Genomic DNA, 72,089 nt, shown 5'->3' with positions numbered 1-72,089 from the left:
TAATTGTAGAGACTCCCCAAAAAATTGAATTGTCATATTGAGTTTTTCATCACTGAAAACTCTCACGTGTATTTATGTTGCAGTCATGAGTAAACTATGTTTTCCCTTGCTAATGTGTCTTTTGTCATTTAATTTGCAGGTCCCAGGACACTGAACATGAGAGGATAGAGGAAAACTTTTTCCCTCCCCTACATATTTCATTTTGGAGTACACACAGGGACTTCTACTCAACATCACAAATATTTCCTGCTTGACCTGTCATCACAATCCTTTCCTGCTTGACTTGTGGTGGCACAGTGGACAGAGTCAACCTGGAATGCTGAGGTCACCAGTCTGAAGCCCAGGGCTTGCCCGGTCAAGGCACATACAGGAAGCAACTATGAGTTGATGCTTCCTGCTCCTTACACCCACCCTTCCTCTCTCTCTCTCTCTCTCTCTCTCTCACTCTCTCTCTCTCTCCTCTCTCTAAAAATTAATAAAATATTTTAAAAATAAATAAATCCCTTCCATGGGAACATCTTTAATCTTCTTGGATAGTAGAACTAAAGAAGTAGGCACCACATCCAAGCAGACATTCAACACTATTGTATCTCCCTTCTCTTTTCCTAAGAGCCCATTTCTCTTTCAAAAAAGTCACTTGTCTTCCATAAGTGTCCTTTTTCCTACCCACTTTAAGAAGTCATTTGTTTTCTAACTGCCTTTCTCCCTTTTCTCTTCACCTATTAAGAAGGTTCTTAAGCCCCAAATTCTAACCACTCTTTTGAGTTTTTCATCACTGAAAACTCCCACGTGTATTTATGTTGCAGTCATGAGTAAACTACATTTTCCCTTGCTAATGTGTCTTTTGTCATTTAATTTGCAGGCCCCAAGACACTGAACATGAGAGGGTAAAGGAAAACTTTTTCCCTCCCCTACATTTTTCATTTTGAAGTACACACAGGGACTTCTACTCAACATCACAAATATTTTCAGGTTTAAAAACTCATACCTCGGCTTAGAGAAAATGGCAATGGAGTAGGCAGACGTTACAACTCCCACCTCCCAGAACCAAAGTTGATTACAACTTAATTTAGGAGCAATCATCTTGAAAAACCAACTTTGGTCTAAACTAAGAGGAATCTATAACCAAACATCACTGAAGAAATCACACTGAAACTGGTAGGAAAGGCGGAGACACGGAAAGGGCTGCCCCACTCTCAGGAATGAGAGGCAGCCCGGAGGGTCTCTCATGGCAGAGTGGGTTGCCTGGAGAGTTGTGGGTTTTCATACCCAAGACAAGAACCCCAGCCTGGAGCCCCAGAGACTAGAGGAGGTGTACAGAAAGTATTTAGCTGAAAGAAGAGCCTGGTTACTGTTTGCAAGAGGGAGACAGAACTCTCAGACCCAGGCTAAATCTTAAAGGGACCATGCAGAAAACCTTGTTCACAGCCACTTACCCAGGGCTCCGGGAGTGGGGAGTGCAAGAGGACTAAAATAGCGAAAGGAAAGTGTAGTCTCAGGGGCACAGAGAGAGACTGTGGGGGATAGCCACCCTGACCCCTGTACTGGGTATATCCCCAAACCTAAAGTGGCTATTTTTCTTGCAAGAACCAATGCCAGCAAAGGGAAGCAATTAACCTGCCCATCAGAGGCTCTCCTGTTCCATTCAGTGCAAAGAGTCGCTTATTAGCAGGGGGTACATCAGGAACACAGGTTTTGAGTGCTGAGGTCTGGGTTATACCATCCTCCCAAACAGCTGAGTACCCTCTGAAGGGAGGGAGGGCCTGGCTGTGGTGGCAAGATGGCAGGGGGCAGAGCCCAATGAGGTATCCCTCGTACCTGTGGGGGGCAGGACCCAGGAGGGTGAGATGTCCCTCATGCCCACAGGGGCAGAGCCCAAAGAGGAGTCCCACATGCCCATAGGGGGCGGGGCCTGGCAGGGCAAGGCATCCCACGCACCTATGGGACAGCCAGAGCTGCAGCCTGTAAGCCTAGCAGTGCTGGTGCCCGAGTGCCTGAAGAGGCAGCGCCAGCAGCGGGCCAATGGAAAGACCACATCTTGGAAATAGAGAGGTCAAACACACTGGCCAACAGTAGATAAAAGCCAGCCTAGGAGTGCAGCTGATATTTACAATGACATCAGGGCCCAGCAGGGGAAGCCACAATTCTGGAACACCTATAGCTCCAAAAATGTTGCTAAGACCAGTCATAAGCAGTGACCCCCACTGGTATGTTCTAGGTTCCAGCCAGGGAGGTCCAGGGCTGGTACATCCAGCAGCCAGATATGAAGAACATCAGCTCAGGACCTAAGAACCTAGTTGGAATGGTATGTTAAGCAAGGGCTCCAAACTCCTTACCAGCTAAGGAATAGAAAACATTGACACAAATAGCAAAAACAGCAGTAACAGCAGAGAAGTAGCCCACAGCAGATTACAAACAAGAGCTGAGGCCAACCTAAGAAGATCTAGAAAAAACACAACTAAAAGCTGGAGGAAGACAACACCAACCCCATACTCAGCTAACTATAAAAACAGCACATCCAAAGGAGGAGTCTATACAGAGACAAAATGGGAAGACAAAGAAAAGCAATCCAAATAAATCAACAAGGGAAATCCTTAGAAAAAGAACTGAATGAGATGGAAATAAACAAGATACCGGATGCAGAGTATAGAATAATGATTGTTAGTATGCTCAAGGATTTTAGAGCAACAATAAATGGACATAATGAGCACCTAAACAAAGAGATAACATGCATCAAAAAAGACATTGAAATCATAAAAAAGAATCAGACAGAAATGACAAATATCAAAAATGAAGACTACACTAAAAGGAATTAAAAGCAGGCTGAATACATCTATGACAAACCCACAACCAACATTATACTCAATGGGCAAAAATTAAAAGCAATCCCCTTAAGATCAGGAACAAGGCAGGGGTGCCCCTTTCACCACTCTTATTCAACATAGTTCTGGAAGACCAAGCCACAGCAATCAGACAAGAAGAAGAAATAAAAGGCATTCAAGATGAAAAAGAAGAAGTAAAACTATCATTATTTGCAGATGATATGATATTATATATAGAAAACCCTAAAGTCTCAGTCAAAAAACTACTGGACCTGATAAACGAATTCAGCAAAGTGGCAGGATATAAAATTAATACTCAGAAATCAGAGGCATTTTTATACACCAGCAATGAACAGTCAGAAAGAAAAATTAAGGAAACAATCCCCTTCACTATTACAACCCAAAAAATAAAGTTCCTAGAGGTAAATTTAACCAAGGAGACTAAAGACTTGTACTTGAAAAATTATAAAACATTGATAAAAGAAATCAAGGAAGATACAAACAAGTGGAAGCATATGCTATGTTCATGGTTAGAAAGAATAAACATCATTAAAATGTCTATATTATCCAAAGCAATTTATAAATTCAATGCAATACCAATTAAATTACCAATGACATACTTTAAAGATAGAGATCACATATTCCAAAAATTTATATGAAACCAAAAAAGAACACAAATAGCCTCAGCAATCTTAAAAAAGAATAATAAAGTGGGAGGTATCACACTTCCTGATATCAAGTTATACTACAAGGCCATTGTACTCAAAAGAGCCTGGTACTGGTATAAGAACAGGCATATAGATCAGTAGAACAGAACAGAGAACCGAGAAATAAACCCACAGCTCTATGGACAACTGATATTTGACAAAGAAGGTAAGGGCATACAATGGAGTAAAGACAGTCTCTTTAACAGATGGTGTTGGGAAAATTGGACAGCTACATGGAAAAAAATGAAACCAGACCACCAACTTACACCATTCACAAAAATAAACTCAAAATGGATAAAAGACTTAAATGTAAGCCGTGAAACCATAAGCATCTTAGAAGAAAACATAGGCAGTAAGCTCTCCGACATCTCTCGCAGCAATATGTTTGCCAATATATCTCCACGGGCAAGTGAAATAAAAGACAGGATAAACAAATGGGACTATATCAAACTAAAAAACTTTTGCACAGCCAAAGACAATAAGAACAGAATAAAAAGACAAACTTACACAATGGGAGAACATAATTGACAATACTTCTGATAAGAGGTTAATGACCAAAATTTATAAAGCACTTGTAAATCTCAACACCAGGAAGACAAACAATCCAATTAAAAAATGGGCAAAAGAGGCCCTGGCTGGTTGGCTCAGCAGTAGAGCGTCAGCCAGGCATGCAGGGGACCCGGGTTCGATTCCCGACCAGGGCACATAGGAGAAGCGCCCATTTGCTTCTCCACGCCCCCTCCTTCCTCTCTGTCTCTCTCTTCCCCTCCCGTAGCCAAGGCTCCATTGGAGCAAAGATGGCCCGGGCGCTGGGGATGGCTCCTTGGCCTCTGCCCCAGGCGCTAGAGTGGCTCTGGTCGCGGCAGAGCGACACCCTGGAGGGGCAGAGCATCGCCCCCTGGTGGGCAGAGCAGCGCCCCTGGTGGGCGTGCTGGGTGGATCCCGGTCGGGCGCATGCAGGAGTCTGTCTGACTGTCTCTCCCCGTTTCCAGCTTCAGGAAAAAAAAAATACAAAAAAAAAATGGGCAAAAGAAATGAATAGACACTTCTCCAAAGAGGACATACAGATGGCCAACAGGCATATGAAAAAATGCTCAACATCACTAATCATTAAAGAAATGCAAATTAAACCACAATGAGATATCACCTCACACCAGTCAGAATGGTGCTCATCAACAAAACAACACACAGAATAAGTGCTGGCAAGGATGTGGAGAAAAGGGAACCCTCCTGCACTGCTGGTGGGAATGCAGACTAGTGCAGCCACTGTGGAAAACAGTATGGAGATTCCTCAAAAAATTAAAAATCAAAATGCCTTTTGACCCAGCTCTCCCACTTTTAGGAATATACCCTAAGAACACCATAGCACTGTCCCAAAAGGAGAAATGCACCCCCATGTTTATGGCAGCATTGTTCACAATAGCAAAGATCTGGAAACAGCCCAAGTGTCCGTCAGTGGACGAGTGGATTAAAAAGCTTTGGTACATATATACTATGGAATACTACTCTACCATAAGAAATGATGACATCGGATCATTTACAATAACATGGATAAACCTTGATAACATTATACAGAGTGAAATAAGTAAATCAGAAAAAACTAAGAACTATATGAATCCATACATAGATGGGACATAAAAATGAGACTCAGAGATATGGACAAGAATGTGATGGTAACGGGGGGTGGGGTAGGGTTTGGGGAGGGGGCAACAAAGGAGAGAATGGGGTTGGAAGAGGGGAAGGGCACAAAGAAAACCAGATAGAAGGTGACGGAAGACAATTTGACTTTGGGTGAGGGGTATGCAACACAATCAAATGTCAAAATAACCCGAAGATATTTTCTCGGAACATATGTACCCTGATTTAGCAATGTTGCTGCATTAAATTAATAAAAATAAGATTAAAAGCAGCCTGGATGAAGCAGAAGATGGAATCAGCAATTTAGAGGACAAGATAAATGAAAGCATGGAAGCAGAACAGCAAAAAAAAAAAGATCAAAAAGTCTGAGGAAACTCTAAAAGAGCTCTGTGACAACACGAAGAGATAAAACATCTGCATAACAGGGGTTCTTGAAGGAGAAGAGAAAGAACAAGGAATAGAGAACCTGATTGAAGAAATCATAGCTGAAAATGTCTCTAAATTGATGAAGGAAAAAGTCACACAAGTTCAAGAAGCATAGAGAATCCCATTAAAGAGGAACCCAGAGTCATACACCAAGGCACATCATAATTAAAATACCAAAGCTAAGAGATAAAGAAAGAATACTAAAAAGCTGCAAGAGAAAAGCAGTCATTCACCTACAAAGGAGCCCGCATAAGGATGACATCCGACTTTTCAACAGAAACACTTGAGGCCTGAAGGGAATGGCAAAAAATATTCAACTAATGCAAAACAAGAGCCTACAACCAAGATTTCGTTATCCAGCAAGGCTATCATTTACAATTGAGGGAGAAATAAAAAGCTTCACAGACAAAAAAAAACAAACAAACAAAAAAAAAACCCTCAAATTCTCAAAGGAATTCATTACAACCAAAACAATGCTGCAAGAAATGTTAAGGGTCCGGTTGTAAACATAACAAAAGAAAAAATATCTAGAAAAGAAGGAATGTAAATTTAAAGAATAAAATGGCAATCATGAACTATATATCAATAATAACCTTAAATGTAAATGGATTAAATACTCCAATCAATAGACATAGGGTAGCTGCATGGATAAGAAAACAAGACCCATACATATGCTGTCTATAAGAGACACACCTCAAAACAAAAGATACACAAGATTGAAAGCAAAGGGACAGATAAAATATTTCATGCAAATGGAAATAAAAAACAGCTGGGGTAGCAATACTTATATCTGACAAAACAGACTTTAAAACAAAGGCTAAAGATAAAGATAAGGATATCTTTATAAGGATAAAGAAGGTCACTACATAATGATAATGGGAGCAATCCAACACAAAGATATAACCATTATAAATATCTATGTGCCTAATATAGGAGCACCTTAATATATAAAGCAGATTTTGAACAACATAAAGGACGAGATTAACAGCAATACTATAATACTAGGGTATTTTAATACCCCACTAACATCAATTAATAGATCCTCAAGAAATAAAATTAACAAAGAAACAGCAACTTTAAAGGATACACTAGATCAACTGCATTTAATAGGTATCTTCAGAACCTTTCACCCTAAAGCAGCAGAATATATTATACATTCTTTTCAAGTGCTCATGGTACATTCTCTAGGATAGACCACATGTTAGGACACAAAATGAGTCTCAATAAATTTAAAAAGATTGAAACCATTATCAAGCATCCTCTCTGATCACAACGGCATGAAACTAGAAATCAACCACAATAGAAAAACTGAAAAACATTCAAACACTTAAAACTAAATAGCATGTTATTAAATAACAAATGTGTTAACAATGAGATCAAGGAAGAAATAAAAAATTTCCTTGAAACAAATGAAAATGAAAATACAACAACTCAAAATTTATGGGACACAGCAAAAGCAGTACTGAGAGGGAAGTTCATAACATTACAGGCAAACCTTAAGAAGCAAGAAAAAGCTCAAATAAACTACTTAACACTGCATCTAAAAGAACTAGAGAAAGAACAGCAAGTAAAGCCCAGAGGAAGTAGAAGGAAGTAAATAATAATTATCAGAGTGGAAATAAATGGCATAGAGACTAAAAAAAAAATACAAAATATCAATGAAAACAAGAGCTGGTTCTTTGAAAAGGTAAACAAGATTGATGAACTTTAACCAGACTCACCAAGAAAAAAAGAGAGAGGACTCAAATAAATAAAATTAGATATGAGAGTGGAGACGTAACAACGGACACAGCAGAAATACAAAGGATTGTAAGAAAATACTATGAAGAACTGTATGCCAAAAAATTAGACAACCTAGGTGAAATGGACAAATTCCTTGAAAGATATAATCTTTCAAAAATCAATCTGGAAGAATCAGAAAACCTAAACAGACCAATTACAACAAATGAGATTGAAACAGTTATCAAAAGCTCCCAACACACAAAAGCCCTACGCCAGATGGCTTCTCAGGCGAATTCTACCAAATATTCAAAGAGGAACAAACTCTTACCCTTCTCAAGCTATTTTTAAAAATTCAAGAGGAGGTAAGACTTCTAAGCTCCTTTTATGAGGCAAGCATAATCCTTACTCCAAAACCAGGCAAAAGCAATACAAAGAAAGAAAACTATAGGCCAATATCCCTGATGAATTTAGATGCAAAAATTCTCAACAAAATATTAGCAAACCAGATCCAGCAATACATAAAAAAAATCATACATCATGATCAAGTGGGATTTATTCTGGGGAGGCAAGGCTGGTACAATATTTGCAAAACAATCAATGTGATTCATCACATAAACAAAAGAAGGAGAAAAATCACATGATAATATCAATAGGTGCAGAAAAAGCATTTGATAAAATCCAGCACCCATTTATGATCAAAATTCTCAACAAAGTGGGAATACAGGAAACATACCTCAACATGATAAAGGCCATCTATGACAAACCCACAGCCAACATCATAATCAAAGGGCAAAAATTAAAAGCAATCCCCTTAAGATCATGAACAAGGCAGGGGTGCCTCCTTTCACCACTCTTATTCTGGAAGCCCTAGCCACAGCAATCAGACAGAAAGAAGAAATAAAAGGCATCCAAATTGGAAAAGAAGAAGTAAAACTGTTGTTATTTGCTGATGAAATGATACTGTACATAAAAAACCCTAAAGTCTCAGTCAAAAAACTACTGGACCTGATGAATGAATTCAGCAATGTGGCAAGATATAAAATTAATATTCAGAAATCAGAGGCATTTTTATACACCAACAATAAACTGTCTGAAAAAGAAATTAAGAAAACAATCCCCTTCACTATTGCAACAAATAAAAATAAAGGACCTAGGAGTAAATTTAACCAAGGAGGTTAAAGACTCGTACTCGGAAAATTATAGAACATTGATAAAAGAAATCAGGGAAGATACAAACAAGTGGAAGCATATACAGTGTTCATGGATAGGAAGAATAAACATCATTAAATTCTCTATATTATCTAAAGCAATTTATAAATTCAACGCAATTCCTATTAAAATACCAATGGTACACTTGAAAGATATAGAACAGATATTCCAAAAATTTATATGGAACCAAAAAAGAACACAAATAGCCTCAGCAATCTTGAAAAAGAAGAATAAAGTGGATGGTATCACACTTCCTGATATCAAGTTATACTGCAAGGCCATTGTGCTCAAAACAGCTTGGTACTGACATAAAAACAGACATATAGATAAATGGAACAGAACAGAGAACCCACAAATAAACCCACAGCTCTATGGGCAATTGATATTTGACAATGAGATAACAGCATATAACGAGTAAAGACCATCTCTTTAACAAATGGTGTTGGGAAAATTAGCTACCTGCAAAAAAATGAAACTAGACCACCAACTTACACCATTCACAAAAATAAACTCAAAATGGATAAAAGGCTTAAATGTAAGTCATGAAACCATAATCATCTTGGAAGAAAACATAGGCAGTAAGCTCTCTGACATCTCTCGCAGCAATATATTTGCTAATTTATCTCCACGGGCAAGTGAAATAAAGGACAGGATAAACAAATTGGACTATATCAAACTAAAAAGCTTTTGCAAAGCTGAAAATATGAACAAAATAAAAAGACAGACCACACAATGGGAGAACATACTCAACAATATGTCTGATAATGTGATAATAATCAAAATTTATAAGGAACTTGTAAAACTCAACAACAGGAAGACAAACAATCCAATCAAAAAAATGGGCAAAAGAAATGATTAGACACTTCTCCAAAGAGGACAATACAGATGGCCAATAGGCAGATGAAAAAATGTTCAACATCACTAATCATTAGAGAAATGCAAATTAAACAACAATGAGATATTACCTCACACCAGAATGGCGCTCATTAACAAAACAACACAGAGTAAGTACTGGCGAGGATGTGGAGAAAATGGAATCCTCCTGCACTGCTGATGGGAATGCAGACTGGTGCAGCCACTGTGGAAAACAGTATGGAGTTTCCTCAACAAATTAAAAATGGAACTGCCTTTTGACCCAGCCATCCCACTTTTAAGAATATACCCTAAGAATACCAAATCACTGATTCAAAAGAAGAAATGCACCCCCATGTTTATTGAAGCATTGTTTACAATAGCCAAGATCTAGAAACAGCCCAGTTGTCCATCAGTGGACAAGTGGATTAAAAAGCTGTAGTACATATACACATTGGAATACTACACAGCTGTGAAAAAGAAGGAAATCTTACCTTTTGTGACAACATGGATGGACCTGGAGACTATTATCATGTGACCTCACTCATTTGAGGAATCTAATGAACAATGTGAACTGAGGAGCAGAATAGAGGCAGAGGTGGGATCAAAGGGACCAGAAGGAAAGCGGTCAGAGGGAAAAGGGATGAGAGGATGGGATCAGAGAAGGGAAAGAGATTAGTGAAATTATATACACATAACACAGCGTTAAAGAGAACAGGAAAGCAAATTCTTGAGGGAAGGGAGGAAGGCGTTGGGGGAAGGGGCGTAAGGGGGATGTTGAGGGGAATATGCAGGTTGGGGGGGAGATATTTTCGATGAGACTCTTGAATCTATGTAAACACAATAAATTAAAATCAATAACAATAAAGAAAATAAAAACTCATACCTCCTCTTGCCTGCCCTCAAATCCTTTGTTGTCTTATTACTAGCAGCACATGGCCTTGAATAGGTGTTTGGAGTTTTACTTTATAGCAGCTGTTTGAGGCAGAACTTATCTAGGGGCAGGTTTTCTTGTTAAGTGAGCCATCACTTGAATGGTAGCTCTTTTAATGTTGCAAGTAAAAGTCAGGCATGCAGCCATGTCCTCGGGAAAATGTAATCAAATCCTGTGGGGCTTGATAAAGGCCCCCCACCAAAGACGCCTTTTTATGCAGTGCTCAGGAAGAGAGGTTTGGCACTTTGCTTAAGAAGCCCAAGACCACTGGGGAGGAAGACACTTGAAGCCCCATGTGACCTGAGTAAATCCAGGTGACTTAAACAAAAGTCCACTGGCAAGAAAAGATGTCAAGAGCCTTACCATGGAATCACTGTAGGGAACAGCGTGTCTGGACTGGTAGTCCAGGCTCAGCTAAGAGGCAAAGGGTGAAAAGTGACCCTGATACAGGGTAAGGGCTGAGTCTGAGTCTGGAGCCCCTCCGGATTCAATGAGGCACAGTGTAATGTTGTGGGGGAAATGGCCAAGCATGTCAGGTAAGCTTGGAGCCTAAGCCAGGACACCAACAGCAGCCTTTGCAGGGATCTGTGCCAGCAAGGGCATCAGTGAAGGCATGGCCAAGAGTCAATCAGGCTCTCCAACAGAGCCAAACTACATGTTTCTCTTTGAGGGTTAATTTCACAGGACATGGCACTGTTTTCTGAGTTCTTTGGAATCTTACAATTTCCCTTTGTTTCAATTTTGCTTCCAAGGGCAGATTTATATTAGCAGGAAACAACAAGTTAGTCACAATTATAGATATTCACAGAAGTCTCATTATTGCACAAAAAATCAAGATTGAGATTCTAATGAATATTTCCAATGCTTTATATCAAATTATATTATTTGATCACTTTGATGGCACAGAACATTCTCTCTTCCCCAGAAGCTCCAGGGCAGAGAGAACCTGTCTTTCTCTTCTTTTTGAGACTCTTGATTAAATAGGAGACCTGCCCTCATCAGAATAAAAAGCAAAATGCAGGCGATAGCTATCAATTTACTGGTAGAAATGGATAGAGTCATTAATATGAAATAAAAAGAAAACAGCATATTTTTACTAGGTTGGAAATTTTAAGATTACTTTGGATGCCATACAAATTAGAAACCCATAATACACGCACATCACCTCTTAGCATTTTAAGAGAAAAAGATCATAGGCAAAGTGAGATGGCTATCTCTCTTAGAATTTTGTTTCATTGACACTATCCAAGTTATATATATATATGAAGGAAGAGAGTATACAAAGAGCAAGTTGTGAACACAATTTACCTTTATTAGCTCTGCATGTTTCAATAACTCAAGATCTTTGAGCTGTTGCTTCATCCTTAAAGATAAGAAAATGCCTATACTCTTCAGGTTTTCTGAGTGGCTTCCTCACTTCTCTCTCAAGCTTGAGGCATCCTGGACACAGTACATCACAACTTCCCTCCACACATCCTTTTACCAGTCCCTATGGCCAACTGGCTCAGTCTTAATTCTCCAGTTTCCTAATTCCAAATTCACAAAGGAGGAAAATGATTGGTTCTGCTCATATCTTCCTGTAAGGCTTCAGATGGGGGGGCATTATTCGTAAGTCGTGTAGTCTCATCTCAAATAATCAACTACAACTGATGTGGGGGATACAAGGTCATTTTGTTGGTGGTGGTATAGCATCAGTATAGAAAATGTCAGGAGATGAGAAGATAGAGAAGGCAGGCAAGAGGGCTAATAATATATTCTTTTAAAACATCAATTAAAATGCTACCTGATGCCCTGGCCGGTTAGCTCAGCGGTAGAGCATCGGCCTAGCGTGCAGAGGACCTAGGTTTGATTCCCAGCCAGGGCACACAGGAGGAGCGCCCATTTGCTTCTCCACCCCTCCACTGCGCTTTCCTCTCTGTCTCTCTCTTCCCCTCCCGCAGCTAAGGCTCCATTGGAGCAAACATGGCCCAGGCGCTGGGGATGGCTCTGTGGTCTCTCCCCCAAGCGCTAGAGTGGCTCTGGTTGCAACATGGCGACGCCCAGGATGGGCAGAGCATCGCCCCCTGGTGGGCAGAGCGTCGCCCCATGGTGGGCGTGCCGGGTGGATCCCGGTCGGGCGCATGCGGGAGTCTGTCTGACTGTTTCTCCCTGTTTCCAGCTTCAGAAAAATGAAAAAAAAAATGCTACCTGACCTGTGGCGGCACAGTGGACAGAGTCAACCTGAAATGTTGAGGTCGCTGGTTTGAAGCCCTGGGTTTGCCCAGTCAAGGCACATACAAGAAGCAACTACTACAAGTTGATGCTTCTTGCCCCTCCCCCTTCTCTCTCTCTCTCTCTCCTCTCTCTAAAATCAATAAATAAAATCATTTAGGTAGTGACATTAAAGAAATGGCACCGTGAGGAGTGCTCCCGATACCTCTCCCTGAAACTTCAAGAAATTCAACAACTAGAGACAGAAAAGCAATCTCAGGAGCATCTGAAATACACATACATCAAACAAAGGTACAATTGGACAAAAAGGTGGCTGAATATATAATCCACTCAGAAGAAAATAAGATGGAGAACAGAGTATTCCGCTTTCCTCACTGACCTGAGCAAGGGCTGCTTTCACTTGGAACTGAGAGAAAACAAGGGCTGGGGGCACAGAAAAAGCTGGGCTAGGACAGAGATGTTCAAGCCGAGGAGAGAGTATACCTGCGGCTCAGCCCACATGGAGCAAACGCCAGTGGCAGACCCCAGCAGAGGTGGGCGAGCAGTTGCCTTGTTTACTCCCATTATCCAGGTTGGAAAGCATGGGCAGTGTGCGAGTGGATCCACCTGGCACTTCGGGCATGGGTACCCACGTTCCCAGACGGAGGAGGTGAGTCAAAGACTGTCAGTGGTGACCTCTGTGTGGGCTGTGACCAGAGTTTCTGAATAATCCCAGCTTCCCCAAAAACAGCACATGGGAAGTGCACGAAAGCCAGCTTCCCTACTCCCAGACCTGTCTGGGCACGGCACCTCTGCCAGCCATACAAGGTAACAAAGCACACTCCTGGGGAAGAGAACTGTGGAAGTGGTAGGGGAAGGGTGTGCAGGCAGCTTGCAGACAGCCCCAGGAGAGCAGACCTGCAGAGTGCTGAGGCATACTAGATATGCTCAGAGGCCCATAGAAAGACACCTGAAAGGCAATTGGCTCCCAGCCCTGCTTGATTATGCTAGCAGCTCTGGCTGGCAAAGCCTTACCCAGAACCTTGAGTTAAGTGGGGATAGAGGGGGGATTTGGCAGCTCTTAGAGCCTCTTGCACTCCAGGCAGTGGCTGGGGCAATTTCATAGCTGGGACCCCAAGCTGCTGGTTCAGGAAGGAGAGGCTCCAAGAAAACTGACTCTCCCATTGTTGGAACCTTCAAACGCTAACAAGCCCCGCCTACCAATGGAACTGAGGCCTAGTTTATGGCATCACCATAACAACACAACAGCAAATCTCTAATAGTGCCACAGGCGCAGAACCTGGGGTACAGCGCCACCAACCAAAAGAGAGAGAGGAAAGAAAAAGGAAGAAGATAACTTCTCAAAACCAGAAAAAATCCACAGTCTTTATAACTTTTTCCATTTTTTCTTGCATTTTTTTCCTTCCACTTTGGTCATTTTATCCTCTTTCCATTTTATTCTTTTCTTTTCATTTTGAACGTTATTACCCCTAGGTGTTACATTTTCTATTCTTTTTTTTTTCTATGACTGTTACATTCCAAAAAACTTAATTTTTTTTCTTTGTCTTTTTGTTTCCTCTTTTCTCTTTCACTTTTTCTCTCATTCAAATCTCACCCACAAACAAATTATTTATTCTGGATTCAAATTTTTTCTTTGGGGCATTTTGTGTGTTTTATACTTCAATTTTTATCTCTTTAGCATTTCCCCCAACTCCAGTTCTCCATTCTATAGTTGTTTTTTTGTTGTTGTTGTTTTGAGATAAAAATACTTTAAATTTCTAATACAAGATTTCGTGATCTGAACAGCAAAAGTATTATTTTCTTACTGAGAAACTGTCATAAATAGGTCTAAGGATATGTTGTTTTTAAAGATATAGCCTATTTCTTTGTTCATAAGGTATCAACATCAATAATGGCATACAGCCCTTACAATAAGGTGTATTAATAAATGCAGCTTTGCCTGACCAGGCAGTGGCACAGTGGATAGAGCATCAGACCAGGATGCCAAGGACCCAGGTTTGAGGTCGCCAGCTCGAGTGCAGGCTCATCTGGCTTGAGCAACGCTCACCAGCTTGGACCCAAGGTCACTGGCTCGAGCAAGGGGCCACTCGGTCTGCTGAAGGCCTATGGCCAAGGCACACAAGAGAAAGCAATCAATGAACCAAGGCGTCGCAACATGCAATGAAAAACTAATGATTGATGCTTCTCATCTCTCTCCGTTCCTGTCTGTCTGTCCCTCTCTCTGACTCTCACTCTTGTCTCTTTGAATCTTCATTGCTCACTCCTAGTTGTAACATGGCTTGAGGGGATTTGAGTTTTGCTTGGGCAGAGTGAGCCATCTGAAGATTAAGCTGCCATCCGACCGTCTCTAGCTTGTGGGGAGCAAGAATCCTCTGCCTGAATTTTTCAACTGTTTCTTGACCCATGGAAGACCAAGCATTGACAAATGCTTCTGCTTTGTCTTGTCTGAGGTGAATGTTCTCTAACTGCTGCTGCAAAGCTGCTGGCTTCACATTGTGATACACTGCCTGTTCTAAAATGAATGATATTGTTTCAAGAACTAGGTGAATTCAGATCTTGTTTCTCTAGAGAAAATGCAGCTTGAAGTTTTTCTTCCTCTTCTTCACTGAAACTGCTTTCAGCCTTCAGGTGAAGTTTTTGAAGAATTCGGGCGAGCAATTGTGGAAATCTTCCTATATCTATTTCATTTATCAGCGACACTGCTTTTTCATGCTGGGGCTTTCCCGCAGGATCAGTCTCCATTCTATAGTTTTTGTGCCACTTAATACAATACAGTTTTCATTATTCACTGTATTTTTTTTCTTTTTTCTCTTTTTCTTTTTTTTCTTTTCTCTTACACTATTTCTCTCATTTGACCATCATTTACAAATTATTTTATTCTTGATCCAAATTTTCTCCTTGTGGCATTTTGTGGGTTCTTGCCTTATTTTTCACCTCTTTGTCACTCTCCCCAACCCAGACCCTCCATTCTACATATTTTTGTTCCACTTAGCACAACAGAATTTTCAGTTTTTCATTATATTTTCTCAAAAAATATTTATCAGCTCTATTAGTGTTATTAACAATACCACTCTCAAATGCCATTGAAGAAAAAGAAATAGAATATCATGAATACAAAAGACAGTGATGTAGCTCAGATGAGGAAAAATCTATAGAAAAAAATTTCAATAACTTAGAAACCTTGGAGTTAAATGACAGAGAATTTAAAATTAATGTCCGAAAAAACAAGAAAGCAAGGAAAAGCAATTTAGGGAGCTCAAAAAACAATTCAATGAACAGAAAGAATACTTCTTGAAATTGAAACGATGAACTCAATTCATGAACTGAAAAACAAGGTAACAAGCTTAGCCAATAGAACAGGCCAAATAGAGGAGAGAATTAGTGACACAGAAGACAGGCAACTAGAGGTACTACAGAGAGAAGAGGAGAAAGACTCAAAAATTTAAAAAAATGAGATAGCCCTACAGGAATTGTCTGACTCCATCAGAAAGAGCAACAAAAGGATAATGGGTATATCAGAAGGAGAAGAGAGAGAAAATGGAATGGAGAACATATTCCAACAAATAATAGATGAAAACTTCCCAAGCCTATGGAAAGAACTAAAGCCTCGAATTCAAGAAGCAAACACAGCCTGACCAGGTGGTGGCGCAGTGGAAAGAGAGTCAGACTGGGATGCCGAGGATCCAGGTTCGAGACCCTGAGGTCAACAGCTTGAGCGCAAGCTCATCTGGTTTGAGCAAAAAAAATCTCACCAGCTTGGACCCAAGGTCACTGGCTCAAGCAAGGGGTTACTCAGTCTGCTGAAGGCCCACGGTTAAGGCACATATGAGAAAGCAATCAATGAACAATTAAGGTGTTGCAATGCGCAACGAAAAACTAATGATTGATGCTTCTCATCTCTCTGTTCCTGTCTGTCTGTCCCTGTTTATCCTTCTCTCTCTGACTCTCTCTGTCTCTAAAAAAAAAAAAAAGAAGCAAACAGAACACCGAATTATCTTAACCCTAACAAACCTACTCCAGGGCACATAATATATATAATTGGCACAAACCAATGACAAAGAAAAAATTCTTAAGGCAGACAGGGAAAAGAAGACTATAACATATGAAAGAAGGTCCATAAGATTATCAACAGATTTCTCAGCAGAAACTCTACAAGCTAGAAGAGAGTGGACCCTGATATTTAAAGTTCTGAAAGAGAGGAACTTCCAGCCAAGAATAGTATACCCATCAAAGCTATCCTTCAAATATGAAGGAGAAATAAAAACATTCACAGATACAGAAAAGATGAGGAAATTAATCACCAGAAAACCCCCACTTCAAGAAATACTAAAGGGGGTTTTCTGACCAGACACAAAAAAACAAACCAAACAAAACTACAAGTAAAAGTTCCATCAAGATTGCAATAAAAACAAGATTAATATGTGACAAAGAAACAAAAAAGGAGAGAGGACAAAGATTAACAGTAGCAAAGGAGAATGGAGTGCAGAAGCACTCATGACATAATGTATTACAATGAACATGATATGTATGCTTTCCATTACCTAATGGTAACCACCCCTGAAAAACCAACACAGAAGTACATGGGTTGGAAAAAGAAGTAACAGAGAAAAAAAGTATGGATTACAACCAAACAAAAACAAATGATAGAAAAATAGAAGAACCAAACAAGATACAAAACTATCAGAAAGCAATATATAAAATGGTAATAGGAAATCCTCAAATGTCAATAATTACACTAAACATAAATTGATTGAACTCACCAATAAAAAGACACAGAGTGCCCTGGCCGGTTGGCTCAGTGGTAGAGCATCGGCCTAGCGTGCGGAGGACCTGGGTTCGATTCCCGGCCAGGGCACACAGGAGAAGCGCCCATTTGCTTCTCCACCCCTCCGCCGTGCTTTCCTCTCTGTCTCTCTCTTCCCCTCCCGCAGCCGAGGCTCCATTGGAGCAAAGATGGCCCGGGCGCTGGGGATGGCTCTGTGGCCTCTGTCCCAGGTGCTAGAGTGGCTCTGGTCGCAACATGGCGACACCCAGGATGGGCAGAGCATCGCCCCCTGGTGGGCAGAGCGTCGCCCCTGGTGGGCGTGCCAGGTGGATCCCGGTCGGGCGCATGCGGGAGTCTGTCTGACTGTCTCTCCCTGTTTCCAGCTTCAGAAAAATGAAAAAAAAAAAAAAAAAGACACAGAGTAGCAGAATGGATTGAAAAAGAAAATCCAACTGTATGCAGCCAATAAGAAACACATCTAAGCTACAAGGATAAAAAAACAATTCAAAGTGAAAGGTTGGAAAACAATATTCCAAGCAAATAACATCCAAAAAAGACAGGTGTAGCAATACTCATATCTAACAATGCTGACTACAAGACAGCAAAGGTAATCAGAGACAAAGATGGTCATTTCATAATGATTAAGGGGACATTGAATCAAGAAGATATAACACTACTTAATATATATGCACCAAACCAAGGAGCACCAAAATATGTAAGACAGCTACTGACTGACCTAAAAACAAAAACCGACAAAAATACAATCATACTTAGAGACATCAATACAGCGCTGACGACTCTAGATCATTCATCCAAGCAGAAAATCAATAAAAATATATTAGCCTTAAATGAAAGACTACAACAATTAGATATGATACATATCTACAGGACATTTCATCCCAAAATGCCAGAGTATACATTTTTCTCTAGTGTACATGGAACATTCTCAAGAATTGACCATATATTGGGCCACAAAGACAATATCAGCAAATTTAGAAAAACTGAAATTGTACCAAGCATATTTTCTGATCATAAAGCCTTGAAATTTAAATTCAAATGCAAAAAAGAGATAAAAAAAACCCACAAAAATGTGGAAACTAAACAACATACTTTTAAAAAATGAGTGGGTCAAAGAAGAAATAAGCACAGAGATCAAAAGATATATACAGACAAATGAAAATGAAAATACGACATATCAGAATCTCTGGGATGCAGCAAAAGCAGTGATAAGAGGAAAGTTCATATCACTACAGACCTATATGAACAAACAAGAGAGAGCCCAAGTAAACCACTTAACTTCACATCTTAAGGAACTAGAAAAAGAAGAACAAAGACAACCCAAAACCAGCCGAAGAAAGGAGATAATAAAAATCAGAGCAGAAATAAATGAAATAGAGAACAGAAAAACTATAGAAAAAATTAATAAAACAAGGAGCTGGTTCTTTGAAAAGATCAACAAAATTGAAAAACGCTTGGCAAGACTCACCAAGGAAAAAAGAGAAAGGACTCATATAAACAAAATCCAAAATGAAAGAGGAGAAATCACCACAGATATCAAAGATATACAAAGAATTATTGTAGAACACTATGAAAAACTATATGTCACCAAATTCAACAATCTAGAAGAAATGGATAAATTCCTAGAACAATACAACCTTCCTAGACTGATTCATGAAGAAGCAGAAAGCCTAAACAGACCAATTAGCAGGGAAGAAATAGAAAAAACTATTAAAAACCTCCCCAAACGTAAAAGTACAGGCCCAGACGGTTATATTAGTGAATTCTATCAAACATTCAAAGAAGACTTAGTTCCTATTCTACTCAAAGTCTTCCAAAAAATTAAAGAACAAGTAATACTTCCAAACACATTTTATGAGGTCAACATAACCCTTATACCGAAACCTGGCAAGGACGGCACACACACACACACACACACACACACACACAAACTACAGACCAATATCTCTAATGACTACAGATGCTAAAATACTAAACAAAATACTGGCAAATCGAATACAACAACATATTAAAAAAATAATACATCATGATCAAGTGGGATTCATCCCAGAATCTCAAGGATGGTTCAACATACGTAAAACTGTCAACGTAATACACCATATCAACAAAACAAAGAACAAAAACCACATGATCTTATCAATAGATGCAGAAACGGCATTCGATAAAATACAACACAATTTTATGGTTAAGACACTCAACAAAATGGGTATAGAAGGAAAGTATCTCAACATGATAAAGGCCATATATGATAAACCATCAGCCAACATCATATTAAATGGCATAAAACTGAGGACTTTCTCCCTTAAATACGAAACAAGACAGGGTTGTCCACTCTCTCCACTCTTATTTAACGTGAGGCTAGAAGTTCTGGCCAGAGCAATCAGACAAGAGAAAGAAAAGGCATCCATATCGGAAAAGAAGAAGTAAAGGTATCACTTTATGCAGATGATTTGATCCTATACATCAAAAACCACAAGGACTCCACCAAAAGATTACCAGAAACAATAAACCAATACAGTAAGGTTGCAGGATACAAAATTAATAAACAAAAGTCCATAGCCTTTCTATATGCCAACAATGAAATATTAGGAAACGAACTCAAAAAAATAATACCCTTCACAATTGCAACAAAATAATAAAATACCTAGGAATAAACATAACAAAGAATGTAAAGGACCTATATAATGAAAACTACAAAGCATTGTTAAGAGAAATTGAAAAAGATACAATGAGATGGAAAAATATTCCTTGTTCTTGGATAGGAAAAATAAATATAATCAAAATGGTCATATTACCCAAAGCAATCTATAAATTTAATGAAATTCCCATCAAAATTCTGATGACATTTTTTAAAGAAATGGAACAAAAAATCATCAGATTTATATGGAACTATAAAAAACCCCAAATAGCCAAAGCAATCCTAAGGAAAAAGAATGAAGCTGGGGGCATTACAATACCTGACTTCAAACTATATTATAGGGCCACGTCAATCAAAGCAGCATGGTATTGGCAGAAAAATAGATTCTCAGACCAATGGAACAGAATAGAATATGGTCCAGAAATAAAACCACATATAGCATATATGGACAAATAATTTTCGATAAAGACACACAATGGAGAAAAGAAAGCCTCTTCAACAAATGGTGCTGGGAAAACTGGAAAGCCACATGCAAAGGAATGAAACTCGACTACAGTTTGTCCCCTTGCACTAAAATTAATTCAAAATGGATCAAAGACCTAAATATAAGACCTGAAACAATAAAGTACATAGAAGAAGACATAGGTGCTAAACTCATGGACCTGGGTTTTAAAGAGGATTTTATGAATTTGACTCCAAAGGCAAGAGAAGTGAAGGCAAAGATAAATGAATGGGACTACATCAGACTAAGAAGTTTTTGCTCAGCAAGAGAAACTGACAACAAAAAAACAGACAGCCAACTAAATGGGAAATGATATTTTCAAACAACAGCTCAGATAAGGGCTTAATATCCAAAATATATAAAGAACTCGAGAGTGACGTCACGGAAATGGCGCCGTGAGCAGCGCGTCCGACAGATCTCCCCTAAATCACAACAAATTTATCAACTAGAAACAGAAAAATTTATCCTCGGAGCATTCCGGAGTTCCACACAAACTGAAAGCGAAAGGACTGTTATCACTTGAATCTGAGAGACGAGGGTGTGGAGGAAGCTACCGCAGCGACGTTCATTCAAGCCGCCAGGGAGTGCGCCTGTGGTGAGTCAGCCCACACTCGGGAGCCGCGAGCAGCCACTGGCGTGCTCGGTCCAGTTGCAGAGCGAGCACCGCCCACACTCGGGAGCCGCGAGCAGCTGCGGGCGCGCGCCCGGTCCGATTGCAGAGCGAGCACCGCTAACGTTCCCAGCGGCCCGCACACTGCGAGTGAGAGTCTCCAGCCACCGGTGCCCGGAGCACCCCATTCGCGCGAGTGCCCTGGGCATTCCACATGCCCAGAGCGCCCTACTGGCCCACACACCCAGGGTGCCCCATTATCCTGTGCCTGGTGCGATCCAGCCGCCAGCGGCAGGGCGAGCGGGAGAGGCACCAGGGTGGTCTTCTACTTGGGAGATTCTCTCCGTGGGTGGGGCACCTCACCCAGCCATTCAAGCTAACAATCAAGCGTTGGGGGAGGGGCGCACGCAGGCAGCCTAAAATACCTTCAGGAGCACAGCTGCGACCCAATCACTGAAATTAGCTTAACCCATGAAATCTGCGCACCCTCGGTTCTAATTGATAATATCTCTCTCAATTCAGCGACCCAAGACAAGAGGCGTGATATTTTTTAGTGCCTCTCGCTAAAGGGGCGGGGGCAACTTCTGATTGATAGAGCCTCCATATTCAGGGATAAACGCTAACAAGAGGGACTTGGCAGATAATAAGATCTATACTACACTAGTCGCAAGTAGAGACTAGTGACTCTTCTTCCCAGCCAAAACAGGCTACAAAGTGTGGAAAGCCTGGGTTGAGAGGTCCAACTGAATGCTAGGCGCTGAACAGTCACCTTGACAACAATTGACTCCCACCCCCGCCTGATTACACTGGAGGCCCTGACTGCCAGAGCCTTTCCCAAAGCCTTGCACTGAGTGGGGATAGAGTGGGGATTTCCCAGCTCTTTGAGCCTCTTACTCCCCAGGCAGAAGCAGTTGCAGCCTTATAGCTGGATCACCAGGCTGCTAATTCAGGAAGGGGGGACTAGGAGAGAGAATCCAGGAAAGCAAACTCTCTCATCGTTGGACCCTGCAAACGCCAACAAGTCTTGACTACCAGCAAGACTAAAGCCAATTATATGACATTGCCATAGAATCCCATCAACTGCAAATCCCTACCTAAGTGTGACACAGGGGCAGAGCCTGGGGTCACCGACCCCAGGTGACCCCAGGAAGAGGGAGAGAAAAGAAAAAGGAAGAAGTTAACCTCTCAAAATCAAGAAAAACCCACAGACTTTACAACTTGTCCCACTAATTTTTTTGTTGTTGTTGTTGTTTGTTTCTTCTATCTTTTTGCCTTTATTTCCTCCACCTCGGACCTTCTATTCTCTGCCCATCTTATGCTTCCCTTTTCTTGAACTACACTACCCATAAGTGTTACATTTTATTTCTCTTCTTCATCCTCACCCTCCTTTAAGGTTATACTCCAAAACACTTAACTCTCACTCTCTCCTCTTTTTTTTTTTATTTGCTTTATTTTGTTTTTTTCTCTTCCTTTTTTATTTCTTCCTTCGTTTTTCTCTTTTTCTTATTTTTTCCTTTCTATTTGTTTTTTCTTTTCTCGTTTTACTTTCCTCCTATTTAATCCTAAATCACGAACAAATTAGTTAATTTGGGACTCAAGGCTTTTTTTTGGCTTTATTTTTCTTTTTTGCTTTTGTTTTTGTTTTTTTCTTGTTTGTTTATTTTTGTGGCATTTTGGGTCCTCCCAACCCAAGGTCTCCATTGTATTTAGTCTTCGCTCCACTTAATACAACAGATTTTTACTTATTATTTTTATTTTTTTCTTCTTTATTATTCTTTTTTTGGTCCTTTTTTCTGGTTCCCTCTTATCCCTCTCATTATATCTCTTAGTTGACCATCACATACAAGCAAATCATCTTATGCTTGTCTAAAATTTTCTTCCTTTTTTTTTTTTTTTTTGCATTTAGTAGGTCCCTACTCCCTTTTTTTGCCCCTTGAACTCTTCACCCCAAATCAGGCCCTCCATTATAGGCACGATATTTCCCTGAGGAGGGGAGAGGAGGGAAAGAGAAGAAAGAAAAAAAGGGGGAAATAATAAATTATTACTGGTTTGTGTTTTTTTTTTGGTGGGGTGTTTTACCCTTTTTTTTTTTTTTTTTTTTTACTTTTTACTCTTTATTCTTTCTAATTAGTGCTATCAACAAGACCACCCTCAGATGCCAATAAGAAAGAGGAAATCGAATATTATGGATACAAAAGAAAGAGAGGTAACACAAATAGATGTGGAAAAATCTATGGAGAAAAGACTTAACATATTGGAAGCCTTGGAGCTAAATGACAGAGAATTTAAAATAGAAATCTTAAAAATACTCAGAGATATACAAGAAAACACAGAAAGGCAATATAGGGAGATCAGAAAACAACTCAATGAACACAAAGAATATATTACCAAGGAAATTGAAACTATTAAAACAAATCAAACAGAAATGAAAAACTCAATTCACGAGCTGAAAAACGAGGTAACAAGCTTAGCTAACAGAACAACCCAGATTGAGGATAGGATTAGTGAAATAGAAGACAAACAACTTGAGGCACAACAGAGAGAAGAAGAAAGAGACTCAAAAATAATAAAAAACGAGAAAGCCCTACAGGAATTGTCTGACTCCATCAGAAAGAATAACATAAGAATAATAGGTATATCAGAGGGAGAAGAGAAAGAAAATGGAATGGAGAATATACTCAAGCAAATAATAGACGAGAACTTCCCAAGCCTGTGGAAAGAACTAAAGCCTCAAATTCAAGAAGCAAACAGAACACCGAGTTTTCTTTTTTTTTTTTTTTTTTTAAGAAATATTTTATTTATTGATTTTTTAGAGAGAGGAGTGAGAGAGAGAGACAGAGAGAGAGAGAAGGGGGAAGAGCAGGAAGCATCAACTCCCATATGTGCCTTGACCAGGCAAGCTTGAGGTTTCGAACCAGCGACCTCAGTGTTCCAGGTCGACGCTTTATCCACTGCGCCACCACAGGTCAGGCAACACCGAGTTTTCTTAACCCCAACAAACCCACTCCAAGGCACATCATAACAAAGATGACACAAACCAATGACAAAGAAAAAATTCTCAAGGCAGCCAGGGAAAAGAAGAGTACAACATATAAAGGAAGGCCTATTAGATTATCATCAGATTTCTCAGCAGAAACTCTACAAGCTAGAAGAGAGTGGACCCCAATATTTAAAGCCCTGAAAGAGAGGAACTTTCAGCCAAGAATACTATACCCATCAAAGCTATCCTTCAAGTATGAAGGAGATATAAAAACATTCACAAATACAGAAAAGATGAGGAAATTAATCACCAGAAAGCCCCCATTCCAGGAAATACTAAAGGGGGTTTTCCAACCAGATTCAAAGAACAAAAGAAAACAACACCACAAGTAACAGCTCCACCAAGAACACAATAAAACCAAACTTAAACTGTGACAACAAAGGAAAAAAAGGGGGGAGAGGATGGAGATTAACAGTAGCAAAGGATGATGAAGTGCAGAAATACTTATAAGATAGGGTACTACAATGAATATGGTAGGTACCCTTTTCATTACTTAATGGTAACCACCCTTGAAAAAACCACCACAAAAACACTTGACTTAAAAAAGGTAGCAACAGAGGAAAGAAGTATGGAACACAAACAAAAACAAATGATAGAAAAACAAAAGAGAAGAATCAAACTAGATACAAAACTAACAGAAAGCAATTTATAAAATGGCAGTAGGAAACCCACAAGTGTCAATAATTACACTAAATGTAAATGGATTAAACTTACCAATAAAAAGACACAGAGTAGCAGAATGGATTAAAAAAGAAAATCCAACTATATGCTGCCTACAAGAAACACATCTAAGCAACAAGGATAAAAACAAATTCAAAGTGAAAGGCTGGAAAACAATACTCCAAGCAAACAACACCCAAAAAAAAACAGGCGTAGCAATACTCATATCTAATAATGCTGACTATAAGACAGAAAAAGTACTCAGAGACAAAAATGGTCATTTCATAATGATTAAGGGGAAGTTGAATCAAGAAGACATAACAATCCTTAATATATATGCACCAAACCAAGGAGCACCAAAATATATAAGACAGCTACTTATTGACCTTAAAACAAAAACTAGCAAAAATACAATCATACTTGTAGACCTCAATACACCGCTGACGGCTCTAGATCGGTCATCCAAACAGAGAATCAATAAAGATATAGTGGCCTTAAATGAAATACTAGAACACCTGGATATGATAGACATCTACAGGACACTTCATCCCAAAGCGACAGAGTATACATTTTTCTCTAGTGTACATGGAACATTCTCAAGAATTGACCATATGTTGGGCCACAAAGACAATATCAGCAAATTTAGAAAAATTGAAATTGTACCAAGCATATTTTCTGATCATAAAGCCTTGAAACTAGAATTCAACTGCAAAAAAGAGGGGGAAAAACCCACAAAAATGTGGAAACTAAACAACATACTTCTAAAAAATGAATGGGTCAAAGAAGAAATAAGCGCATAGATCAAAAGATATATACAGACAAATGAAAATGAAAATACGACATATCAGAATCTCTGGGATGCAGCAAAAGCAGTAATAAGAGGAAAGTTCATATCACTTCAGGCATATATGAACAAACAAGAGAGAGCCGAAGTAAACCACTTAACTTCACACCTTAAGGAACTAGAAAAAGAAGAACAAAGACAACCCAAAACCAGCCGAAGAAAGGAGATAATAAAAATCAGAGCAGAAATAAATGAAAGAGAGAACAGAAAAACTATAGAAAAAATCAATAAAACAAGGAGCTGGTTCTTTGAAAAGATCAACAAAATTGACAAACCCTTGGCAAGACTCACCAAGGAAAAAAAGCACAGGACTCAAATAAATAAAATCCAAAATGAAAGAGGAGAGATCACCACAGACATCATAGATATACAAAGAATTATTGTAGAATACTATGAAAAATTATATGCCACCAAATTCAACAATCTAGAAGAAATGGATAAATTCCTAGAACAATACAACCTTCCTAGACTGAGTCATGAAGAAGCAGAAAGCCTAAACAGACCAATCAGCAGGGAGGAAATAGAAAAAACTATTAAAAACCTCCCCAAACGTAAAAGTACAGGCCCAGACGGTTATATTAGTGAATTCTATCAAACATTCAAAGAAGACTTGGTTCCTATTCTACTCAAAGTCTTCCAAAAAATTGAAGAAGAAGCAATACTTCCAAACACATTTTATGAGGCCAACATAACCCTCATACCAAAACCTGGCAAGGATGGCACAAAGAAAGAAAACTACAGACCAATATCTCTAATGAATACAGATGCTAAAATACTAAACAAAATACTGGCAAACCGAATACAACAACATATTAAAAAAATAATACATCATGATCAAGTGGGATTCATCCCAGAATCTCAAGGATGGTTCAACATACGCAAAACGGTTAACGTAATACACCATATCAACAAAACAAAGAACAAAAACCACATGATCTTATCAATAGATGCAGAAAAGGCTTTTGATAAAATACAACACAATTTTATGTTTAAGACTCTCAACAAAATGGGTATAGAAGGAAAATATCTCAACATGATAAAGGCCATATATGATAAACCATCAGCCAACATCCTATTAAACGGCATAAAACTGAGGACTTTCTACCTTAAATCAGGAACAAGACAGGGTTGTCCACTCTCTCCACTATTATTTAACGTGGTGCTAGAAGTTCTGGCCAGAGCAATCAGACAAGACAAAGAAATAAAAGGCATCCATATCGGAAAAGAAGAAGTAAAGGTATCACTTTTTGCTGATGATATGATCCTATACATCGAAAACCCGAAGGACTCCACAAAAAGATTATTAGAAACAATAAACCAATACAGTAAGGTCGCAGGATACAAAATTAACATACAAAAGTCCATAGCCTTTCTATATGCCAACAATGAAATATTAGAAAACGAACTCAAAAAAATAATCCCCTTCACGATTGCAACAAAAAAAATAAAATACCTAGGAATAAACATAACAAAGAATGTAAAGGACCTATATAATGAAAATTACAAAGCATTGTTAAGGGAAATCGAAAAAGATACAATGAGATGGAAAAATATTCCTTGTTCTTGGATAGGAAGAATAAATATAATCAAAATGGCCATATTACCCAAAGCAATCTATAAATTTAATGCAATTCCCATCAAAATCCCTATGAGATTTTTTAAAGAAATGGAACAAAAAATCATCAGATTTATATGGAACGATAAAAAACCCCAAATAGCCAAAACAATCCTAAGGAAAAAGAATGAAGCTGGGGGCATTACAATACCTGACTTTAAACTATATTATAGGGCCACGATAATCAAAACAGCATGGTATTGGCAGAAAAATAGACACTCAGACCAATGGAACAGAATAGAAAGCCCAGAAATAAAACCACATATATATGGTCAAATAATCTTTGATAAAGGGGCCAACAACATACAATGGAGAAAAGAAAGCCTCTTCAACAAATGGTGTTGGGAAAACTGGAAAGCCACATGCAAAAGAATGAAACTCGACTACATCCTGTCCCCGTGTACTAAAATTAATTCAAAATGGATCAAAGACCTAAATATATGACCTGAAACAATAAAGTACATAGAAGAAGACATAGGTACTAAAATCATGGACCTGGGTTTTAAAGAACATTTTATGAACTTGACTCCAATGGCAAGAGAAGTGAAGGCAAAGATAAATGAATGGGACTACATCAGAATAAAAAGTTTTTGCTCAGCAAGAGAAACTGATATAAAAATAAACAGACAGCCAACTAAATGGGAAATGATATTTACAAACAACAGCTCAGATAAGGGCCTAATATCCAAAATTTACAAAGAACTCATAAAACTCAACAACAAACAAGCAAACAATCCCATAAAAAAATGGGAAGAGGACATGAACAGACACTTCTCCCAGGAAGAGATACAAATGGCCAACAGATATATGAAAAGATGCTCAGCTTCATTAGTTATTAGAGAAATGCAAATCAAAACTACAATGAGATACCACCTCACCCCTGTTAGATTAGCTATTATCAACAAGACGGGTAATAGCAAATGTTGGAGAGGCTGTGGAGAAAAAGGAACCCTCATTCACTGTTGGTGGGACTGTAAAGTAGTACAACCATTATGGAGGAAAGTATGGTGGTTCCTCAAAAAACTGCAAATAGAACTACCTTTTGACCCAGCAATCCCTCTACTGGATATATACCCCAAAACCTCATAAACATTGATACGTGAAGACACATGTAGCCCCATGTTCATTGCAGCACTGTTCACAGTGGCCAAGACATGGAAACAACCAAAAAGCCCTTCAATAGAAGACTGGATAAAGAAGATGTGGCACATATACACTATGGAATACTACTCAGCCATAAGAAATGATGACATCAGATCATTTACAGCAAAATGGTGGGATCTTGATAACATTATAAGCAGTGAAATAAGTAAATCAGAAAAAAACAAGAACTACATGATTCCATACATTGGTGGAACATAAAAATGAGACTAAGAGACATGGACAAGAGTGTGGTGGTTACCAGGGGTGGGGGGAGGGAGGACATGGGAGGGAGGGAGGGAGAGAGTTAGGGGGAGGGGGAGGGGCACAGAGAACTAGATAGAGGGTGGCAAAGGACAATCTGACTTTGGGCGAGGGGTACGCAACATAATTTAATGACAAAATAACCTAGACATGTTTTCTTTGAATATATGTACCCTGATTTATTAATGTCATCCCATTACCATTAATAAAACTTTATTAAAAAAAAAAAGAATTCATAAAACTCAACAACAAAAAAACAAACTATCCAATAAAAAAATGGGGAAAGGACATGAACAGACACTTCTCCCAGGAGGAAATACAAATGGCCAACAGATAACATTCAAAGAAGACTTGGTTCCTATTCTACTCAAAGTCTTCAAAAAAATTGAAGAAGAAGCAATTCTGCCAAACACATTTTATGAAGCCAACATAACCCTCATACCAAAACCTGGCAAGGAGAATACAAAAAAAGAAAACTACAGACCAATATCTCTAATGAATACAGATGCTAAAATACTAAACAAAATACTAGCAAATCGAATACAACAACACATTAAAAAAATAATTCATCATGATCAAGTGGAATTCATCCCAGAATCACAAGGATGGTTCAACATATGTAAAACGGTTAGTGTAGTACACCATATCAACAAAACAAAGAACAAAAACCATATGATCTTATTAATAGATGCAGAAAAGGCATTCGATAAAATACAACATTTTATGTTTAAAACACTTAACAAAATAGATATAGAAGGAAAATATCTAAGCATAATAAAGGCCATCTATGATAAACCATCAGCTCACATTATATTAAATGCATAAAACTGAGGACTCTTCCCCTAAAATCAGAAACAAAACAAAGTTGTCCACTCTCTCCACTCTTATTCATTGTGGTGCTGGAAGTTCTAGCCAGAGCAATCAGACAAGAGAAAGAAATAAAAGCATTCATATTGGGAAAAAAGAAGTAAAGGTTTCACTTTTTTGCAGATGATATGATCCTATACATGAAAACCCCAAGACTCCACAAAAAGACTACTAGAAACAATAAACCAACACAGTAAGGTCACAGGATACAAAATTAATGTACAAAAGTCCATTGCCTTCCTATATGCCAACAATGAAACATCAGAAAACGAGCTCAAAAAAACAATCCCCTTCATGGTTGCAACAAAAACAATAGAATACCTAGGAATAAACATAACAAAGAATGTAGAGGACCTAGATAATGAAAACTACAAAGCATTGTTAAGGAAAATCAAAAAAGATATAATAAAATGGAAAAATATTCCTTGTTCTTAGATAGGAAAAATAAATATAGTCAAAAGGACTATATTACCCAAAGCAATATACAAATTTAATGCAATTCCCATCAAAATTCCAATGTCATTTTTTTAAAGAAATGAAACAAAAAATTATCAGGTTTATATGGAACTATAAAAAACCCCAAATAGCCAAAGCAATTCTAAGGAAAAAGAACAAAGCTGGGGGCATTACAATACCTGACTTCAAATTATATTATAGAGCCACGATAATCAAAACAGCATGGTATTGGCAGAAAAATAGATTCTCAGACCAATGGAACAGAATAGAAAGTCCAGAAATAAAACCACATATCAAATAATTTTTGATAAATGGGGTCAACAACACACAATGGAGAAAAGAAAGCCTCTTCAACACATGGTGCTGGGAAAACTGGAAAGCCACATGCAAAAGAATGAAACTCAACTACAGTTTGTCCCCTTGCACTAAAATTGATTCAAAATGGATCAAAGACCTAAATTATAAGACCTGAAACAATAAATTACATAAAAGAAAACATAGGTACTAAACTCATGGACCTTGGTTACAAAGAGCACTTTATGAATTTGACACCAAAGGCAAGGGAAATGAAGGCAAAGATAAATGAATGGGACTACATCAGAATAAAAAGTTTTTGCAGAGCAAAAGAAACTGACAACAAAACAAACATACAGCCAACTAAGTGGGAGATGATATTTTCAAACAACAGCTCAGATAAGGGCCTAATATCCAAAATATACAAAGAACTCATAAAACTCAACAACAAACAAGCAAACAATCTAATAAAAAAATGGGAAAAGGACATGAAGAGACACTTCTCCCAGGAAGAGATACAAATGGCCAACAGATATATGAAAAGATGCTCAGCTTCATTAGTTATTAGAGAAATGCAAATCAAAACTACAATGAGATACCACCTCACCCCTGTTAGATTAGCTATTATCAACAAGACGGGTAATAGCAAATGTTGGAGAGGCTGTGGAGAAAAAGGAACCCTCATTCACTGTTGGTGGGACTGTAAAGTAGTACAACCATTATGGAGGAAAGTATGGTGGTTCCTCAAAAAACTGCAAATAGAACTACCTTTTGACCCAGCAATCCCTCTACTGGGTATATACCCCAAAACCTCAGAAACATTGATTCGTGAAGACACATGTAGCCCCATGTTCATTGCAGCACTGTTCACAGTGGCCAAGACATGGAAACAACCAAAAAGCCCTTCAATAGAAGACTGGATAAAGAAGATGTGGCACATATACACTATGGAATACTACTCAGCCATAAGAAATGATGACATCAGATCATTTACAGCAAAATGGTGGGATCTTGATAACATTATAAGGAGTGAAATAAGTAAATCAGAAAAAAACAAGAACTACATGATTCCATACATTGGTGGAACATAAAAATGAGACTCAGGGACATGGACAAGAGTATGGCGGTTACTGGGAGTTGGGAGGGGCAGGGAGGTGTGGGGGGAGAGGAGGGGCACAAAAAAAACCAGACAGAAGGTGACATAAGACTATATGATTTTGGATGATGGGTATGCAACATAATCAAATGCCAAAATAACCTGGAGATGTTTTCTCTGAACCTATGTACCCTGATTGATTAATGTCACCCCATTAAAATTTAAAAAAAAAAACTTTTAAAATAAAATGTCTATTAGTGCTTCTGGCCAGTGGCTCAGTGAATACAGTGTTGGCCCAGCATATGGATATCCTGGTTTCGATTTCCAGTCAGGGCACACAAGAGAAGCCACCATCTACTTTTCACCACTCTCCCTTTTCCCCTTCTATCCCTCTTCCCCACCCGCAGCCTCAGTGGCTCAATTGATTCAAGTGTTGACAGGGCGCTGAGGATAGCCCCATTAGAGTGCATCAGCCTCAGGTGATAAAAAATATCTGGATCCTCCAGCATAGGCCCCAGATGGGGTTGCCAGGTGGATCCCTATCAGGCATACAGGAGTCTGCCTCACTTGCTCCCCTTTTCTTACCTAAAAAAAAAAAAAACAAACATATATATATATGGTGTGTGTGTGTGTGTGTATACACTTAAACATTTATGAAAAAATGTTTCTAAGGTTTCTTTACCATTTGCAATACTAAAACCCTTAAGTATCTTTTTTATAAGAGTGAAAGAAAAGAAATGAAGCTCCATAAAATCAAATGCAAAAGGAAAAGTCAAGGAAATTAAAACAAAACAAAATCTATTATTATATTGATAGAGTACAGTATATTAAAATAAATACTACACAAGGCAGTATTTTCACACATGGGAAATACTCAGGATTAAAAACAACACCGATTGCCAGACAGACCCTGAGTCCCTCCCATAAGAACAGCAGGGCCGCATGGGATCTGACGGTAACCATTATTCCAACCTCCTCATCCGGAGCACTGAAGGGATGGGCAGCCGCAAGAGGGCCGCTGGGGGGGGGGGGGGGGGGCCTGTCCAAGGACTTTGGGCCCAAGGGCAGGTGTGCAAGAGCGAATTGCACATTGCGGGCCACGTGACTCACCATCCAGACACCCTGGGATGTGTCCCAGCTCGCGACTTACAGAGACTGACATGGCCACCAGCTGGGATTTCTGGGGACCGCACCATTATGCCAAGGCCCACCCATTCCACAGCAGCTGTACCTGTTTTCCTGAAGCCAGGTCTCGCGGGAACTCCTCAACCTTGCCATCCTGGGCACCACCAGGACAGACACCCGCGAGACCAGACCCCCACAGCCGACGGAAGTCCCGTGTCTCTTGCTGGTACAGGGCCACACAGAATCTGACACCAGTAGACTTCCCGGAGTGCAAAGCAGGTTATATGCATAGCTAGGTCTACCTGCCCGGGCTTGCAGGTCCCGAGGCAAGTGCCTGCGAGGCAAACTGCACGTGCGCGTGTGTGCGGCCTCAGCACCCAGGCTCCGGAGATAAGTCCCTGGTTCAGGCTCAGAGCGGATGGTCATGGTCATAGGCAGGACTGCTAGGGGACACAGCTGGTTGCCAGAGTCCCTCCTGCTCACTCACCCAACCAATCAATTAGTCAATATCCACATGCCTTAAATTAAGAATCACAGGATATGGGTTCAGGTATTACATTACCAGTATTCATGGCCCCGGCAGAATGGTCCACACAAACTAGAAACTCTCTTTTCTAAGTAAAAATATACTGCCCAGGAAATATCAACCTGGTCTGGTGAACAATCGCAGATTGAGACTTGCCCTAAGATATTTTCAATCTTTAGACAATCCTCCTTAGGGAAATCCAGGCAGTAATCTGTTCTGTCTCAGCACAGCTTCTGAGATCCTGAGTGGTGACACTGTTCTCATGCTACTGACATTGTCACCGTAGTATTCCCATTTCCAAGGTCACAATTATAAAGTGGGCAAAAAAATAATAATAAGGAAAGACTTTCTTCTCCCCTACCCCCTTCTTCTCTGGAAGCTATTAAACAAAGCTTCTTGAGGTGTAAATGTCTGTCACACCCCTATAATGTTTTTTTAAAAATCCTTACAGTTCATATTATCTCTTTTTTTCCTTCTTTAGAAATTAGGCCCAGTGTTCCTTTGCGCCAAGTCAGAAGTCCAATTAAGTTCCATTGTCCTAGAAATTGCTCAGAACCATTCCTCCTGAACAAGCCTTAGTCAGTATCCCTGAAAGTCTGTACAAAGTCATGCTCTGTGCTTATGGTGAAGTCTTTATCCACTCTAGTTGAGGACCTGGAAGTTGGTTTTTCACTGCTAAAGGATGCTGAAGGCATCCTTCAGGTTATTTGCTCATTGGATCCCACATTGGGGATGCCAGCATGGAGTGCATGGGTGCAGGTCTGGGCCATGGCATGGATCATGTGGGCTCTGAGGCATGGGCCTAGTCGTGGACTGCATGGGCTCCAGCATTGAGCACATGGGCCAGAGCATGGAGCGCATTGGGTCTGGGACAGAGTACATGGTTGCCAGTGTGGGCTTTGTGACTCAAGCGCACGGCCACACCCATGACAGTATGAATCATACAATTAAGTGCTTGGGCTCTGGTGTGGAGTGTATGCACACTACCATTGAGTACATGGGCCTGAACATAGAGTCCATGGCCCCATGATGGATCTCATGGTCACCATCTTGGAGCACATAAACCCACCATGGGCACAACCCTGGCTACTGGCACTGAGCACAATGGCCTGGCCATGGGTGGCAGTGGTAGTGCCAGCTTTGGCTGACATCAGAATGGATTGTGGCAACTTTGGAAGAAGCTTTTCAGGTTCCTTTGGTGGAGCTGGAGGCCATGCTCCTGAGATGGTCAGGACGGCTTGCCAGATATTTGTGAGAAATCTCCCATTTGGTTTTTAATTCTACATGGAAGATGTTAAAGGACAAATTCAACAAATGTGGCCATGTGCTTTATGCTGACATCAAGATGGAGAATGGGAAGTCCAAGAGGTGTGGTTTGGTTAAGTTTGAGTCACCAGAGGTGGCTGAGAGCATGCCAGATGATGAATGGGATGAAGCTGAGTGGCCAGAGAGCGATGTTCGAATCGACAGAAATGCTTAAGCAGTTGCCTTTTTTCAACATGGATGCCAGACCTCTGAATTTATATTTTTTCTTGTTAACGATTTTAATTTGTTGGCTGGATGTATAAAACTGTTTTAAAAATTGTGTTGCTTTTTGGGGTAATTCAAATTACTTCTTCACTGGGGTTCCATTTGATTGTTTGCATTGAGACTGCAATGTATACATTTTTTTCTGTAGTTGTGTCATCTTGTTGACATCAAATATAACCTTGAAAATTAATACCAGTCCCTGAAAAATAAATAAATAAATAAATAAAAGCCTCCAGGTAATTCAGAAACACATAAAAGTTTGAAACACAATGGGATCTACTTAATTTAGCCTTTCTCAATCCCAGGAGAGATTTGAGCACTGAGAAAATTATTTCAGTAACTCTTTTCTCATTTCTCCTGAGTATGGTACATTGACAGTTAGCATTTTAGATGCACAGGAGAGAAGCCAACTATTACACACAATGGATGTCTGATGGCATCAGGTCTTAATTCTCTCTTGGAAGTGTTGAGAAGGGTTGGTCTATAACAATGTCCTAAGGTTCTCTTCAGAGTCAAATTTATGTGACTACCCAAGTTCTCCAAAAGAAAACAATCCAATACAAGGATTTGAATATAATTGTTTCTGTTTAAAAGATACTTTTGTCTCTCCATTGTGCTTGTAAACAATGATCCTATTGTGATAATAAAGAAATTAAGTATATAACTGTTACCAAGAAGTGGAAACTAAGATTTGCATAAGACATTCAAAATCAATCTAATCATAACGATCATATTGACAAGCTCTCTCTAGAAGAGGAATGTACAGCCTTTATTCTGCTCAAGCCCTGTTCTGTTCACACACACTCACAATCCGCAGAATCTCTCCTCACACAAAGCTGTGATTCTCATGGGGACCCTTGGTGGGTGGAGAGCTTGAAAAGTCTTCCTGAGGATTCTAACTCCCCACCATACAGGATCACTGCACTAGGATAAAAGACGAGGTTGAAAATAACAATCCAAGTCAGCAGAGAACATATCATCCTACCAAAATAGCCTAGTTTTAAATAGACATTGACTGAGTTCCAGGATGATCCAAGAGCTCAGAGCATAACTTCATTGTTGTATACTTATTCATTCCCTGCAAAGAATAACTTGATTCTTTCAGAAAAATACAAAGTATGGTCAAGGAGAAAGAGAAAATTTTCTTGTCAATCAACTAATCAACATTTTTATGCCTATTGTTTATCCATCAATGTACTAAGAAATATATAGAAAATGCATGGTTTTATAGAAAAGATCAGAATATATTAAATAAGCAACACAAAAATATAACATTAATAAATGTTAAATTATGAAGGACCAATCATAAAACCATCTTGGATGGTTTTAAGACAAACAGATTCCTAAACTGAAACCCAGGAAGGTTGACATAAGGTTCATCAGAGGCAAGGCCCAGGAACCTGAATTTAAGAAAATTAATTTTAACAGTTGAGTCAGGGAACACCTTCCTTGTGGAACAGTGAGGCTGAGCCAAGCCTTGAGGATGGGATAGACTATAAGCAAAGCAGCAGAGAGAGCAGAGGGTGTTTGGGAACTTGTGTGTGGCAGGAAAATTACCTGGGACAAGGTACTGAGGAAGTTTGGGGAGGTGAAGAATAAGTGCCCAGAGAAGGCTTTTCTCCCAACTGAGTCTTAATTATTAGGCAGGAGGAAACCTTCAGATGGAGAATGAGGGACAGTGAACTCCAGGCAGAAAAAACAACTTGTACAAGAGTATACAGGCATAAAAGGGCAAGGTGTGTGGAGTGAATACAAGTTCCATGTGACTAGTGAAAGGGATCAGAATATCCATCCCAAAATATACAACTTTGGCATATGAATTATTTTGAGCTAAAGGCAACTGACAATGAGCAGGTGCACAGTGAAGTCTTCTCAGAGCTTCCTATCTGATTAAAAGCAGAAACTTCTAGAAACAATGACTACCATAAAATCCTACTCTGGAAGAGACTGATGGCCATGAAGAAGAAAGACAGTCAGCTTCACGGTAAGTGTGAGCAAACCATACTAAAATGATCGTTATCTTCCATTATTTTCCTCATATCTTTATTTTCCCACAATTTACTATCCCTAGAAACTCAAACCCCCTTTATTTTGTTTTGTCATTGTTTGTTAAAATGGTTTATAAACTCTCAAGCCTAACTACCTCTTTGGGGTTTTCACATCTTTTCTATGAAGTACCACAAACATAAGAAAATCATAATAATTACATCAATAAAAATGTGTATGCCTCTTCTTCTGTTAATCTGTCTCAGTCAGTTAAATTTGCAGGCCCCATTCATAAACCTCAGAGTGTAGAGGAAAAATATTCTCTACACTTCCCCTATACTACAATATACTATACTAGTTCTTCCCCTATACTACAATAGATAGAGGAGAAAGGAAGAGAGGCCTTTGAGGGGTAAGATAGGAGAAATGATTAACACAATTAAGAAGTAAAAGAATAAGAATTGGAAATCTCAAACTCACAAAGGGTCAGGGAAATTGCTAGGTGTACATGCATAGGATGTATGGTGTGAGGGACAGCATTCTGACACCACAGAGCCTGGTAGATTCATGCCCACTCTAGAAGGGGCATGATAGACAATATGAGTTTGGTACTACCAAGTCACCTGATTTGTTTTTTCAAGAAAACCAATAATATCCCCAAACTTTAAAATGATGACTCAAAATTCTTCAAATTATAAGGCCAACTAAAACACAACTCTTCGCCTGATATGGGTGCTAGTTTATCACCTCTGCAATAGTCTAATAAGTTCTTACTACATCCAAATTAGACCAGTGTCTATCTGGTTCACTATGTGCCTGACTCAAAGGAAGGCTTCAGCTGTGCCTGGGAAAACAACAGAAATCAAATGTGGAGCTTTTATTCTGGAAAGACTAATTTATATCTATATCTATATCTGTTATTCATATACATATCTATACATTTTCTGCAATTTAAACATAAGCAAGATATTGTTCTTACACATTGTAACAGTCTCTGAAAATTGTCCCACTTCAGAAAATATACTAACATAGCCAGAGGTATCATTTCAAAAAGAGCATTATTAGTAATGTGAGTATTTTAAATCCTATGAGATTAATTTTATATAATGATCAGTATATTATTTAATTAATTATAATTAATATATATACATTAGCGAGCAAGAGAAAGAGGGAGGGTAGACAGGCACAGACAGACAGGAAGGGAGAGATGAGAAGCATCAACTCATTGTTGTGGTACTTGTTCATTTATTGCTTTCTCATACACACCTTGACCAGGGGGCTCCAGCTGAGTCAGTGATGCCTTGCTCAAGCCAGTGACCTTGAGTTCAAGCCACAAACCTTGGGCTTCAAGCCAGCCACCAGGGGTCATGTCTATGATTTCATGCTCAAGATGGTGAGCCCGCATTCAAGCCAGCAATCTCAGGGTTTCAAACCTGTGTCCTCGGTATCCCAAGCTGACACTCTATCCACTGCACCACTGCCTGGTCAGGTGAATGTTAATATTTAGAGGAGGAAATAAGTACTGTTTTCACTATGCAAGCTGAAAATAACTGTATTTAGTAGCATATGCAAACTAATATCATAAGCAACATGAGCAAATCTATGGTCTTTCTCATTTTCTTCTTGTGAGAGGGCCATTCTAAATGCAAATTCATTAAAACTGAAATGTGCTGCTATTTTTAAGACTTTTATTTGACGAAAAAATTATTTATTACAGGTGTGTGTTTAATCAAATCTTAGAAACCACTCTATGACAAATGACAAACCTTATGTTTATTTATACCTACTTCATTGCCATTATAAAAATTAATAGACGTTTCCCCAGACAGGACATACAGATGGCCAAGAGACATGAAAAGATGCTCAACATCACTAATCAGAGAAATACAAATTAAAACTATGATATCACCTCACACCTGTCAGAATGGCTATCATCAACAAATCAACAAACAAGTGTTGGCGAGGATGTAGAGAAAAGGGAACCCTTGTGCACTGTTGGTGGGAATGCAGATTGGTATAGCCACTGTGGAAAGTAGTGTGGAGTTACCTTAAAAACTTTAAAAAGAAACTGTGTTATGACACAGCAATTCCACTTCTGGGAATATATCAAAGAAACCTAACTCCAAAGAATACATGCACCCCTATGTTCATTGTAGCGTTAGTTACAATAGCAAAGATTTGGAAGCAGCCCAAGTGTCCATCAGTAGATGAGTGGATAAAAAAGGATGTGGTACAGTTACACAATGGAATACTACTCAGCCATAAAAAGAAGGAAATCTGAAAGGCAGCAAAATGGCAATGGAGTAGGCGGATGTACCAACTTCCACATCCCAGAACCAAAGTGGATTACAACTTAATTTTAAGAAACATCATCTGGAAAAACCAACTTTGGACTAAACTAAGAGGACGCTTTAACCAAGGAACACCAAAGAAGCCATATTGAGACTGGTAGGAAAAGCGGAAACATGGAGAGGGCTGCCCAGCTCCCGGGAGCAAACAGCAGCCTGGAGAGGTTCGCATGGCGGGAAGTGAGTTTAGCAGAGAGGGGAGGGTCCTGAGCCCCAGGAACAAAGCCCCAGCCTGCAGCCCCAGAGCCTAGAAGAGGCGTACGGACCATATGTAGCTGCAAAACAAGTTAGGATACTATTTGTAAGAAAGTGACAAATTTCTCAGACCCAGGATTCTTCTTAAAGAGGCCACGCAGAAAACCTCTCTCACAACCACCCACCCAGGGCTCTGGGGGACAGAAGAGAGGAGAGGACCGGAGCAGCAGAAAGAGAGTGTAATCTAGGAGGCACAGGGAGAAACACTTTGGGGGACAGCCTCCCTGACCCCTAGGCTGAGTCACTCCCCAAAACTGAAGTGAATATTTCCCCTGGAAAAAGCAAACCAGCAAAGGGAGGCAGGACACCAGCCAAACAAGTTCTCCCACGGCACTCAGAGCTGAGTCACTTAGAAGGAGGGAGCTTTCAGGACTACACTATGGAGTGTTAGGGTTTAAGCTACAGTGCCCCCACCCACACAGCTGAGGGCTTGCTGGAGGGTGGGTGGTAGCAGGATGCAGAAGTGCGTTTCCATCAGCAAGGACAGAAGCCAACCAGCCACGAATGAGGCCCAGGTGTGAGCTCAGTCTTGTCTGTGGGGACAGAAGGGACGCGCAAAAGTGGTCAGGCCTAGCTGAAGGGAAAGGGCAGGAGCCCTGGAAGGGGGTGGAGACCTGCTGCTGAGCAAGGGTCTGTGGACACGCAACCCTGCCTGGCCCACAGAGCCGAGGCTTATGGCCAACATGCAAGTGGGATCCTCCCGTGGGAGTGGGACAAAACCCAGAACAGGCAGAAGCCCGTGACTGAGCGTGGGTGCACAGCCCTGCCCAGCCCACTGAGCTGAAGCTTGCAGCCGACCCCAAGCCAGCTCTGATTATGGGGGCAAGGCGAAAGCCTGGAAACAGGCAGAGACCTGCAGCTGAGCAAAGGTGCTCACCCCTGCCCTTGGGCCTGAGGCTTGTGGCCCAGGGAAGTGCATAGCCCCACCACCAGGGGCAGGGCGAAGGCCAAGGCCACCAAAGCTTGTAGACCCAGGCACGTGATCACAGCCCCTCCCATGGAGGAGAGGCGGAAACCACAGCGACAGCCCCAGCAGGCTGGCACTGGCAACGCCCATACCCGAATGCCCTAGGCAGCAGTGGCACAGGTGGTGGCAGGCCTGCAGACAGACCACATCTAAGAGACACAGAGACCACACCCATTGGACTCCAGGGGCCAAAACCTTCTTATACACTGACAAAATGCGAAGGCAGAGAAATGCAACACAAATGAATCAAGAGAAATCCCCAGACAAGGACCTGAATGAATCAGATATAACCAAATTACCAGATGAAGAGTTTAAAATAATGATTGTTAGAATGCTCAAAGATCTTACAACAACAATAGATGGTCATTACGAACACCTAAATACATAGCAAATATAAAAAAGGACATTGAAATAATAAAAAAGAATCAGTCAGAAATGACAAATACAATATCACAAATGAAGATCACAATGGAAGGAATAAAAAGCAGGATGGATGAAACTGAGGATCAAATCAGAGAATTAGAGGACAAATAAATGAAGGCACAAAAGCAGAGCATAAAAAAGAAGAGAGACTCAAAAAGTCTGAGGAAACTCTAAGAGAGCTCTGTGACAACATGAAGAGAAATAACATCCACATCATAGGGTTTCCTGAAGAAGAGAAAGAACAAGGGATAGAGACTTTGTTCAATCATATCATAGCTGAAAACTTCCCTAATTTAATGCAGGAAAAAGTCTCACAAGTTCAAGAAGCACAGAGAACTCCATTAAAGAGAAACCCAAAGAAATCTACACCAAGACACATCATAATTAAAATACCAAAGCTAAATGATAAAGAAAAAATATTAAAAGCTGCTAGAGAAAAAAAAGGCTATCACCTAAAAAGGAGCCCCCATAAGGATGACATCCAACTTCTCAACAGAAACACTTGAGGCCAGAAGAGAATAGCAAGAAATATTCAAAGTAATGCAGAACAAGAGCCTACAACCAAGACTACTTTATCCAGCAAGACTATCACTTAAAATCAAAGGAGAAATAAAAAGCTTCCCAGAAATAAAAAAAAAAAAACTCAAGGAATTCACTACAACCAAACCAATGCTGCAAGAAATGCTAAGGGGCCTGTTGTAAACACATCAAAGGGGAAAAGGAATATAGCAAAAGAGGAATACAGCTTTAAAGAATAAAATGGCAATAAATAATTACATATCAATAATAACCTTAAATGTAAATGGATTAAATGATCCAATCAAAAGACATAGGGTAGCTGCATGGATAAGAAAACAGGACCCATACATATGCTGTCTACAAGAGACACACCTTAAAACATAAAACAAAAGATACATTAGACTGAAGGTAAAGGATGGAAAAAAATATTTCAAGCAAATGGAAATGAAAAAAAAGCTGGGGTAGCAATACTTATATCAGACAAAATGGACTTTAAAACAAAGGCTATAGTAAGAGATAAAGAAGCTCAATACATAATGATAAAGAGAGCAATGCAATAGGAAGATATAACCATTATAAATATCTACGCACCTAATATAGGAGCACCTAAATATATAAAGCAGACTTTGATGGATATAAAGGGCAAGATCAACAGCAATACTATAATAGTAGGGGATTTCAATACCCCACTAATATCACTAGATAGATCCTCAAGAAAGAAAATTAACAAAGAAACAGCAGACTTAAAGGACACACTAGATCAACTCGATTTAATAGATATCTTCAGAACCTTTCACTCTAAAGCAGAAGAATATACATTCTTTTCAAGTGCTTAGGGTACATTCTCTAGGATAGACCACAAGTTAGGGCACAAAAGCAGTCTCAACAAATTTAAGAAGATTGAAATCATATCAAGCATTTTCTCTGTTCACAATGGCATGAAACTAGATATCAACAACAGAAAAACTGAAAAGTACTCAAGCACTTGAAAACTAAATAACATGTTATTAAAGAACGAATGGGTTAACAATGAGATCAAAGAAGAAATAAAAAATTCCTAGAGCCTGACCGGGCAGTGGAGCAATGAATAGAGTGTCGAACTGGAATGAGGAGGACCCAGGTGTGAGACCTTGAGGTCACCAGTTTGAGCATGGGCTCATCAGGTTTGAGCAAAGCTCACCAGCTTGGACCCAAGATCACTGGCTTGAGCAAGGGGTTACTCGGTCTGCTGAAGGCCCACGATCAAGGCACATATGAAAAAGCAATCAATGAACAATTAAGGTGTCGCAATGAAAAACTGATGACTGATGCTTCTCATCTCTCTTTGTTCTTGCCTGTCTGTTCCTATCTGTCCCTCTCTCTGACTCTCTCTCTGTCTCTGTAAAAAAAGAAAGAAAGAAAAAAAATTTCTAGAAACAAATGATAATGAGCATACATCAACTAAAAATTTATGGGACACAGCAAAAGCAGTACTGAGAGGGAAGTTCATAGCATTATAGATATACATTGAGAAGCTAGAAAAAGCTAAATAAAAAACTTGACCCTTCATCTAAAAGAACTAGAAAAAGCAAAGCAAGTAAAGCCCAGAGCTAGTAGAAGGAAGGAAATAATAAAGATCAAAGTGGAAATAAATGACATAGAGGTTAAAGAAACAATACAGAAGATCAATGAAACCAGGAGCTAGTTCTTTGAAAAGGTAAATAAGATTGATGAACCTTTAACCAGACTCATCGAGAAAAAAAGAGAGAGGACTTAAATAAATAAAATTAGAAATGAGAGTGGAGAAATAACAATTGACACAACAGAAATACAAAATATTGTAAGAAAATACAATGAAGAACTGTATGCCAAAAAATTAAACAACCTAAGTGAAATAGACAAATTCCTTGAAACATACAATCTTCCAAAAATTAATCTGGAAGAATCATAAAACCTAAACAGGCCATTTACAACCAATGAGATCGAAACAGTTATCAAAAAACTCCACACAAAGAAAAGTCCTGGGCCTAATGGCTTCACTAGGAATTCTACCAAATATTCAAAGATGAACTAACTCCTATCCTTCTCAAGCTATTTCAAAAAATTCAAGAGGAAGGAAGCCTTCCAAGGTCCTTTTATGAGGTGAGCATAATTCTGATTCTAAAACCAGGCAATGATAAACACAAAGAAAGAAAATTATAGGCCAATATCCCTGATGAATTTAGATGTTAAAATTCTCAACAAAATATTAGCAAACTGGATCCATCAATATATGAAAAAAATCATACATCATGATCAAGTGGGATTTATTCTGGTGAGGCAAGGCTGGTACAATATTTGCAAATCAATCAATGTGATTCATCACATAGACAAAAGGAAGGAGAAAAACCACATGATAATTTCAATAGATGCAGAAAAAGCATTTGATAAAATCCAGCACCCATTCATGATCAAAACACTCAGCAAAATGGGAATACAGGGAACATACCTCAACATGATAAAGGCCATCTATGACAAACCCACAGCCAACATCATAATCAAAGGGCAAAAATTAAAAGCAATCCCCTTCATCAGGAACAAGGCAGGGGTGCCCCCTTTCACCACTCTTATTCAACATAGTTCTGGAAGTCCTAGCCACAGTAATCAGACAAGAAGAAGAAATAAAAGGCATCCAAAATGGAAAAGAAGAAGTAAAACTATCACTATTTGTAGATTATATCATATTGTATGTAGAAAACCCTAAAGTCTCAATCAAAAAACTACTGGACCTGATAAATGAGTTCAGCAAGGTGGCAGGATATAAAAGTGATACTCAGAAATCCGAGGCATTTTTATACACCACCAATGAACTTTCAGAAGGAGAAATTAAGGAAACAATCCCCTTCACTATTGCAACCAAAAAAATTAAGTATCTAGGGTAAATTTAACCAAAGAGATTAAAGACTTGTACTCGGAAAATTATAAAACATTGATAAAAGAAATCAAGGAAGATACCAACAAGTGGAAGCATATACTGTGCTCATAGTTAGGAAGAATATACATTATTAAAATGTCTATATTACCCAAAGCAGTTTATAAATTCAATGCAATACCAATTAAAATACCAATAACATACTTCAAAGATATAGAACACATATTCCAAAAATTTATAAAGAACCAAAAAAGAACACGAATAGCCCCAACAATCTTGAAAAGGAAGAATAAAGTGGGAGGTATCACACTTCCTGATATCAAGTTATACTACAAGGCCATTATACTCAAAACACCTTGATACTGGCATAAGACCAGGCATATAGATCAATGGAACAGAACAGAGAACCCAGAAATAAACCCACAACTTTATGGACAACTGATATTTGACAAAGGAGGTAAGAGCATACAATAGAGTAAAGACAGCTTCTTTAACAAATGGTGTTGGGAAAATTGGACATCTACCTGCAAAAAAATGAAACTAGACCACCAACTTACACTATGCACAAAAACAAACTCAAAATGAATAAAAGACTTAAATGTAATTCGTGAAACCATAAGCATCTTAGAAGAAAACATAGGCAGTAAGCTCTCCAACATCTATTGCAGCAATATATTTGCAGATTTATCTCCACGGGCAAGTGAAATAAAAGACAGAATAAACAAATGGGACTATATCAAACTAAAAAGCTTTTGCACAGCTAAAGACAATAAGAACAGAATAAAAAGACAAACTACACAATGGGAGAACATATTTGACAATACGTCTGATAAGGGGTTAATAACCAAAATTTATAAAGAACTTCTGAAACTCAACACCAAGAAGACAATCCACTCAGAAAACGGGTGAAAGAAATAAATAGACACTTCTCCAAAGAGGACATACAGATAGCCAATAGGCATATGAAAAAATGCTCAACATCACTAATCATTAGAGAAATGTTAATTAAAACCACAATGAGATATCACCTCACACCAGTCAGAGTGGCACTCATCAATAAAACAACACAGAATAAGTGCTAGCGAGGATGTGAAGAAAAGGGAACCCTCCTGCACTGCTGGTGGGAATGCAGACTGGTACAGTCACTATGGAAAACAGTATGGAGATTCCTCAAAAAATTAAAAATGGAACTGCCTTTTGACCCAGCTATTCCACTTTTAGGAATATACCCCAAGAACACCATAGCACTGTTTCAAAAGGGAAATGCACCCTATGTTTATGGTAGCATTGTTCACAATAGCGAAGATCTGGAAACAGCCCAAGTGTCCGTCAGTGGCCTAGTGGATTAAACAGCTTTGGTACATATATACTATGGAATACTACTCAGCCATAAGAAATGATGACATTGGATCATTTACAACAACATGGATGGACCTTGATAACATTATACTGAATGAAATAAGTAAATTAGAAAAAACTAACAACTATATGATTCCATACATAGGTGGTACAAAAAATGAGACTCAGAGACATGGACAATAGGGTGGTGTTTATGGGGTGGGGTGGGGGTAAGGGAGGAGAGAGGGGAGAGTGGAGGGGCACAAAGAAAACCAGTTAGAAGGTGACGGAAGACCATTTGACTTTGACTGATGGGTATGCAACATAATCAAATGTCAAAATAACCTGGAGATGTTTTTTCTGAACATATGTACACTGATTTATCAATGTCACCCTGTTAAAATTAATAATACTAAAAAATGAATAAAAAATTTTTAATTTTTTTTTAAAAATTTACCCTTTGCAACAGCATGGACAGACCTGGAGAGTATCATGCTAAGTGAAATAAGCCAGTCAGAGAAATATAAGTACCATATGATTTCACTCTAATGAATAAAAATAAACTAACAAATAAAGTAGAAACAGACTCACAAATAGAGAACAGACTGATGGAGGGTGCTTAGGAGGCGGGGTGAAAAATAAAGGGATTAAGAAAAGAAAGAAATCTCAGACACAGACAATATAGTATGGTGATTACCAGAAGGATGGGGGGGGGGAGGGTAAGGGGAGGTAAAAGAGGCTAAAGTGGGGATAAATGGAGATGGAAGGAGACTTGACTTTGGGTGGTGAACTCATGATACAATATAAAGGTAATGTAATATAAAACTGCACACCAGCCCTGTCTGAGTAGCACAGTTGGTTAGAGAATCATTCCAATACTCCAAGGCTGAGGGTTTGATTCCCAGTCAGGGCACATACAAGAATCAACCAAAGAATGCATAAACAAATGAACAACAAATCTATGTCTCTCTCCCCCTTCCCTTTCTCTTTCTAAAAATTAATAAAAAGTTAGATTTGCACACCTGAAACCCATATAATCTTAACCAATGTCACCCCAATAAATTCTTAAAAATAAAATAATTACCCTTCCATAGATTTAGAAGTAGTTTTCTTAAGAATCTCATCTGCATAAATTTTTAACTACTAAGTAATTCAAAGTTTTCTTTATAATAATCTTTAAGGTTATGCATAAAAGATGTTCCTCTGAAAATTGATATCAACTGTCATCTCTACATTTTTTTCAGAAGTATAAAATATTGTTTATCTTTACTTTTTTCAAGATCTGGAAAGGCAGCCTGACCAGGTGCTGGTTCAGTGGATAAAGCGTCAACCTGTGACACTGAGGACCAGGTTCAAAACCCCGAGGTCGCCAGTTTGAGCGTGGGATCATAGATATGACCCCATGGTTGCTGGCTTAAGCCCAAAGATCACTGGCTTGAACCCAAGGTCATTGTCTTGAGCAAGGGGTCACTGGCTCATCTGGAGCCACCCAGTCAAGGCAGGTATGAGAAAGCAATAAATGAACAACTAAAATTCTGCAACAAGTTGATTCTTCTCATCTCTCTCACTGCCTTTTTATTTCTCTCTCTCTCTCTCTCTCTCTCTCACACACACACACACACACACACACACACACACACACACACACACCAAGCACAGAGCCTGGAAAGGCTAATGTTCATTAAACTGAGATCAATTATGATTTTAAGTTGAACACCTTCTACACAGAAAACTCATCTCTCAAAGACACCTGATGGACTTTAGGCAACTGTAAATGTTCAGAAATTCTTTCTTATAATGATCTGAGGCAAAAAAAAAAATATCAGAGATAACTCCCAAATCAGTGTTCTTTTCATTCTATTAAATTTCAGCTTGAATGAGGTCTTTAGATATCCAGGTTATAATATAAATATAAACAACTGCAAAATGAAGTGCAAAAGATTTCTAGTAGATCCTACAGAAATGATGACAATACTTTTAAAAGCATTATTTTTGTTGTAGCAAAATCCATTATAGAATTATTTTAAATAATATATTTTTTTAAAAAACCTTTTGTGTTGGTTACCTCCATTTAATCTAACAATTGCATTAGAAAAACAAATTTAGAAGAGGCATCATTTGTTCCCTAATAGTACGTGTTACAACTTATGTGAAAAAGTAAGTCAAGAATGTATTTTTTCCCAAACTGATTTTGTATTACTTTTTTCTTTCTTTTGAGAGAGAGACAGGAGCATGGAGCTGCTCCTGCATGTGTCTTGACCTGGATTCCAACCAGTAACCTCCGTGCTCCAAGCAATGCTGTGTCCTTTGGTTGCTTCCCATGTGTGCCCTGACTGGCGATCAAACCTGCAACCTTGTCGTTTCCAGGCAATGCTCTTAAGGACAGAGCTATAACTGGCCAGGGCCAGCATTACTTTTTATTTAGCACCTTCAACAACCCTATGAAAACAAATGATTATTCCATTTTTATTACAATAAGGTAATCACATACTACATATACGAGCTTAAACAAATTGAACTAGCTTGATCTTCCTATCTTTCCATATCTTGCTTATAAACCCTTATTTGAATAGTTAAACAGGAAGGACTATGTATTCAGATATGCCTCAAAATCCAGTCCTTTTTGGTCTTACCATTTTAACAGATCATTAAACCACTGAACCTTAGTATCCTCATCTGTATAATAGGAGTAATATGATGATTGGGTAAAATAATATCTTGGGTTTTTTTTGTATTTTTCTGAAGCTGGAAACGGGGAGAGACAGTCAGACAGACTCCCGCATGCGCCTGACCGGGATCCACCTGGCACGCCCACCAGGGGCAATGCTCTGCCCACCAGGGGGCGATGCTCTGCCCCTCCGGGGCATCGCTCTGCCGCGACCAGAGCCACTCTAGCGCCTGGGGCAGAGGCCAAGGAGCCATCCCCAGCGCCCGGGCCATCTTTGCTCCAATGGAGCCTTGGCTGCGGGAGGGGAAGAGAGAGACAGAGAGGAAGGAGGGGGTGGGGGTGGAGAAGCAAATGGGCGCTTCTTTTATATGCCCTACTGGGAATCGAACCCAGGTCCCCCACACGCCAGGCTGACGCTCTACCGCTGAGCCAACCGGCCAGGGCCGTAAAATAATATGAATTAAGGGAGTAATACCATGTCAAGCACAGAGCAGCTGTATAACAAATGTTAATTCCCCTTCCACCCCCATGATGCAAATTAAGAAACTTAAAATAAGGTATAGGGAGCATTTATCCATTAGACATATGTTGGGCAGATAAAATGTATTATGCTCACTTTGTTAAAAATGGCGCTGCCCACGTGAGGCCGTTGCCCAGGTGATATTAATGTGTGTTGAGAATCCTTGTAGCCTGGGGCTTGGTTTTGGAATTAAGCCTTTCCCACCCTTTTTTTTTTTTTTTTCATTTTTCTGAAGCTGGAAACAGGGAGAGACAGTCAGACAGACTCCCGCATGCGCCCGACCGGGATCCACCCGGCACGCCCACCGTGGGGCGACGCTCTGCCCACCAGGGGGCGATGCTCTGCCCATCCTGGGCGTCGCCATGTTGCGACCAGAGCCACTCTAGCGCCTGGGGCAGAGGCCACAGAGCCATCCCCAGCGCCCAGGCCATCTTTGCTCCAATGGAGCCTTGGCTGCGGGAGGGGACGAGAGAGACAGAGAGGAAAGCGCGGCGGAGGGGTGGAGAAGCAAATGGGCGCTTCTCCTGTGTGCCCTGGCCGGGAATCGAACCCGGGTCCTCCGCACGCTAGGCCGACGCTCTACCGCTGAGCCAACCGGCCAGGGCTCCCACCCTTTTTGATGTGGGGTGGTACAATCCAATCATGCCTCAGAGAAGTGACTTTGTATTAGAGACTTCCCTGTTTTGTATATTGGATTAGAGGTTGTGAAGCTACAATATAAAATGGGGGCAGAACGAGAGTTTGCTCTCTTGGTTCCTGAGATTATCATTAGAGGAGAGAGCAGAGCAGAGAGCAGAAAGAGGCCATGTGGCCAGGAGAAGCAGCCAAGATGGCGGAGTGCTGAGTGAGATGCCAGTTTGTGCAGAGTTTGTATCTGGGATAAGGAAGGAGATGGGGAACTGAGGAGAATAAGGCTGGTGAGCTAGAAACCTTTGATTCTAGGAAACTCGGATAAGTCAGTGGCTTTGTGAGCACTGAATGTGAGTGTGTTTTGGAGCCCAGTGTGTGTCTTTACTTGCCTGCCGGGTGCAAGCTAGAATTAAAGAAAATGGCCTATCAGTTTTTGGCTCCATTGTTTCTTTACCGACTGTCCGAATCCAATGCGAACCTGCATAGGCCAGGCTGCTTTGATAGTGGGCCTAGCCCTGGCTGCTGGCTTTACATTTGGCATAGTCTGTGGCAGGATTCGATACAGATCGGCAAAGAGCCTTTGAGTGGTGGAGTAGAGGACTGGCTAGTGTTAGAGTTCCCCATGGCTGTCCTTTTGGGGACCATAGGCTGGCTGACTTTTACAGCCATGCGTGAGGAAACCGAGAGCTCTGTGGAAGAGGCTGCCCGGGACCTGCAAACTGAGCAGCGGAAGAAGCTGGAGCAAACATGGGAGAAACAGATGCTGACTCTGGAGCTGGAGGAAGCGCTAGAGGAGGAGGCCGACCAGGTTTGTGAGATTCGCCTGGAAATGGAGCAGCTACTGGAGGAGGAATCACAGGTTCATGAGTTGCAGATTGCCCTGGATGCTGTGGAGAGCCAGCAGCGGCAGGAGGCTGGGGCTGAGGCTGAGGCTGAAGCTGAGGCCAGGCCCGGGGCTGCAAGCCCAGCAGTGGGAGCTGGTGTTTTCAGTTCCTTTTTGGAGGATGAGGAGAATCGAGCTGGAGTTGTGATCCGCAGTCTCCAGAAGGTGAGAGCCCAGAAGCAAGGAGTTCTTACTATGCTCCTGGTGGGTCTGCGATTTTGGGGACATAGGATGGACGCTATCATGCTCTCCAGAGCCAAGATGGAAATGCTGACTGTCATTGCCACGTGCCCCTCTTTGGGACAGTGTAAGACCTGCCAGGACAGCAGGAATGAGGGGGGTGGCTGACACCCCATGTGCGTGGACTGATTTCCTGGACTACGACCAGAGTGGGCATTGGCTCCTTTGTTGGATGGACTTACGGATTACGGATTTTGGACAATGTGAAATATCCTGATGGGGGTGGGGGATGGCTTTGCTGGAAGCACTACCCTGCCCTGGGAAACTTTTCCCATGGCTAGAAAGAAGGCCGAGGACATTTTGCGCTTTCGGCAAAGTGCTCAGAGACTGGTGAAATGTACCTTTGTGATTGTTGAAACTGTATGATTTGTGCTGTTGTAACTTGTGTAATGTGCTAATTTCCTTGCACAGGGATGCCGGTGGTATAGATTGTGGGTAGTAAAGTGAGCATAGGGGTGGATTGTTGGGCAGATAAAATGTATTATGCTCACTTTGTTAAAAATGGCGCTGCCCACGTGAGGCCGTCGCCCAGGTGATATTAATGTGTGTTGAGAATCCTTGTAGCCTGGGACTTGGTTTTGGGATTAAGCCTTTCCCACCCTTTTTGATGTGGGGTGGTACAATCCAATCATGCCTCAGAGAAGTGACTTTGTATTAGAGACTTCCCTGTTTTGTATATTGGATTAGAGGTTGTGAAGCTACAATATAAAATGGGGGCAGAACGAGAGTTTGCTCTCTTGGTTCCTGAGATTATCATTAGAGGAGAGAGCAGAAAGAGGCCATGTGGCCAGGAGAAGCAGCCAAGATGGCAGAGTGTTGAGTGAGATGCCAGTTTGTGCAGAGTTTGTATCTGGGATAAGGAAGGAGATGGGGAACTGAGGAGAATAAGGCTGGTGAGCTAGAAACCTTTGATTCTAGGAAACTCGGATAAGTCAGTGGCTTTGTGAGCACTGAATGTGAGTGTGTTTTGGAGCCCAGTGTGTGTCTTTACTTGCCCGCCGGGTGCAAGCTAGAATTAAAGAAAATGGCCTATCAGTTTTTGGCTCCATTGTTTCTTTACCGACTGTCCGAATCCAATGCGAACCTGCAAGGGCTGGGCTGCTCTGATAGTGGCCCTGGCCGTGGCTACTGGCTTTACAACATAGAAATGTTTGAGAACTACAAAATAAAATCTACTCGTACCAATTAGAAAACTCTTTAAATGCCTACACAATGCAACATGCTGCCAATTTATAGTTAAATATAATTTTCTAAATATGTCATCACATTGAAAACAATTTTCTTTCATTTTCAGTAATTTATAAGCATGTACCCAATCAGTAACTGTCAAGAAATCATAACCCATCATGAGTTGAATGTTAAACCCAGTCAAATGTCAAAAGCAATTGCAGTACATTAAAAAAAAAAAGTTTATTCATTGTCTCAAGTGTGTGGATTTAAATATATTCTATTCTTTTTGAAATGGAGTGAAGTCCTCCTCTGCCCCACCCATTAAAATAAGATTCTTAGTCTGGGAAAGGTTTGTGGTTTAAGAAGTCAGAATGCAAAGGGGAGAATGCAACAACTTTCTGAATACACCCATGGCAAAGGAAAGTTAACTCCTCTCTAATCCTGAAATACAGCTACTGCAGCCACAAGGAAATCAAAAAGCATTTATCAGCTGTTCTGGGCACTTGTCCCGTTCACCCCCTCGAGAGCTTAGGGATTTTTGCTTTCTCCAGCCCCGTAGTTAAGGAAGGCTAGAACACGCTGGCAGGGTGCGGACCACTCCCATCACTCCCCGAGATCCAGAGTTTCACAGGCAACGCCCACCCAAATCTAGAGACTCTCCCTACCCCTACCCTACCCACCACGCCCCAAGATTCGAACTTGCGTAAACCAAACTAAGAAAGGTTGGAACGTTCCCTCTCCCCCCTCCCTCCGCCGGGTTGCCTGGTCCCCACGCCCAGCTGCCACGCAGCCAGTCTTCCTGCCCTCCTTTAGACTGCTGGCTTCACTATTCAGTAATACGCATGTGCAAAACCGTGCCGCCTGGTAAACCTTCATCCAGCTGGGACAGAGCGGTAGGCGGGACCCATCTTTTTGCGCACGCTCAAGACATGCGCAGTGCGGGGGCTGAAGCGCCAGACGTCGATTTGGAAGTTCCGGGGAGGGAGCGCATGCGCTAGCGTACGCGTTGCCGGCGAAGAGGGGAGCCTGACGACTCGGAAATTTGAATACCTTTAGCATGGAGTGCGACCTCATGGAGACTGACATCTTGGAGTCGTTGGAAGATCTAGGGTAAGAGTACCAGGGCACGGGTCTCCCAATCCCCACTCTGCCGCCCCCCACCCCGGAACACCTCACGAGTCCCTGTCGGAGACACCTGCCTCTCCACGCCTCACCTCACCCCGTGGCTCCTGCTGGCTGTCGCCTCCCTAAGGCTCCGCGACCCCAGTGCCACGTCCACTGTCTGCCCTACAGTTCGGACCCCTCCAATGCGACGTCCTTAGGCCTGCCCTGTGCTTCTTGCATTCGAGTTACCCGCAGGGTTTGTCAGTCATGCGTGTCATTGTCTGGGCACCGGTTCTCTCCAGTCCCCTCGCTGAGCTTCTCGCTCTCCATCCTCTTGCCCTACCCCCTCACCCCCTAGAGGTTGCCAAAGTTGATTCTCTGATTTCCTACTTGTCCTCCAAACTTCCTAGTCCTGTCTTGAGCCCCCGCTCCTACCCCACCCCACTTGTCTCAAAAAAGCTGCTCTGCTCAGTCATCTCTGCATGCACCCAGACTTCCCTAAACCACATGTCTGTGCGCTGCATCGGCTCCGCTCGCTACCTCGCTTGTGCACCTAACTTGTCACCACCTCCATGGGAACCACTGTCAGTCTCTCTAGACTCTGACACGTCTTTGGGCCATTATTAGCCATTACCTTACTCTTAGGGCCGGCTTCACCCGCCAAATCCTTGCATGTTTGTTGTGCGTTTTGTCTCCCTTTCTGACAGTTAACTAACCCTAATTCATCTTATGTAGAAGTTGGCAATAAGGCTTCTTATCTCACTGGGTCACCCAGATCAGTGTATTCTATTAAAACTTGAAAACATAGGACCTCTTGGATTAAATGTTGTTTCAAAAACAACTCGTATTATTAAATATTTGCCTTTAGGTACAGTGTCAAAAAACACTTACAGATTTAACTAGCCGTATTTATAATGAAACAAGTTCTTCACCAAAACCTTCCCCTAGGCATTCACATAACATGGAAATATTTAAGGGAAATCTTTCTTTGAGAAAGTACACTGTGAGAGTTCCCAAAGTTGGCTGTCTTAAGTAACTTAGATACTGATGAATTACCATTCTTCTTTTTTTTTTAACTTGCTTTGAATTATCATGAATATTCCAGACTTTAGGGGGCTTATTTCTTTGACTAGCGCCTAAGTAAAAGTTGTTCTGCAAAATGGGCTCTTTTGGTAGACATCTCAGGAAATTGCTTGCTCACACATGAAGCCGTTCATTCAGTAAATATTTTTGAGGAACACTTATTTCTGTGGGGGTGTTGGTCTGAGGACTTAATGGTACAAAGTGAGGAGGAAGGGAGAAGTTCACACTGTAAGAATATAGGATGAGGAGATCTGACCCTAAACTAGTAAAGGACCCCTTTACTACAAAAAGAAATGAAGTCCTAGAAGCTTCTTAAAAGTAACACTTCAGATGAGTGTTGAAAGAGCAGTGGAATGCGAGGACAAGGTAGACCTTACTTAAATGTAGTCATTCAGTATGGATAGAGATTGCCTTTATCCAACAATTGTTAATGGGTGCTGTTTCTTCCCATTGTTGTTCTTTTACCCTCATTTAACTATATTTTTCTTCTCTTGGGTACTATAAAAGTAATTGTTACTGTACTAATTAATCAAAAAATTAAGATGGGTTGTAACATAAACCATGGGATTTTCTAAAAACTTTGCTGTGAGTTTCAATCATAACTACTTAGTTGGGTGGCTTTCAGTCATTAAAATTTAGCCTTACTTGATTGATGTGTACTTTTAAAGAATATACTGAGAAATACTAGAATTAAATGACTATCTTTTATCTCTAAATTGGCATCTGGTAGAAATTCAGTAACTACTTGTAAAATAAAAGAGCAAAATCTAAATATGTAACACAAGGAGAAACTAATAGTCTAGTCTCTTTATTCCAATGTCGAATATAGGGTTTTAAATCTAGAAGCCAGAGTATGTATAATCTTATTTTTTGTGTAACACATTTTCCATTCTGTTCAACGTATACACATGTAATTGTATTTTAAAAGGATCAAATCTTGTCCTTTGTATAACATCTCTGTACCACTAAACATCAAATTATCTTAAGCATATTTAATATATCATCTTTACTAATAGGGCTTTAATTAATATTTTATTTAAAAGACGATAAGATAATCTAAAGAATATGTATTTTAAAATTACTTTGAGAATGACAAGATCCTTAATTCTAGCTATATTCTAGCTATATTCTAGATTGGAGTTCATTATCTCTATTGCCTTTTATGATGAATATTTGAATATTTAATACCTTTTTTAAATTAGATTTGAATCACGTACAAAGGATTAGGTTTCACTGTACCAGTTCACCCAAAAATCAACTCGTCAACAATTTTTAAACTTGACGTTTCTTTGGTACTAAGGTCTTACTAGTCTTAACTCTCATTAAATATAGAAAAAAGGAGACAAACGATTAATTGGAAAATTTTTGCTTTTAAAGAAAGTCATTAAAATTTATTTCTGGAAAAATATCTAAAAGAAATAACCTGAGTTTTATTTCTGAAATAAACTATAGTATAATTAGCTATCACTTATTAATCTGGTTTTAATTCTCAATTCAGTTCAAGTAAGAAAATAAATCTTTGTACAGTAAAAGCTTTCACTAAGTGTTTAGAAGTTCATATAATTTAGGAGTACATTATATGTGATTCTGTTAAATATTCACCTATATTTTGAAGAGTTTAAATGCAGTTACCATTCAGCTTATTTTTCTTATGGTTTAGTATAGTTCTAATTTTTATTTATATTTGTAAGTTTAGAAATTGGTCACCATAACTTATCTTTATTAAACTATTGCTTAATTATACAAATAATACATAATTATATTGTGTCTGTAATATATTAGCAGTGATTTTATATTCTTCTGAAGTGTGGTTTCTTAACTCGCCAGTTACAAGGGTTCATTGTTAGAAGATGGCGCTCTGTCTCAGGCAGTCTCTGCTGGAGCCAGTTCTCCTGAGTTTACCAAACTCTGTGCTTGGCTGGTGTCTGAATTAAGAGTGGTCTGTAAACTGGAGGAAAATGTGCAAGCAACTAACAGTAAGTAAACGTTCAGTTTTAGGTGCAAAATATAAAAATAAAATTTGGATATTGTCAATTGAACATTATCAGTTCTAAAGTTCTTTGTAAATATTTTAAAAATTGTAAAGTAGCCAAATACGTTGCCTCCATTGTTTTTAGAGAAAGGTAATTCAGAAGTTGGAAATACAGAATATAATAATACATTATTAAAATTTTGTTAAAGACCCTATTACTAAGATATAGAAAAATGGAGACAAACATAGCATACGTGAACTTTGCATTCTTTGTAAAACATGACTTGTGTGATCTTAAATTGGGGGCTAACACTAGAAATTAGTATGTTTTTCTTTTTGGACTACCAGATTCCCAAAGTACATATAGCATGTAAAGTAAATGCATTGTAATTGTTAAATGTAGGGAGAAAGAGAATACTTAATTTAGAAGTTTTCTGTATCATAAGAATATATCACTAGATATATACCACACAACCAGATCCAACACCACCAGATTTATGGCATTGAGAACTGTTTTATATTTGCCAATTTTGTTATTGTTTTAGCACTAGTTTGTTCATTCTGCAAAAGAGACAGAGGTTTGGAACCTGACACTCTACCATCTGGTTCCCTCCTACCATAGGTAAAACTATAATAGACAAAGAAAAATGCCTACCTGTTAATCCACCCTTATGGAAAACTAGACACATAATCCCATTTTCTTTTTACAGAATTCCATTGTGAAGAGTTCATACTTGTATGTAGTATATTTAATGTGTACATGTTAGTTGCATCTAATTCTAATTTTTAAGGAGACTATAGTTCAACAGTTATGATAGCAGCAGCTTGCATTTATTGAGCACATACTATGTTCTAAGTATTTATATTTTACATGTGTTACATTTAAACCTCAGGACAATCCTATGAGGCAGGGTTTTTTAAAAATCAATTTTAGAGAGAAAGGGAAACATCAATTTGTTCTACTTATTTATGCATTCTTGGGATAGTTCTTTTATTATTGGTTGATTTTTAGAGAGAGGAAGAAAGAGAGAAAGAGAGGGAAGCATTCATTTGTTGTTGCTTTTTATTGTACGTGCATTGGTTGCTTCCCATATGTGCCCTGACCAGGGTTCAAATCCACAACCTTGGTGTTTCAGGAAGATGCTCTATCCAACTGTGCTACCTGGCTAGGGCAAGGCAGGTTTTATTACTCGTTGAAACATTAACCCTTTGAGTAGTGAGGTTTTTTTTCATGCTCACTGTCCCCCAGGAGTGAGGTTTTTTTTTTTTTTCAAAAAATGAAATTAGTTCCAGTTACAGTTTTATTAACTTAAAATCATGTTTGTTTGATAACCAATTTATGGAAACAAGAACATACATTTGCCTTTTTTTAATGTTGCCTTACACATTTTTAAAATAAAAATTTTTGTACAATCATACTCTGGATGGTCAGGAGGCACGAGGACGTACATGAACATTTGTACTACTCAAAGAGTTAAACCAGGAAGCACAATGAGAATAAACACATTGCCTGACGTCACACATTCAGTAAACCATAAAGCCAGCATTCAACCCCAGCAGTCAAATTTGGTAGCTAGTGCTACCAAACATTGCCTCTTGGCCTAACACTTCAGAGATTGTAAGAACTTTTGAATAAACACCTATTCTAGACAGTAACTATTTCTATAACTTGGAACCCCTCTGTTCCATTGAAAACATTTTATAGAAGCCAACACATAAAACAGGTAAAAGTGTAGCTGTTCTAGTGGAAACAGAGTACTTTTAGCACAACTCTCCCCTCAGCCTGCCAGCTGCCTCTAAAGGAGTTCTGTGGGACTTGAGCTTGCAGAACACAGTTGGAGAAACATTGATAATACAGTCTTCCCATTTTATAGATGAGAAAAGGACTCAAGTCAGATAACTCAAAGTTTGTTAGTTAATTTTTGCCCTTCTGTGACATTGAATAGAGAACCATCAAAATAGTAAGAAAGAAAACATTTTTTCTTGGTTCAACAAGTGAATTCTATACTTTACATGCTATAGAAATACAGAACCACAAGTCAGCCTTGGCTAGGTAGCTGAGTTGGTTTGTACATCCTTCCAATATGCCAAGGTTGTGAGTTCTATCCAGGGTCAGGGCACATACAAGAATCAACCAATGAATGCATAAATAAGTGGAAAAACAAATCGATGCCCCCCACCAAATCAATAAATAAAAATTTAAACATTAAAAGTATAAGTCATGCCTGACCTGTGGTGGCGCAGTGGATAAAGCGTCGACCTGGAAATGCTGAGGTCGCCGGTTCGAAACCCTGGGCTTACCTGGTCAAGGCACATATGGGAGTTGATGCTTCTAGCTCCTCCCCGCTTCTCTCTCTCTCTCTCTCTCTGTCTCTCTCTCCTCTCCCTCTCTCTCCTTTCTATAAATGAATAAATAAAATAATAAAATAAGTTAAAAAATATTAGGACATTAAAAAAAAAAAGACTGTGATTAAAAGTATAAGTCATGTTCACTACCTTCAAATTTAGTCTAGGTTTTAGAAATTAGATTTGGCACAAATGAAACAGCTAGGTATTAGTAGTAACTAAATGCTTTACTTTGTGGTTCACAGGGAGAGGAAATCAGTGTTGATAGTACTTGGGGAAGGTTTCATGAAGGAGCAAGACCTCTGGACTTGGATGGCTAGGTGGGATTTGATCGAAGAGGAGAGGGTAGAAGGCATATCCGTCAAAGGGAATAACGAGTGAAGGCGCAGAAGTGGAAATTAGACTGTAGTAGAACAGCGAGGAGACCTGCCTGGCACAGATAGATGGAATATTTGTGGATGTGGTAGATTACTGCGAACATAATAATCTGCTGAGAAGGGCAGAGCAGAGAGGCTAGGAGGAATCTTTAAAGATAGAAAAATTAGATTAGGTGAGGTAGAAATTAGAAAGCCATTAAAACCTGACCAGCAATGGTGCAGTGGGTAGAGCGTCAGCCTGGGACACTGAGGTCCCAGGTTCAAAATGCCCAGATCACCAGCTTGAGCATAGGCTCATTGACATAATCCCAAGGTTACTGGCTTGAAGACCGAGGTCATTGGCTTAAACGCAAGGTCGTTTGCTTGAGCAAGGGGTCACTGGCTCACCTAGAGCCCCCCATCAAGGCATGTATGAGAAAGCAAACACTGAACAACTGAAGCATGCAGCTGAGTTGATGCTTCTTATCTCTCTCCCTTCCTGTCACTCTCACACTCTCAGAAAAAAATAAAAATACAAGCCATTAAAGATTCTCAAATAAGGGAATAACTTAATGAAAGTACTTAAGAACGAAAATTGTCAATGGTATAAGAAAGAATGAATTAGAAAAAAAGGAACTTGTATTAGGAAAATTTTACTAAAAATTTCAATTTATTTGTGTGTGTGTGTGTGCGTGCGCACTAATGGGAAAACAATCATTTTTATTAACTAAGATTATTTTAATTCTTAAAAGGCGCAGATGAAGCTGAAGAATTCCAGCTAGAGGTGAGTGGGCTACTAGGGGAGATGAACTGTCCGTATCTGTCACTGACATCTGGGGATGTGACCAAGCGCCTTCTTGTTCAGAAGAACTGCCTCCTTTTGCTCAGTAAGTTCATGGCTACTAGAATGTAGCTGTTTTCTATTTATGTTTTCTGTGACCAGTAAACTAGTTGTTATGGTTTTGTTTCATTATGGATTAAATTCAGAATACTACTTATTTTAAAGAAAACTTGATTAAATTTCCAGCTTAGAAGCTGTTGGTGGGTCTGTGCATCTGTGCACTGGTAGCAGAGTTGTTTTGCAATTGCTACTCTTTTATTGTTTAACTGGTGGTACTGAAGCTGTTGTGCTTCACCTAATGCAGTGGTTCTCAACCTTTCTAATGCCGTGACCCCACAATACAGTTCCTCATGTTGTGGTGACCCCAAACCAAAAAATAATTTTGGTGGCTACTTCATAACTGTAATTTTGCTACAGTTATGATTCGGAATGTAAATACCTGATATGCATTATGTATTTTCCGATGGCTTTAGGCGACCCCACCGGGGTCATGACCCACAGGTTGAGAACCGCTGACCTAATGTGACCAGAGATGGTGGTGCTGGAGTGTGTTCAAGTGTGTGATCATCAGACTTGACTGTTCTAGACAGAGCGCATTTCAAATGGACTGGGAAAACAGTGTGGGAATAATGACAGTTTTCGTTTTTTTTAATTAAAATGTTTTGTCTTGTTGATGTTTCTTTGTGGTTGGGTAATTGTTGACGGGTGTCAGTTTTGTTTGTAAATGTAAACTTTTCTGCAATAGTATGTGCTTTGTTCCTGTACTCACTGATCATTGTGGGAAATAAATTATTATAAAAAGTTCTTTCCTTCCATGTTTTTTTCCGTACTAACTACTGTTTCTCTCTTCAACCTGAAAAACAGTAAGTAGAATCACAATTTTGTTCCCTTAAATAAACTCTCCAATAAATTTAACCAGTAGTCTTAATTCAGAATTTTTGTAGCATTCTGAGACACATTTAAATTAAGCTTTGTATAGATCTTATTATGACAAGCACAACTCAGGATTTTAAAAGTATTTGTCTTTACAACCATACTATGGTTTCTAGAAAATGCTACAACTCTAATTTTGAAGGTTTAATTTAAAAACAAACAAAAGAAATGTGTTCATAGCTGTTATACTTAGGCACTACTTATTCCAGATCACTTTCTTAATTTCCCCTTTGTCAAATGATTGTTACTGGGGTGATACATCCATGCGATTAGCTCCTGTTTTAGGTACTGATATTGCTGCATATAGTTCTTTGCATGCATTTAATAAACTTCAAATTGTATAATTGCTATAACTGGCTCGGCCACAGTGTACTCAGTGACTCTCCTTGGTAGCACCGCTTATCTTTACCAATACCTACTATTTGGCACTTAGAATTTGTTCTTTTACACAGGAAGACAACTGTGTGGAAAGGTTAGTAGTAACCCTGAATAGCTAATTCTTCCAAAGAGCTCAGAGTTTGGCCTTTTTAGTGCTGATACTTATAAAAACCACTTTGAGTATAAATATTTATAAAATACCTTTAACTCTTTCCTCTTACTTAAGCAGACTGCCTAGAACATGATTATTTTGGACTCAGGGTCAATGTTAATAGACTGTTTTAATGTGCTATCATCTCAAAAACTCTTCAGGAAAAATCAGCTATTCTCTCCTCAACTAAATGATTAAGTCAACTTGCAGGTTCCTCTGCTCTTTGAGTTCTTCACACCTCCACGCTGCTCACTTCCGTCCTCTTTATCATTGCTTTCGCTGTCCCCGTTCTGAACTGTTCCCTGGTGTGTTTCCTCTGTCGTGCTGATGTGTATGTACATGGACTCATTCTCTGCTCGTTCTGTGTGAATATTTCTCACCCTTCCAAGTACCAGTTGTCACATCTTGATGCTATAATTTTACCTACTTCTTCCAACACCCTTACCTTACTGATTTGAATCTTAACACATTGCATTTGAGGGGGAAAAATAAACCAACTTCACTAGAATTGTTAGTAAAATAGAATAGTCTTCAAATGAGTGGCTAAAAAACTCGGTGTGTCAGGTTAAGAAGTATTTTGGCTGTTCATTGGCCTTTCTGGTTGTCAGAACATTTTCTTAGGTAAAGTAAATCAGATATCTAAATTTCTAATAGATGAAGGCTAGTCATCTTTTTATTCATTTATTCCTAACTAGGTTGTCAGTAGGGATAATCTTTTTAGTTTGTTTTGTATTATATTTCTAGTCAGTGCCTTTCCTAGTACTTTGAACACATCAGCTACAGTTAATGCTTTTTGATAGTAATTGTATTGATGAACTAATTTTGTGAATATCTGAGCTACGTTGAGAACAAATTAATTTAGAGAACAAATTAATTAAATCATATAATATATGATTTTCTAGAACAAGGGTTGGCAAACTTTCTTAAAGGGCCAGGTAATATTTCCAGCTTTGTGGGCCATAAGATCTCTGTCACAACTCTTAACACCGTTGCAGTAGCTGTAAGCAGTCATAGACGATACTGAAACGGATGAATGGGACAGTGTTCCAATAAAACCTTATTTATAAAAGCTGATTATTTTCATGACAGTGGGGTTTTACTATTTTGATCTTTTAACTCATACCGTTTGCTATATGGAAACACACTAAGATTTTATCAAACCCATTTAGAATGACCTTTCCAGAAACGTTGCTGTATTTACTGCTCTAGAATAGGAGTTGGCAGCTTTTCAGAAATGATCTGCCAAAATTATATCCCTGTACTTCTAGCCTTACACCTTGAATATAGGAAATAGATATTCATGTTAATTGTTCATTTGTACTTGTAAACCTGAGTCCAGAAAAGCTCTTTTTTTCAAAACTATTTTTCTAATATTATCAGAAGGTTCTCACTTTGTCACATACCTGAAATCCTGAGATCCAAATGATTCCTAATCATATTATATAAAAATGTAAATGTCCTTGGGAAGGCTAAAGGATAAGATTGAATATTTATATCTCCACGTTAATTACCTGGAGCAGATTGCAGCCCTCATTATACCTGACTAAGCAGTACCCATGGGTGATACTGATACAAAAGGATTCTGCCAAGAAGTGATGCGGAAGTTTGTTGTTGTTTTCACGGGAGGGGACAAGAATAAAGAAAGGGGGAAAAGGAATACTGAGAAGAATATAGATGGAAGAGGGTTTTGTTTGGTTTTGTTTTGTTTTGTTTTTGAATAGCCAGAGGGTGATGTTAGGCTACTGGAGACCATAAGAAAGAAACTTGTGGGAGTTTAGTGCCTTTCTCCTTCTCCTGTAAGTTAAACTGTGACTACTAAAACATGTTGTTTCACACCAGTGCTAAACAGACTTTCTGAGTATTTGAAGGTAAGAGAAATAGATAGTTATATCACTGAGGCATATCAGTGGTGAGAAGTTAAAAATAATAATAATGTAATTTTTGTAATTGTCACCAAAAATTTGCGACCTGCCACCTTTTACAAATTTGTCAATAGATGCCAACCCCTGTTCTGTAGGCTCCTTAATAGTGGAATGCAAGAATCCTGATTTTTAGATGTGATCTACCTTGATCTTTTAGTTTCAAATAATTGCTTAATTTTAAATCAACCTTTAAAATACATATTGGTTAAATACCTGAATTATAGAACCAGGTTATGTTATGTCATTTGAGGTAAAAATGGGTTTTCTTTCTTGTTTATATCCATTCTTGCAGCTTTAAAAGTTACATATCATTAGGTCTATAGAGTTGTGACTCCAGATTTATGACTATTAACTGTAGCTGTATCTCATTTTGAAATCTTATTTTGTTTACTTCAGCATACCTCATCTCAGAACTAGAAGCTGCCAGAATGCTCTGTGTGAATACTCCTCCAAAAAAAGCTCAAGAAGGAGGCGGTAGTGAGGTCTTTCAAGAGTTGAAAGGCATATGTATTGCTCTAGGAATGTCCAAACCTCCAGCCAATATAACTATGTTCCAATTCTTCAGCGGGATTGAAAAAAAAGTAAGACCTTTAGTACCAGATTGTAGTGTATTAAAGGCATAGTCCTACATTTGTTTGAAATGAAGCAAGTTAATTTCTCTTAATGGGAACCTAATGGGCATATTAATAAGTAATTGTTACTAAATGAGTTTTGGGTTTTAAATCCTAGATGCCTTAAAGAAAAATTAGTATTTTAGTGTTTTTTAACATGTTAGCATGTTTCTTTTTCAAAAAGGAAACTTTACACTTTGATTTATAAACTGAAATAAGCTAGATATAATGTAAAAAGAATCAAGTCCTTTTAAAAATTATTTTATCATTGAACTTTGATGCAATTAATTTTTAAAGTCTTTATCATTAAATGTTACCACCCTCCTCCCAATTTCCTGGACAGAAAGGATGATAGTGTTCTTGGTTTATAATCCAGTCACTTCGTGTCCTACAAGTTTCAATTGGCAAACTAGATTTCTTGACTGCTAACATAATCTAGTATATGAAAATAATTTATGCCACACCTTATCAACAGTGAGGAGGTTTTTAAATAATTTATTAGGAACAAGCAATTTAAATACAAAAATGAATGATTAGAAGGAATGGTATTTGTCATAGCAGAGTTATTCTCTGTATGCATATCTGCTGGACTAAGAATTGGTACATTTGCATTGTGGGGCAGATGGGCACCACGATGCACAAATCTGGCTGAACTCTACAGGGGAGCAGCAGTGTACCCGTAGTCCCTATTTTTCTGTGTTTTCATTCATCCATTCAGCAAATACCATGAAGTGCCTACCGTTGTCCGGCACTGTTGTAAGTGCAATGAAGGAATCGTGCTTCCGTAGGCACGTGAGGAGTAGGCAAGTGAGTGTCTTTATTGTGTGGGTCTTGTACATTTCAGAACATCCTCACCTTTGCCTCTGTCAGGAGTCTTCTTTTGATGGCAAGATATGATGGGACTTGGGAAGATGAGGAGGATATGTGTTACTATTAGATTTGTTTATTCATTCATTTATGTTTTTGTGTCAGTTAAAGGAAACGTTAGCAAAAGTTCCACCTAATCATGTGGGAAAGCCTTTAATGAAGAAGTCAATGGGACCAGCCCACTGGGTGAGTAGTAGTCACCTGGAGTAAGTTTGCAAGGAACCATCTATCTTACGATATTTATATTGACACTTATAGTTGGGTGCCTTTTAAGTTATAGTTTCTAATACGTAGTTTCCTAGGTGGACATCCTTAGAGTTACTCTTGTGAATCTTGAGATTTGTACAGTATAATTTTATTTTTGTAAGGTTAGAAACACTTATCATTTGTAATCATACAGCTGATTAAAATAAATAGAAGTTGCCCTGGCCAGATAGTTTGGTTGGTTAGAGTGTCATACCAGTTTGCAGTGGTTGTGGGTTCCATCCCCAGTCATGGCACGTACAGAAACAGATCGATGTTTCTGTCTCTCCCCCTATAAAATCAGTCATTAATATTTTTACAAAATAAATAAATAAATAGAGGTTCAGTATGATGCATGTTTCTAATTGCCAAATGAGTTGCCTTTAAGCCAAAAACCATTAGGCTGAGCTTCATACAATGAATTATGGGAAAGCTAAATGAGAGTTTTGTACTTGACATATTTTTTATTATGTTTTGAGACTTGTATAGCATTTCTTTAATTATGACTTTTATTATATTTATTAGCTATTTATTTTGTGCTAAGTGCTGGGATTCAGTTACAAATGAAACACACTTGGAGCAGGGGTCAAGTAGATTTACATTCTAACTTTTAAAAAAAATTTTGTTTCAGGAAAAGATAGAAGCAATTAACCAAGCCATAGCCAATGAATATGAAGTTCGGAGAAAGCTGCTAATAAAACGTTTGGATGTCACTGTCCAGTCTTTTGGTTGGTCTGATCGAGCTAAGGTATACATTAAATAATTTAGAGGGCAGAGTATTTATAGACTTGATTCTTAAGCGTCCCTAATACAATTTAGATACATAGACTACAAGAGAAATGCATAGGAAACACACACAGAAACTATTCTTTAGTGAGTTGCTGTGTAGCAATTCTTTCAGCTATTTAGCAATAGTGAAAACATTTATTTTTCAGTTTTTATATATTGTTCAAAAAAACTGTATGTTATAGACCCTACTGGAATTTTGTTTCAGGACCCATTTGTGAGAGAAATGGAGAGAGTATCTGAAAATTACCAAAATAATAAATTTTTTAATTATTTTACTATACTTTAAGCTAATAATTTAATTTCATTGGATTTAGGGGGACCAGATATTATGATCTATTTATAAAGAATTGGAGAATCTGGTAAGACTTATTTTAGCTTAAATGAGATAATCCAGGTAAAGGTCTTGGTCATTCAACAGATAGTTATTAAATATCTGTATCTAGTTTTTGGTCAGTAAATGGGAATTAATGGGCACAATTGATTAATTTGACTTTCTTAGAAACCTGAAATGGAACTAAAATTTGAATTTATGTGGAAGCTAGTCCAGATGTTAGTATAAGATGTTCCCTTAATAGTGCATTTATTTTTGGAAATAGGTTTTTCTCTAAATTTTAGTGAATTGACTCAAAATGTTTTTATTTAGTTCTCTAATAATTTTGCTAATATGTTAGTTTCACGTTAGCAAAGTTCTGTCCACTACTGAATTGTTGAGGTAGGTATTTATTGGGTTACAATATTTTAGTGTTGGAACGGGGTCTTAATAGATCAGTTTTAATTCCCCTCATTCTGTAACTAAAAGAAATGAAGACCTAGATAAATGGGAGACTTTACCCAGTGCTATTGATTTCATGGTTAGTCAGTAGTAGCAGGAGTAAATTGTTCTCTTCTGTGATTGCTGTTTAGGAAGTACAAGTCTTAAGTTATCTTTCATAAAAAGAGTTATTTCACCCTCATCGTCGTAGATATAATCCAGAAACAATAACCTACAACTTTCAGCTAGAAAAGCATATAATGATCGATAAAAGTACACTGACCAAGACATTAACACTGTGCCATTAATGGACTTGACAGCTGGCATCCTGGTACTCTGAGCTTCCTTTTATTCTCCTCATTTTTGACATTGTAATAGAGCTGTGTTTAATCTAGGTGATACTTAAAGTTTTTTTTAAACTGTAATACATAATGATTTATGAAATATATAAACATATTGAGGGTAAGGAAGGATTTATACAAATTACTTGCACAGATCTATTTTTTCCACCCCTTTAATGGAATTTATGTACTGATAATTTCACTTTGAAGCTTTGTCTTGGCCCTGGTTGGTGGTTCAGTGGATAGAGTGTTGGCCTGGCGTATGGATATTTTGGGTTCGATTCTGAGTCAGGCACATAGGAAAAGCAACCATTTGCTTCTCTCCCTCTTCTCCCCCTCTTCCCTTCCCACAGCCAGTGGCTCAGTTGGTTTGAGCCTGGCCCCAGGTGCTGAATATAGCTCAGTTGATCTAACAGAACAGTGTCAGGCACTAAAAATAGCTCAGTACTGGAGCATCAGCCTAGGACAGGATTAATCAAGTAGATCCCCTCAGGATGCATGCAGGAGTCTGTCTCACTGTCTCTCCTCACCTTAAAAAAAAACACAAAACAACTTTGTCTTATATTACATTATAAAAATTACTTTTTTTTTTTTTTCCTAATTAAGTGAGAGCAGGGTAGGCAGAGAGACTCCCAAACGTGCCCCCACCGGGATCCACCCAGCAAGCTCTATGGGGCAATGCTCTACCCTTCTGGTGCTTGCTTGGTTGCTGAGCAACCGAGCTCTTTTTAGCATCTGAGGCTGAGGCCAGGGGAGCCATTCTCAGCACCTGGGCCAACTCTCTTGAATCAATCGAGCCATGGCTGTGGGAAGAGGAGGGCTGGAAAAGCAGATGTTCACTCTTCGGTGTGCCCTGACTGGCAATCGAACCCTGGATATCTACTCCCTGGGCTGATGCTCTACCACTGAGCCAACTGGCCAGAGCCTAGAAATTACTTTTATATGCAAAAGTGAAATTTATGCACTTATATCTCACTTTAAAATTACATTTTAAATCAGGTTTATTTGAAACATATGTAACCGTTTTCTCAAAGGTGTTTGGTTCCCTTCAGTGACCATGGATTGCATCCTCTTTTAGATACAATAGTGATTCTAAGAAAAATGAGTGTAAGATATATTCAGGAAATATTCCCCAAACTATGGAATGACAATCTTTTTATTAAGTATTAAAGAAATTTTTTAAAATAGATCATCTTAACGACAATAGCTGTTTTCATTTTTAGTGTTTTTTCTTCATCCATATATATAACCATCGTAAACATACCTGTCTGTATTCAATTTTGTCGCGTAATGTTATCGAAACATTCACCATCAATATATGAGTGCCTGCATATAACCAAAAGACTTATCAAATAATTTTATTCTTACGCTGGCTTGCTGTGTATTGTACATTTAGCTGTTGCTTCCAAAATTTAGTAGATAGGGGATTGTTGCCATTTCTCAAAATTTAGGTTACTTTAATTTATGTTCATTGATTTGTCTGTAAAAAATGTCTCATGTTTGTCTGACCTTGTATTCTCTTATGTGAACTTTCTTTTATACTTTTGTTTATTTATATTTTGTGGTCTTATGTTTGAAATATTTAAATGACTTGCTCAAGGTTTCTAATTTTCTAGTGGTTTGCCTTTCTCATTAGAGCTAACAACTTTAATCGTTAACTTATATTTCTACTAAATGGTTAAGGTAGACCCTTCGTTCTTATTCATTATTTATAATAGAGAAAAATTATTAAATAATGGGGGTTCATCTTTGTAAGAAATTTATTGTGTTATGTTAACATAATTAGTACAAATTAATCACAACTAGATGTTGATCTCTTAGTAAACAAAGATGGGAAAATTAAAAGGCAATGATCTAAGACCAATGGCAGGGGTCTTTTTTAGCCTTACAGTCCAAATGGACCCCTCCGCCCCCTCGATTCCTGCTCTCCTTTACCCCCAAAATACGCACCATCATTTCTTACTGTACTATTACAGAGTTCTTGACTAGGTAGGCACAATGGCGAATATATAACTTTTTCCCTCCCATCTAGAGCCTAGTAAATACTATTATCAGACATTTTGGAAATATTTTATTTATTTAATATGAGTGTCCCTATGTCATTTTGAAAACTGACATTTGTCTTTGAAAACTTTTTTTCAACAGAGTCAGACAGAGAAATTAGCAAAGGTTTACCAACCGAAACGTTCAGTCTTATCTCCTAAAAGTGCTATTTCTGTTGCCCATCTTTTGGCTGCAAGACAAGACTTGTCAAAGATTTTAAGGACAAGCAGTGGCTCTATAAGAGAAAAGACTGCCTGTGCCATCAATAAGGTGATTAGAGTACATTCAACTTTCTTTCAAATACATTTATTTCTGTTGACAAAATAAATAGTTTAAAATATCTTTCTTATCCCATAGGTGTTGATGGGCAGGGTGCCTGACAGAGGCGGTAGACCCAATGAAATTGAGCCTCCACCCCCAGAGATGCCACCATGGCAAAAAAGGCAAGATGGCCCACAGCAGCCAGCAGGAGGCCGAGGAGGAGGGAGAGGTGGTTATGAACATTCCTCATACGGAGGACGAGGAGGTCATGAACAAGGAGGAGGGAGAGGTGGACGTGGTGGCTATGACCACGGTGGCCGAGGGGGAGGAAGAGGAAATAAGCATCAAGGAGGCTGGACAGATGGAGGGAGTGGAGGAGGAGGTAGCTACCAAGATGGTGGTTATCGAGATTCAGGCTTCCAGCCAGGTGCCTATCATGGTGGCCACAGCAGTGGCTATCAAGGCAGTGGTTATAGTGGCTTCCAAACATCTACTTATACAGGAAGTGGGTACCAGGGGGGTGGATACCAGCAGGACAATAGATACCAAGATGGTGGGCACCATAGTGATCGAGGCAGTGGTCGTGGGGGGAGAGGTGGTCGTGGAGGCCGCGGTGGACGCGGAGGCCAGGGAGGAGGCTGGGGAGGAAGGGGCCAGAATTATCACCAAGGGGGACAATTTGAACAACACTTCCAGCATGGAGGTTATCAGTATAATCACTCTGGATTTGGACAGGGAAGACATTATACTAGTTGAGGCTATAGAACCTTACATTTTGCTAGAGCTCAAGTAATAGAAACTTAGTTTAAGAATCCTGAATCCAGTGTGTATTTTGAATGTGAGACCGCAGGTGGCAGGCAGATTCCTGCTTGGCACATGCATTTTATAGGTCTTCATTCAATTAAGTTGGGTTTTTTTTAATGGACTTACATAATGCTGTTTATTTGAAAAACACATACATCTCTCCTTTGTATGAAGAATTTTTTAAAGGTAATTAAAATTGCCTTTAATTGACCAGTAGACTAATTCCACAGTCAGAACATGCATACTTTTTTGAAGAAGTTACTTGAATAGATAGTTTTCAATATACAGTTTTGAAAATGAGGATTCTCCTAGATTTTTTAGGTTTGCAACTAGGAAACTTTCCTCATATTAACAATCCACTTATATGTGTTTTCCTTATACAGTTCTAATGTCTGTTTTCCAAGCACAGTTTCTGCCCTGGTTGGCTTTTTATTTGGAGGTTATGCCACAGTTGTTTCATGAGAGAACCTTTAGATCAGTTCCTATTAAATGAGCTCTTCTACAGATAGCACATTCAGTAGCCTTATCCTCTTGATGGAATATGTACCACAAGCTGAACTTGGAAAATCCCGAACACGGCCAAATCCGTCAAGATTATAAAAGCAAACTAAGTTGTGAATCTATAGTACATGTAGGCATATAGTTAAGTACGTATAGCAATTTCAAAACTGACCTGCATTCATTCAAAACAAGTTCCTCCTTCAACCTTATTTTTACTTGAAATCTGCTAGAAGAAACAGCAAACTGAAATTTGTTTTATGCACGAGTTAATAAAATACCACTGGCTCAGCAAATACAAGTTAGTTTGCTTTGGGCAGGCGATTTTTTTTTTTGTAACGGAAGAAATGCACTACAGAGAAAGAGGACAGATTTTTGCTTAGTGCGGGAGGCCCTTTATTATTGCTGCAGAAAACAAAAGCCTGGCTGAGTTGACGTTTTACATTCTCCTTTACTGAAATCTACATGATGCTTCTTGCTGGGTTTTTGTATACTTAAACATTGTCAAGCTGTGAAAGAAAATGGTTGGAGGTGTGCTTTGTGTGAAAGGTGAGCAATAAAAGTATCTGTATGTTCTCTCTGGTTTTGAGTTTTATTTTAGCTACTTTTTAGATGGAGTTATTCTGGATACTTGCTTCAAGCTTATGAGCTTGCCCCCCCCCCAAAAAAAAAAGATGCTTGAGCATTCCCAAAAACATAATTTGTAGTGAAAGATAATCCTTACCCTAGAACCTTAAACTGAAAAAGATCTGTTTCCAAATGTACCTTTTACCTATGCTATGGGAGAAAACTTCCTTACTCATATGTGGCCACTGGGTGTAGCTATTGCTACACAGTGTATTAGGCAAAGGTAAATCACGGCCCCATTCTTTTAGGGATTATGTTATATATTCTCTCCATTCTTCCTAAGAACGAGGGACATTTTTCTTAAAAGAAAAAGATTGGAAATATAAATATGTGTTTTTAAAAAAAGAAAAAGTATTTCCTTTTTCTACTACATGAGTTGTTTTTTTTAAAGAATCAACATTTCTTACGATTAAAATAATTCTATTTGCTGTTCAGATAAGCACATTGTTTTGATAGCTAAATCCATTTTTGAAAGCCTCCCTTGATCATTTGGTCAATTTTACCTGTTCATTAGATTTTTTGTTCTAAAATTTTACCATTCTAAAATGTTCAAACTTGAAGATAATTTGAAATACTTTTATCAAATCATTAAAAATTTTAAGTTCTGTCGTGAAAATTTTAATTTCTTGTCTCTGTGCTGTTATGTTAGTATGTATAGGAATTTCTTATTTAAAATAAAATTGTCAAGGTTTCATCTTAAAATATCACATTTGCCTTAGCTTTTGCTTTAATCTGCTTTGCAGCCTCAGAATCTATAGCATACTTAATAATCGTTTCATTCTTTTGATATAGCATTTTTATTTATTTTTATGGTTAATAGATTGATCCTCAAGTATGAGCATATGAGACAGTAAATAATACATTTCTCCATGATGATTCTAACTCTGTACCTTCATTTTCTACTTCAAACTAGAAATGTTTCACATTGTGAAACCATGAAAGAATGGTCTTTTAGTTTCTCTTTGACATATATTATGTTCTCTAGAAATAGGATATTTCAAACCACCAGTTTTGTTATATTAAAATATAGCACCCTGGCCGGTTGGCTCAGCGGTAGAGCGTTGGCCTAGCGTGCGGAGGACCCGGGTTCGATTCCCGGCCAGGGCACACAGGAGAAGGACCCATTTGCTTCTCCACCCCTCCGCCGCACTTTCCTCTCTGTCTCTCTCTTCCCCTCCTGCAGCCAAGGCTCCATTGGAGCAAAGATGGCCCGGGCGCTGGGGATGGCTCTGTGGCCTCTGCCTCAGGCGCTAGAGTGGCTCTGGTTGCAACATGGCAATGCCCAGGATGGGCAGAGCATCGCCCCTGGTGGGCGTGCCGGGTGGGTCCCGGTCGGGCGCATGCGGGAGTCTGTCTGACTGTCTCTCCCTGTTTCCAGCTTCAGAAAAATGCAAAAAAAAAAAAAAAAAAAAAAAAAAAAAAAAAAAAAAAAAAAAAAAATATATATATATATATATATATATATATATATATAGCTACGAGATTTCTTAATAATAGATCACGTCTATTAATCTTATGCACAGTCCTATCCTTAACTTGTACTAAATAATGATTCACTGGAATAGGTTATGTGGGAATTCCATCGAGAGACAAGTTTTTAGGAGGAAATTTTTTACCTGAAATATTAAAATACTGTCTCTAATACAGACTGAAACAAACAGTGCCTTTTGATAGTGTTTTGTTTTCTCTCTGTCCCAGGAACTGGACCAGGATGTCAACACCGAAAGTTGACAATGATATGCCATTGTCATTTCCATTTTTTGCTCTAGATCCAAAAATGAAGTAGTGCCCAACTGTGCAGGCATAGAATAAAGTAAATG

General features: G+C 39.1%; 1 protein-coding gene and 1 pseudogene across 1 annotated transcript; one reads left to right on the top strand and one right to left on the bottom strand.

Annotated features, from left to right (window-relative positions):
• Window positions 1–14,749: 14,749 nt before the first annotated feature.
• On the bottom strand, window positions 14,750–32,881 carry LOC136329812 (COMM domain-containing protein 10 pseudogene; annotated as a pseudogene).
• A 19,427-nt stretch (window positions 32,882–52,308) lies between these two features.
• FAM98A (family with sequence similarity 98 member A) lies at window positions 52,309–70,218 on the top strand. Its single transcript, XM_066266888.1, has 8 exons — window positions 52,309–52,458; window positions 55,363–55,511; window positions 58,962–59,096; window positions 62,831–63,015; window positions 64,018–64,098; window positions 64,787–64,903; window positions 68,182–68,349; window positions 68,437–70,218. Exons 1-8 carry the CDS (start codon window positions 52,406–52,408, stop codon window positions 69,094–69,096), a joined length of 1,548 nt encoding a protein of 515 aa, XP_066122985.1. The 5' UTR covers window positions 52,309–52,405; the 3' UTR covers window positions 69,097–70,218.
• Window positions 70,219–72,089: the final 1,871 nt, after the last annotated feature.

The sequence above is a fragment of the Saccopteryx bilineata genome, chromosome 3 (genome assembly GCF_036850765.1).
Source record: "Saccopteryx bilineata isolate mSacBil1 chromosome 3, mSacBil1_pri_phased_curated, whole genome shotgun sequence".
NCBI lineage: Eukaryota > Metazoa > Chordata > Mammalia > Chiroptera > Emballonuridae > Saccopteryx > Saccopteryx bilineata.
This window is presented reverse-complemented; position numbering and strand designations above follow the sequence as displayed.

Bases quoted from the DNA above. Each gene is read 5' to 3' on its own strand.
- FAM98A (XM_066266888.1), top strand. From the start codon at position 52,406: ATGGAGTGCGACCTCATGGAGACTGACATCTTGGAGTCGTTGGAAGAT. The intron at 55,512-58,961 runs GTAAGTAAACGT...AATTCTTAAAAG, and splicing joins AAATGTGCAAGCAACTAACA to GCGCAGATGAAGCTGAAGAA. The intron at 64,099-64,786 runs GTGAGTAGTAGT...ATTTTGTTTCAG, and splicing joins CAATGGGACCAGCCCACTGG to GAAAAGATAGAAGCAATTAA.